The 72,089-nt window shown below is 41.8% G+C and overlaps 1 protein-coding gene across 1 annotated transcript; it reads right to left on the minus strand.

Annotated features, from left to right (window-relative positions):
- Nucleotides 1-16,080: 16,080 nt before the first annotated feature.
- On the minus strand, nucleotides 16,081-23,494 carry Ufm1 (ubiquitin fold modifier 1). The gene is made up of 6 exons (XM_052730942.1): nucleotides 23,387-23,494; nucleotides 23,252-23,308; nucleotides 20,490-20,547; nucleotides 19,635-19,674; nucleotides 18,828-18,860; nucleotides 16,081-17,498 (listed from the first exon to the last, which is right to left on the minus strand). Coding segments are annotated over exons 1-6 (258 nt in total). The 5' UTR covers nucleotides 23,389-23,494; the 3' UTR covers nucleotides 16,081-17,430.
- Between the last annotated feature and the right edge of the window lie 48,595 nt (nucleotides 23,495-72,089).

Genomic DNA, 72,089 nt, shown 5'->3' on the forward strand with positions numbered 1-72,089 from the left:
CAATATGATGATAAAAATATCTCTTAACATTCTAAGAAACTAGAACTTTCTCTGGACCTCACAGTCATGTTAATAATATCCCTTCACGTTACTTAAGATTTAAGACTGCTGTCCTACTGTATACTCAGACTGTCTTTTTAACCTGCCTTTGAGGAAACAATGTAACAATTAACCTTACTTGCCTTGGATTTTCCATGTAATCAATTTTTACAGTCTAAGCTAATGCATCACTATAATCTTAAATTATGTACTATCCATGCCCTGACCCAGAGTAATGCATGTGTGTTATGATAATTATTTTCTGGAAACAGCAAATAGGCTGGTGCATAGTATAAATGATTATGCACCATAAATGTTAAAGGCAACATATACATATTGTTTGATAAACAATGATGTTTGTTTTCTGGGTCAGTTGGAGTCAGTGACTTCATCCCTTGTAAAATGTTGTTAAAGATTTCTGTAATGTGCCCAATTCCTTCTCCATGTGACACTTTCTGTGTTGTTTAGTAAAGGAGAGAGCAAAGCCCTTTGTTAGGGCCAGGCAGACACAGGGACAGACAGACACAGGGACAGATTCACAAGACAGCCTTCAGATAGGCACAGATTCAGATTCATACAACAGACAGACAGACGGAGGAGACAGCGGTGAGAATGAACAGAGAATCCAAATCTGGGCTCAATGTTCATTAAAGACACCAAGAGAAAGTGCTTTGATTTTGTTCTTTAATGTGATGCCAGCACATTATTGGTGACTCTGAGTTAATCACTAATGCATTAAACCTACCAAGTAATTATGATTTCCAGCACTTCAATGGGCAGTTTTTGTTAGTCATTAATTACAGAGGAAGAGAATGCTGTGGAAGGGGGCCACTAAAAATGAAATGGCAACTCTGTGGTGACCCAAAGTAAGAAGGTTCTGAACATTAACACATTATTTCCTGGATAATTTAGCCAAAGGTATTTCAGAATGCACCTGATAACGTCTTTCGTTCACTTGTTAGAATTCTTTTATAAAAATACTTTAAATTTATTATTTGTGTGTGTGTGTGTGTGTGTGTGTGTGTGTGTGTGTGTGTGTGTGTGTGTGTTTGCCTGAGTTTATGTGCATCATGCCTGTCTAGGGTTCCACAGAGGTCAGAAGAGGACATTAGATTCCCTGAAGCAAAACTAATCTTTACAAAAGAAATTTGATTTTTATGACCTATGAAGTTCTATGTGAGAACATTGGGGAGACAAGGAAAAGAAATTCACAGCCACTCTTGAATCCAGTAAGTTCTCTGAGTTAATTCTGTCTTGATCTCTCAACAGGACTGGAATGAGGAATTAAAGCTTTACGCTATTGATTCAGAATATTTGTTTACACTATGAAGTTGTCTTTGCCAAGGCGCCTTCTGATTGGCTTAATAAAGAGCCGAATGGCCAATAGCTAGGCAAGAAGAGGCTAGGCAGGAGTTTCGGGGAGAGAGAGAACTCTGGGAGGAAGAAAGATGAGGAGATGCCAGTGAGACACACAGAAGTCAGATGTACATGCAGTACAGAGGAGAGGTAGCTAAGCCACATGGCAGATGTGGATTGATAAAAGCAGGTTAATTTAAGTTATAAGAGCTGGTTGGGGACAAGCCTAAGCTGAAGGCCAAGCTTTCACAATAAATAATAAGTCTCCATGCCATTATATGTGGGCTGGTGGTCCAAGAAAGTCCGACGAGAAAGCTTGCGACACACCATTGTCAGAATGTAACTACTTCTGTGATGCACAACTTAATAAAAATGCCTGCAATTTCAAGGGCTGCACCTGGGGTGGACATTCTCTCCATTCACTGCAGTTCAATACTTGGAAGAGTGAACTTGGTTTGCTACTCATTCCCAGTGTTTTCCTTAATAACTGGCTGGTTAGTCCCAGGATATAGGCTTTAATGTGATGAGTCTTCTCAACAGTGTATTTTCTCAACCTTAGCCCAGAATCAAGCAAGTGTTATTTTTCACACTGTTGCCATTCTCTGAGTGACTATTGGAAGAAATATTTTCCTTATAAATTATTCAGGACAGCATCATCTCTGTGGCCACAGTGACAGGTGTGAGCAGAATTGTGGCATCGACAGTCTACCAGGTTGTTTCCACTCCAGCATGCCATGAAAGAATGGGCACTAGTGAACCTCACCCAATGAAGCTGGGTGGCAAGGCATTACTCTAGTAGCTAAGCATTCCATTTTCTCTCTGGCAGGATCTCTGGACCAGAAACTAAAGAGACAAAACAAAACCAGCCCAGCACAGGCACAGGACAGGTGCGCTGAACGTAAATTGTGGTATGGGCTTCCTTGGAGGCAACCGGGACTCACTGGGCAAACGTAGCAAACTATTAAACACTTGCATGCCCTCTGCTCCTTAGTTTTTTTTTTTTTTTAAACTGTAGTTGGTAACTATAACACCAACACATCTCCTGTTGAATCTGAAATCTCCCTCACTTGGGAGAACCTTTACTTTGGTGACAACACACAAAAGCGCCTCATACAGAAAACTGATCTCAGAGGAGCCGGTTGAGGGGTGAGGTGGCGGGGGGGAGGTTGTTGTAAAAGACTTACAACCTAACTCCTAGATGATGTGAGATCTGACAAATACTTGAAATGTTAGAATCTGTCCCGGAAATTGAAGGAAAAAAGAGAGGATGTGGCCTTTTCTTCCTGGATAAATATTTAGAAGTAATGCATTAAACATTTACTGTCTCTGAAATCTTAATATATTCCCCATGACCTTTTTTCTTCTTCTTAGTTTGAATATTTGATATCAGAAACTCTTTTAAAACTAAAGGTCAGATACACTCAGATGGATTATACTCATTTTTAACTTGAATATAAAAAATAAAATTCACCCAGTTAATAAAAATTTAAAACATATATATTAGCAAAATAAGCTCAGCATTACATATGGTGTCTTATATTCTATTTTAACTTAATTCAATACCATATTATGGATATTTTTTGGGTGGTTATCTTTTCTATACTCTACTTAAACAACTGAACTTCTCCTGTTGAACATTTATGTTACCCACGTTGATTTTCTTTTGGTTTTGCAAATAACACCAAAGAACTAGCTGTTTGGACATCTCTGACCCCTTCAGGTGGGCATGGACCCCAAACTGGAGCTGATCGGTGGAAAAATACTTGATTTTACATAACACTGCTTAGCAGCCTTGCTGACACTACACTACAGTGTGTGTCACTGTAGGCACATACGCACGCACGCACGCACGCACGCACGCACGCACGCACGCACCTCTGCCCTGTGTGAGGGGGACCACACATGCACCTTTGTCAACCCTCAGCACTCTAATGTAGTCTTCATCACTGGCCTTGGGATGGAGGACATGGTACCTCACTGAATTATTTTGTTTCTGGTGTGTCTGGGATTCTAGCCTTTCTCTTCTTTCCATTTCTTTTGAGTTTCAACATGTCTGAATAAACATACAAGCCATCCAAATTCCTTTGATACGAATATTCATCAACAAAGTGGTCTCCTTTTCTCATCAAAATGCAAGGCTGTTGTTAGCACTATAACTACTATCCATGTTAAAAACATTTTCACCTCATTTGAGGAAAATTCCTGGAACAGCAAAATAAGATGAGAGTAACATCTCAAAATTAATGTTAAAAATTGGTATTGAGGGATTGGAGAGGTGGTTCAGTGGTTAAGAGCACTGACTATTCTTGTAGAGGACCCAGACCTTTTCCCAGCACCTACACGGAGGTTCCCAACCATCTGTGACTCCAGTTCCAGGGAATTTCACACCTCCTTTTGGCCTCCACGGGTACTGCATATACACAGTGCAGCCACAGTCATGCAGACAAACACACACACACACACACACACACACACACACACACACACACACACACAAATCTTTAAAAGTTTGGGATTGATCTCAATCCACACAGTTCAACATACGGTGCCTGTTCCTGAGCAAGCATGACACTGTATGCAGAACATGTAGACCACATGCTCTGACCACACACAATTCACTGAGAGAAGCAGGCAAATCAACGGCTAACCAGCACAACTGTGCTGAGCATGACACATTTCCCTGTTGTGTGGCTCCCCTGAGGTGAGGACAGCCATGACGTCACTGAGTTCCTCGTTCACTTTTGCATACTCTGAACCCACAGAACACACATGCACACTGCACACATGCCCTCCTTTCTGGTGTTCTTGGTTGCAGATGTCTTTCTCCCAACTGTCTCCAAAATAGGCTGCTTGGCAGAAGGTAGGAGCAGAGGAGCATGCTTGCCTGCTGGAGCTGCGGCATCCCTCATAGAAACCTCCTGAAATCCATGTGGTTTGGTTCCTGCAGTGCAGCACTTTGCCAGGCTCACACACAGACACCCAGGCCAGGATCGGCTCTTAGCTAACCATCCCCCATTCCAATGACTCCCGTGGACCGTCCAAGGAAGTGAAGCAAGGAGAGAGCCAGGCTAGAGTGCAGATGAAAAACAACAAAAGCAAATGGTTGTTTCAGGCAAAATGAGGACTGGAAATCTCTTCTTTAAAAATAAGAACAAAAAGCTAAAGATAAAATGTTCATTCAGTGTTTGGAAGCTAAACAACACGTATGCTAGAAGGAAACAAAAATGCTCCCTTCCTGACATTTTCTGCCCTTCCAGCTCCCTTTTTCTATGGACCAAGCAGTATTTAGAGGGTGAGTGACACAAATAACCAAAGCAGCTGCATCTTTCACCCAGTACTTTTCTGTGGGGGATGGTCCCACACTGTTTGAGAACGAGGAGGATGGGCTTGGCTGGCGACCCACTCACTCACTAGTGAGTTGGATGTTGAGTGTTTGCCCATTAAGAGATGAGCAGTGTGGACCACAGAGGACATTCCATAACAGGCCGTGCTAGGAATGCTGATGGCCTATTTTGGGTTTTATCACCATAACCACTAGGGTTCCAGTTTGAATGTTAGTGCCTCTTCCAGATTTTCTGTTTTGGAACTTAATTCTCAATGTGCTAGTGTTTTAAAAAAAATGCCTCTGGGGGAGTGATTAAGTGACTAGGGCAGAAATCTAATACATGAAGTTAGCCTTGGTAAACCAGGCTCTACAGCGGAGCACAATGGTATAGGCCTTTGATCCCAGCATGTGGGGGGAAATGGGTCATAAAGATTGTAAGCTCAAGTCCAGCCTGGGACACATGGCAAGACCTTATGAAATGGATGAATGTGTTTCTTCCACCCACTGTATTCCTAGGCTGGCATCCTACCCCTCAATCTGATGTTAGAAGATGTAGCTTCTAGAACCAGTGTAATCTGGAAGGGGATTGGTGCCCTTCTAAGAGGAAACAGAGGGCTTTCAACCCCTCTGCTTTCTGCCATGGATGGACACTCCCAGCAAACCAAGAACCGTTCCAGAATCGAATGACCTAGAATCTGAATGGATTGTGGACTTACCAGCCAACAGAATACTGAGGACTATTTGTTGCTGGGCCTGAGCAGTAGCTCAGTGGGTAGAGCCACAAGCCTGGTGATCTGAATTTGATACCTATAACTCACAAAAAGGTGACTGGACTGAACCAACTCCATACACATATACATCATGTAACATGTATGTGAGTGCTCACACATATCACCATCATCATGGTGCATACACATAAATAAATAAATGCAATAAAAACGTGCTAAGACATCAGTCTATATAGTATTTTATCATACTAACCTACCCTGACTGTTACACCTAAGGATAAATTAAAAATTCTTTTGTCACATGACAAGCATCTCTGTGCCTTCCCTTCTGTGATTGAGGGGAAATAATGTAAGTATCATGTCAAACAAACATGAGGTTAAATCCCGCTTCTACCGGCTTCTTGATGTGTACTTCATTTTTCCTTTTTAAAGATCCACAAAGTAATATACCAACAGATTATACTAGAGAAGAAAGATATCTGTTTATAAATATAAATACACACACACAGAGACATGTCTGAGAGAGAGAGAGAGAGAGAGAGAGAGACAGAGAGACAGAGAGAGATCCAAAACCTGAGTGTGGTCTTTGAAATTCCCTCCCTTCTGTCAACCACTCCAGGTTGGCAACTGGCAAATGGACATGTTCTACTTCACTGTATTTTTAACTTTAACTGAACTCATCTAATTATCAAGTTTAGAGCTCAAGAAAGAATGTAATTTGCTCAGAGTGTCTGGAACAAATCACAGTTGTGAGGTTCACTGGAGGATTCCTGGGGGACTGCTCTCAAGGGGGCCTCTGAGAGCGGCTTATTCAGATGACTGCTACCAGTGCAGCTCTGAGATGCAGTTACCTTTCGCCTGAACCTCCAGACAGGAAGACGGTGATTATTTGGATAGGCAGGCTGGATGTTCATTTCATAAATGGCCTACCACAGGATTTTTTTTTCGCCCAGATTTTCTCAAAAGAAAGCTTTTAGAGGCAGATTTTTTTGTTAAGACTGCTATTTTAAGATGTCTTTAACAAGCGAAGATGAACCTAAAATCGGCTCTGCTATTTCACTTTCCTGTTTACTATGGAGGCTCTATCTACCTTAGAAGACTCTTCCTGCTTACAATTTTGGGTGCTCATGGTGTTTGGTAATGAAGAGGCTCTTACAAGCTGGGTAGAGCTCTTTGTGCCTGTGTTAAGTGCTCTACGCCATAAAAAGCAGTCCAGAGACTGTAAACAGAAAGGCAAACAACTTCTCACTTGAATGCTACAGCTACATATAACAAAAACTACAAAGCTGAGAAATCTCAAAAACACCGCCTTTGAGTGACCGCAGTCCCTCTCACGCCCACCTCTCTGCCCGTGGGTTTCAGATGCATGGCAGTGTCACAGAGTAGGTGAAGGTCGGGAAGTGAGAATGGGAGAGGCTGACAAAGAGGGCGGCAACAGCTTTCTGCATTCTCAAGTAAGCTTACTTCCTAGGGGTCTCAACCAGAGAAGCTGGCCAATGATCAGCAAGAGTGCAACATGGCGGCGCTCATCTAGGCAAGCTCTGAGTCGTGTCTTTGCCGCTGAGCAGCTGGGTAACACTGGCAAAAACACTATAGAACTCAGAGATTGTTCTGACGATTAAACATGGATGAAAAAACCAGCACAGAGCCTGGCACATTGTAAAAAGCCCATTAAGTATTAATGCTCATGTGTAGTACTTCTCTCGGGAAGAAACACACTGCGACTGTCATTTTGATGAGACTTCATATTTAAGGCTCAGAATATCAGGTTCATCCTCAATACAAAAAAAAATTAGAACAAATAAAGATTATTTAAGTAACAACACCTGTCCTCCACTCCGGGAATAAACAGTCTTTCTTTGTTGTAACAAGTGGCTAGAGGAGAGATTATGACGACTACCATTCCTGCAATGGCATGTGGGCTCCTTTACAACCCTCTAAAGACCAGCAAATAGTTTTAGCCACCTTCCATCACTAGGCTAAACCTTAGAATACTGGTCAAAACATTCTAGAACTGGGCTGGAGAGATGGCTCAGCTGTTAAAGCCTAGGCTCACAACCAAAACTTTCTAGAACAAATACATCTTCCCAGGATAAGTTAGAGAGCCCTAAGACAATCTATAAAATGGCAAGATTTCCCACTGTGTGCAGTTTTAAGAGTCCTCAGTAAGTAGCATTAAAATGCTTCCCCACGTTTTGGCTCTATATCCCCTCTCTGCTCATTCCAAGGTTGCCTTCAGCATCCTAGAGGGTGGAGGTGATGGAGGAGGTGGATCTGGAGCACCTGGCATTACCTCAGGATCCTGTATTGGCTTTCTCCTTCCCAGACCGAAGGTCTTTATTTTTTTATCTTGCCTTGTTTCACTGGACAGAATTTACAGTAGCCAGTTAAATAGGTATCAAAGAGCCAACATTTTGCATAAGCTCAAGCAAAAAGCATCTATAAGCTATGTGTTTTACTATCAACTGTAAGGTTTTATAATTACTTTTTACCAAGTTTAGGAAATGGCCCTCTGTTCCAACTTTCCTAAGAGTTTTTTTTTAATTATCTTGAATAAGTGTTATCATGATTTTAAAGTGTGTTTTATGTGTCAGTTTCTAGGACCACAGATTTTCTACTGGTCAGCCTGTTGTTATGCATTATATAAACTGATTTTTAAATATCGAGTCATTCTTGCACATGGGGTAAAATCTGCTTAGTCACAGTATAGGTTTTTAAAAATACATTGATGGATAGGCTTTGACAAATTTTGCTAAGGAGTTTTTGCATCTAAATTCACTTCAGATACTGAAGTCTTCTGTGTTCTGTCTTTGTTTTCAGGGATGGTGATATCTATTAGGATGTGGATGTCTTTCCCTGCAAAGAAATGCAAAGATGAGACCGCGATCCTTTCTCCAGCCCGTCTAAGAAGAAATAATAAAAGCTACTCTGGCCTCTTCCCTTCAGTGATCCACTGTGACTCTCGCACTGATCAGCTCTATCCATGTGAGAGGGCAATTCCATGATCAACCAATCCTCACTAAGGTCTGCCAGAAGTTCCAGCTCCGTTAACAACTAAGGAGTGTGTTCACACGTCACTTCAAATACAAATAGTTCTCAAGATCTGTCTGAGTTACTGTCTCCTCTGCCGTGACCACGTGCTGGACAGAAGCAACTTAAGCCGGGGAGGTATTCCGGCTGCTGGTTCAGGAGGGTGATTTCAGCAAGTTCCACCTGTGCTGGCAGAGTCATCCTAGGGTAGTTAGACCAGGAAGCAGGACATGCATGCTAGAAGCAGAAACAGGTTTAATCTTCAAATGCTCACTCCTAATATACGATCTAGTATACCAGCTAGATCCTATGTCCCAAAGCCTGCACACCCTTCCAATACAGCCTAAGTGTCTGGGGATGGAGTGTTCGGTCACATAAATTTCTAGAGGACATTCAACTCAAACTACAGTGAGACCCCATAGTCACAATGTCACTTATCTCATTATATTATGAGCCAAGTCCTAAATTCTCTGTGTACCCCTAGCTGGCTGGCTGCTTTCTCTATAGTTCAGCTCTAGATGACTCGAGCGAACAGTTCAGTACCTTATATAAAAGTGGAAAGTATTTTGTGTATTGGGTAACCTGATCACAAGTACATCCCCAACTGTGTAAAATGCTATGACATTTCCTGTCCTAACTAAAGACTCCAGGATGAGCTGAAATGCTAGACTCCCCAAAGGAGATATACATTGACATGTTTATTGTCCGGATTCCTAGAAATGATCAACAGTCTCACCGCTGAATCTTTTATTTTATGCTCTGCTGTCTGGAGCTATCTTAGTAAGGTTAACCAAGATGTGTAAAGGTGGAATGATAATGATGCTACCAGAAAGATTTAGATGCTTCCTACCAATTCATTAAAAAGTTAACTTACAAGCACAGGGTGAATATTAAGGTTTCTGTGACATCCAACTTTGATTTATCAAAAAATAAATCAATGGAAATAAAAAAAAAAGTGGAAAGTATTTGTAGATATCCCAATCCCACTGCTTGGTATACTTTCTAAGTCATGTCCAGATTCCTGACATTAACATAATATAAGTGCTCTATAACAGCAGTTACATATCACTGTTTGGGAAGTACAGGGGGAGAGTCTGCTCATGTAATTGCAATGTGATCTGTGGCTGGTTAAGTTCGGGGACACAGACCCTGTGGTAAGTACAGTGTAAGTACAGTGCTGGCTGTACTTACATCCTGGGCTAGTTCATTATTGTTTCTTGTTAACATAACCCCTTTAACTAGTTCCATCACCCATCTTTGTTCCTACAGACCCAGACTTAACTCACCAACTGCCTTCCACTTCCACTGGCCCCTTTACATCCCTTGAACTCACTCTATATTGCTATGGACAGCTAAGCCACACTGCAGTGCGGGAAGATAGTTTATACACATACCTGGTCATACCAAAAGAAGTTTTCCTGTAAAGTAGCCTGTATCTCCTTTGCATTTCTGAAACACCACAGTCACCCACAGTGAGAGGAGGGCACTTATTATCTATAGTTGGGTGTGTTTCTCATCTAAATTAAAAATTTCTCATCTAAACTAAAAATGATACACCCTAATTTTTAAAAACCACAGCATTTGACGTTATGCTGTTCCTCACTGTTCTTCTCTCTTGACCCCACAAACCCTGAAAAGGCAGGGGCACTTTCATGCCACTGTGATGCTAGCAGACAGTGTACATACATAAGAATGCAGAGGTATCATTACTACATATGAATGCTTTTCTACATGCCTTTTCAAGCTCCTTCACAAACCATTCCCACTACCCTCCGTGGTCCTTTAATCCCTGGGACACACACTCTGTCACCCTGACTTGACTATGACTGCATGGTCCTACAAAATTGAATGTTAATCCATTTAACCAAGATGTGAGTTATCTGAGCATGGGGGTACTCGTTACCCCGGCAGAAGGTCCTGCACATTTTGTTGCCTCTTGAGATTCTGGCAAGTGGTCTCCACATGCCAAGGCCCCAGAAGGATCTTCTGGGTATAGATGCACTTAAGTCAAGGATGCTCTTCAATCCCTGAGGTTGCACAGGTCAATCTGAATCTTCCACACAAGATGGCAGCCAGGGAAAACAACAGTGTGTGAGGACAGACATTAGAGTTAGGGTTTAAATAGATACTAGGCAGGGGCTAGAGAGATGGCTCAATGGTGAAGAGCACTGGCTACTTTTCCAGGGGACCTGGGTTCGAGCCTCAGAACACACGTGATGACTCACAACCATCTGTAACTCCAGTTCCAGGGGATCTGATGCACTTTCCTGGCCTCTAGGGGCACCATGCAGGCATATGGTGTACATACATACATGCAGGAAGATATAACACACATTAAAATTTTTTTTAAAGATTTATCTGACAAAGATAGAAATTCCAAGGCTGTTCAGACAGTCTGTTGAAGCTGTGAAGCCCAATACTGATACAGCTGACTGCAAAATGTACTGCCAGAAGGGACAAACCAAGTGCACTCTGGGAAAGTCCTCAGCAGCTTCCTACAGCAAGAGGCTTCCTTCATGTCATTGGGCTGGGAGGGAGGGTAGGAAGCAGAAGTTGGTCAGGAGCTGGTCAGAAGTTTATATTTTACAATTATTTGTTTATAGCAAGGGTGCCATGTTTTCAAATCCTGCTTACTTTATTAAAATATTAGGAATATACTGTTTTAAAAATAAACATTTAAAAAATTAGAACCAAAGAAAAACGAGATAGATTACATTTTGGAGAGTCCCACTAGGAATAAATATCACTCTGAAACACAGGCCCTGTTCTCTCTCTCACAGGTAAAAGCTGGCTCCACTTAAAAATTACATCAAGATAATGGGGCATATTCTTTCCAGACTGAGACACACTTAAAGCTCAGTCTTCAAACCTCTGACGACGAGCCCTCACCCTCTCTCCTCGCTTACTCTGTACTGCAATTCAAATAGTAGGGTTGTGGAAGTTCAAGGCCACTAAACGGTTCTGAAGGTTTGGCTGCAACTCATGCACGGCCCCCAAACCTTCATTTTCCAATGTCCTGAGAAACTACATCTGTTTGGATGGACGTAGCTAAGCACAGACCTGAGACACCATCCCTGCTATCACTTGAGTAATTTACCTCCAACTCCTTGTTCCATCCTTACACAATGTGGACATGTAAAGACTGAAAAAGCTGTAATCTGTCCGTATATTTATCTTAGAAAATCAAAATAAAAAAATCCAGAGACTGCAGCATCTCAATACTTGTCAAAATGTGTGTGGTCCTGACAACAGACATGCCATAGCTTATTTCTAAACAACCCGTCAACTGAAAACCGTACGTTGAAGAACTGATTTATTAAACCTGCTAGGCAGCCAAACAAATATTGACATGATGTATCATCACAATATGCTTCCAATAACAGCTTTTACATTTCGAATGAGTTTTGCCAGAGAACCAGAGATTTATGTCCAAAACTGGCTCTCCATTTGTCTGCCAACCTTGGCTGGTATTTTGCATTCAGCAACAAAATCACAACTCTATGCAAAAAAGAAAAAAAAAATCAGACAATAGAGCCGCAAACCTTTTCAAATGATGAGTGTTACATAAATGACTGTTCTCACTGGAGGGGAGATTGCAAACGATAACATTTTCAAGCCAAGTGTAACCACAGAAATGGTTGATAACCGTTTATGAACCCATTCTGGATGTGCTATATTGTTCTGCAGAAATATTTTAATTCTAAGGGAAAAGGGTAGTAGGCACGATTCATAGTACGGAGCTGGTTGTGTAGACCTTGTCAATCTCCCTGTCACCTCGGACACATGAGCTGGAAGAGTCTCAGCTTCCTCGACAGCAATGTGAAGAAATACACACCGAGACTGTGAGTCAGCCGAGGCCAAGCACAGACATTCACTGACTCCTCACAGCATAGTTTTGGTGTTTTGGAAATGTATACATCTTAGGAAGCACAAGAAGAGGAAACAGGCCTTAACTGTATTTTAATACTCATCGTGTCCAGTATTGAACATCCAGTTTGTAGCTAATACTGTTGTTCATTTGCTAGGCATTCTCTCTGAGACATCTGGCGCTTCCCAAGTCGGCTGTTTATTTCTGAGATAGTTAATTCCTGCTGTACCAAACTGGGGGATATGGACATGATAATCAAATACTGAGGATGAAGCCCAAAGAATTACAATTTTCAAAGTTCTCACTCCTTTCTTTGCTTTACTAAGTGTTTATTATTGACAAGTTAGTTTTGAAACCCATTTTTGGCCATATTTGTCTTGGTCACTGTTCTACCACTGTGAAGAGACACCGTGACCAAGCCAAATTAGGGCCTGCTTACAGTTTCAGAGGCTTAGTCCATTATCATCACAGTAGGGATCAGGGTTGCTTGCAGGAGGCAGAGTGCTGGAGAAGTAGCTGAGAACTACCTCCGGATCCACAGGCAAGAGAGTGAAGAGTGAGAGAATGTGAGTGAGAGCTAGAGACTGGGACTGGCATGAGCCTTAGAAACCCCAAAATCCAACCCTAGTGCCATACTTCCTCCCAAAGGCCACACCTCCTTATCCTTAAATCTCACCACTCCCTGATGACTCAAACTCAGGAGCCTATGGGGGCCATTCTTATTCAAACCATGATATTGGACTTATAAAATTTATAGTTTGGGACAAATAATTCTGTGCTTAATAATTGCTACAGCAAAAAAGAAGATACAGTGGCTAAATCTTAATTTGGCTGGGAAGCAGAGAAATGAGGCTGAGAGCTTCTCAAGCCATAGGTTTCCTGGTCTCACAGATGTGGGAAGTAAAGGCAACAAGCCTAAGAACATGGCACACCACAGGACTAAACAGCCTCTGAAGTGTGGTACAGCTACAGAAGTAAACCATGAAGACAGTAGGAACAGTGCCTGTGGACAAAGAACAGTCCAGAAAGGCCTGTGATGGCAGGAAGGCCTCTCATACAGACTGTAACTCTGATGGAGAGCTTGGGCTAGTAAAACCACATGCCAGTCACTGTCGCTCTATTTGTGTATATTTGTGTCCTGAGGCAGTCCTGCTGTGCAGCCCAGGCTGCCCTTGATCTTGCAGTCCTACTGCTGGGATTCCAGAAGTGTGCCACAAGTGGCTGGACTCTGTAGTTTTTCTATCATTACTAAAGCATCTATTCAAAGTATTGGCACTCATTACTACACATTTTCAGCATGCCATGGAAGTTGTTTGTCTTTGAAAATGTATGGTGATATTTTATTTGTATTAAAATATTATTTGTAGGTTAATAAATAAAGTTGCCCGGGGGTCAGAGCTATTAGCAAGCCATAGGAAAGCAGGGCGGTGGTAGCGTACGCTTGTAATTCCAGCACTTGGTAGGCAGAGCTGGGTAAGTCTCTGTGTGTTCAGGGATACAGCCATTATTGGATACACATGCCTTTAATCTTAATACCAATCATGGAAAACCTGGAGGCCTATACAGACAGGCTGTGAGGAGGTGGTCATGTGGTTGGGTTTACAACCAATGAGAAGGCAGGACAGGAACTCTATATAAAGACTTTAACACAGGGGTAGCTCTGGTTCGGAGAGGTAGGACCACCGCAGGAGGAAGGGTAAGGTTTTAGCTCTTAGCTCTGACCTCTTGGCTTTCTTCTTTGCATTGGTTCTGTGTTTCTTATTTAATAAGAAGGTTGGATACACAAGTGAGTATTTTGCAGAAAATGGATTCTGAAATTTTCTCAAAAGTTATATGGAATCCCAGACAAAGCCTGGTTCAAAGTGTAATCTTCCCAGTCCTTCAAGGAGGTGGGACTCACTGAGCACTGTTTCAACAAGTCATACATTAAACTAGTCTTCACAATTAAAGTTCAACAGGCTTTTATCATTTTTTTTCTAGATTTACGTGTACAGAAGTGTTGTTTGCAGTGTTCACAGAGGCCAGAAGAGGACATTGAATCCCATGGAATTGGAGTTACAGATGGTTGAGACACTGTAGGGAACAAAACTTGATCCTCTGCAAGAGCAGTAGGTGCTTTTAACCACTGAGCATCTGTCCAGCCCTAGTTAAACAGATTTTAATGATAAACCAACTATGCACATAATTTTACCTAGCTTTATAAATAGCCTTGGAAACAGTTAACAACCTAGAATTACTCCTTTATAGTATATTAATGCTTCCAATTTACAAATGTTTGGGGCCTCTTGGGCAAAGACATAATGGTAATTTAAAATGTTTTACGCTTGGGTGCATATAAATGTCCATGTGTCACAGCCTGGATGTGGAGGTCAGTCCTTTCCTTCTACCATGAAGGTCTCAGGGATGAACTCAGGTTATTGTCAGCAAGCACCTGTTTTGGCTGAGCCAACCCCCTTGGAATCCTTTCAATTGACTTCTTTGTCAAATAAAAACTACAGCTAAGACATAAAGCACTACAAGCCCACTGACAACTGTAAGCCAATTTTCCCAGCAGGGACAACGGTCAGCATCTTCACACTGTCAGGTTATTACAGAGTCAAGCGGCTTAAAGGACCGCCCAAGATTTCAGTGTCCTTTGACCACAGCTTGCAATTCTACTCTCTAGGGTGGAAAGGCTGTCCTGGAGCTAACCCTCAAGCAGCATATGAAGCCATCAGACCTCCTTACAGAGGTTCTCATGTTTATGATTTAAACTCAGTTAGAACCTGAGGGATGGTTTCTAATTTCCTAGTTTACTCTGGTCCCTACCAGAGCTGGGACCTCCTGAAGTTTTCTTCTTCCGTATATGGATTGACATTTAGAAATTTCCTTTTCTTTTTTTTAATGACTTATAAACTGGTTCAATAGGTATGCTGGTTATTAAGTCTGATAGTAAAGTAATGGTAGCCATGGTTTACAATATACAAAATGTATTTTCCTACACTATTATTTATGGGCATTTAAATATAATACCTAAAACATTCTGCATAAAGAACTTACAGATCGGCCGGGCGGTGGTGGCGCACGCCTTTAATCCCAGCACTCGGGAGGCAGAGCCAGGCGGATCTCTGTGAGTTCGAGGCCAGCCTGGGCTACCAAGTGAGTTCCAGGAAAGGCACAAAGCTACACAGAGAAACCCTGTCTCGAAAAACTAAAGGAAAAAAAAAAAAACAAAAAACCAGACAAACAAAAAAAAAAAACGAACTTACAGATCACATTTACTTAATAACAAATCATCTAATTTTTGAGTAAAATATTTTGAAGACTATATTTTCAAATCAAAGAACAGATGTGCTAGGTAAATCATTTTAGACTGCAGGACTGTATAAACATTATAGAAAGCATGCAGAATTAAGGCAGAATGGAAGAAACTTAGTAACAAAAAATTAGGTAACAAGTATTTAAACATTTCTGGCTAGCAGAGGTTTAATGCTATAAGGAATAGGGTCTCCAGGCACTAGACTTTTGTAAAAATAAAATCCCAGCCAACAAGAATTGCATATTGCTACACAATTCGGAACTCCAGCATGCACTCTGCAAACCTGTGAACAATGACAATTCTTCCATCTACTAACATAACTCTTCAGATGCTGACCCTTAATACTCTTACAAACACCCTCCCTTCCCCAGTGAACCAAGGTCCTGTAATAGGGAATACACAAGACACGAGATAAAAATTGGTCCTTAAGACATCATTCATGAATTCAGTGAGTATTTATTGAGAACCTGTATCTCTAGCTCTAGGGAGCATGTGACACACTGACCCTCACCTCCAAAGAGCTCACCCGCTAAATCAAGAACAGGCCAGCTCTCACTTAGTCACTGTCAACATTTAATTCATCCTGCAAGATGATAAAGACATGGATTTCCTCTGTAGGAGCAACGATGATCTTTAAAAGAATGCATCATTGTGGGAGGGGGCATTGGCTCACATCAGGGCGTCTGTGTAAGGTCGGAGGATGACTGTGGAGTTGTTCTCTCTTTCCACATGGGTTTTGGCTTACAAAGCTTTGCCTGGTTGAACCGCCTCCCCAGGTCCCAGGCCCTGACATCTTTCTGTAGATGGCTGTGGGTGTTCTGAAATGTATATGGAGGTGCCTTCTGATGCTATGCCCGGTACTCTTCTCCCTTTCATACTTCTCCTGTGACACTGCCAGCCTCATCACTTCCTCTGCTCTGCCAGCAAGGGCCTGGCCATCTTTGCTTCCCTGGCTTCTTATCCACTTATCACTAATGCTAACAGCTTCCTTAAGTTCCCTGATCAGTGGGGACACCCCATCAGCACAGGTGCTGCTTCTCTAAGCTCTGTTCTAAAAGTCAGATCTTCTCTGAAACAATATTTCCTGGATGCTAGAGAATCCTCAAAAAGAAGGGTGTAAGGACTTCCGTTTGAACACTGTATTAAGACATTATCGAGGAATGCATAATTTAGCTAAGGGTGCTTCTTCTGCGGTAGTCAGTTCCCACCAGGACACATTTGATTTCACAAGATCACTATGTTGAAGCTATTTGTGTAAGATAGCAACTTTATACACATAATGGTTAAATCCCATGATTTAATTTTGGTTTTGTACAACTCATCACAACCAATATAATTTGAAAATCTAAACATGGGCCTGCAGGTGAGATGCTCTTGAGCCAAATGCTTCTATGATCATTATCCTTTAAATTCTCAAGTCAGAAAATACATCTGATACTGTAAATTTTGATTTTCCAAATGTTCCTCAAAGGGCTGATCAGACTCATCCTCTGGTTTTGTTGTTGGCTTTGTTTGTTTTTTTAAAGCACAGTCCATTGGTCACAGAAGTACCCTCTTCTTCTGGTGAGGCAGCAGTCACCCACTGTGTGACCTATGGTTGGTACCCTCCACTTAAAGGCATTCTCTCTTCCCATGAACAAAACGAACAAGAAGGGACAAGAGTCATTTTTCCTGTTTCATTGATTCTTGGTGCTTTCATTGTACCGTGAATGCCTGATTTCAACAGTACAGCAACAACAAATACCAGTATTTATTCTGAAAAGCTGGGTATTCCAAGAAGCAGACATTAGCAGCTTCCAACTCGGTCTCTAGGAATGATTCGCAGCTCTGAGCCATGCTTCAGAAAAACATTTCCTACACAAACAAACAAAAATGCACAGTTAGGCGTCTAAAGGGGACAATATTGGCATCCCAGCAACGGGCACACAGCATTAGATGATGCATTAGGGAGGAGGGAGGGAGAGAGGCCCTGCATCCTCGGAACTGGTGCCTACCTTCCAAAGCCCTGCCCCATTCTCCTCCAGCCCCACAGATCAACAAGTGCTTAAAATGTGAAGGCACACCAGCCACTGTCATGCCAGCAAATGCAGTAACATCAACCAATGGCACCACCAGTAAAAATAAACAGTAAATCCAAGGTCAGAGGAGGCTACTGACATGCTCTGGTACTCGGGTTTAAGCCCCTGGTGAGATTATAATCAAGCTCCATGACATACGATTCAATTAAGAGGTGACATAAAGGACAACATGTGAGACTAAGCAAGAATTCAAATGAATATAAGCTAACAAAAACTTCTAGAACTAAAAGTACAAAACCATCTTCTCCCATATCACCTGATACTTATGTAATACAGTGCCTCAGGATTTTCAATAAATAAACATTTCAGTTTAAATATATACTCAAGATCATTGAGTATGGTAACAAAAATCTCCAACTGTGTATCACTCATTTTCTAGATTTGTGATTTTCACCAGTGACATAACTGGTGAAACATAATTTTTATAAATCAACATCTTCCAAATACAATTATTTAAAAGCCAAGTATTGTTCAAGAATGAGACTATATTATATTAATAGTACAGCCTCAGAGCATTGTAGTTAGAATATCAGCCAAAGGACACATCTTAATAAATACAGACTCTTTTTTTTTCACAGTTTAAGAGTGCCTTTACTGAAGTTCAAGACACATTTGCCCTACCTGCTAGCCAGGATGTCAATGTTCCATGCTAAGCTATGTTCACAGTTTGAGTGTTAGTGAGAACTCAGCCTTTCGAACGTCAGTGGCTGTGGCTGTGTAAAGGAATGGGGGCTAGAACTCTTGCTGGCACTTCCTAGATACTAGCCATGGAATACCCAGACCTTAAGCAATTCACTGACGACCTCACAATCACTTTAAGAGGTGGGTCAGTCACTAACCTGGCAACACAATCTGACCTTCAGACTTCTTTGTTATGAAAGTATTAACTAAATACTTTTAATTCCTAAACCACTATTAATTAGGCTTTCATTTACTTGTAGTGAGAACCACAGAAATAATTAATATATATATAAATGAAACCAGTTGTCATTGTGTTACAAATAGACTGCCACATAAGCTCTACACAGCTGTGTCTTCTGTAAAATCCTATCTAACTGAAATGAACAAATATTCAGCTTCGATGGACACACAGGCAGATACTCACCAGCAGTCTGTGCAGGATTTATTCCTATTCCATCTAGAAAATAAATTGTAAATCAGGTCAGTTATTCTGAAAGCTAAAACAATCTAAATAGTAACAAGAGATTTGCCAGAATAGTGCTGCTTTGGGTACAGGCAAAGGCTGAGCAATTCAATCCCAGAACAGAGACAACAATCTCTCCGATGAGCAACCCATCTGTGGACACCTCCCATGGCATGTGTTTATACAAAACATCCTAAGGACAACGATTCTCATACACGCTATACACGGTGGTATTTTTAGGCTTATTTTGCTACATGAGAACTACCTGCATGGGACGTTTCCCACCCACAGTAATTTATACACAGATGGACAAGGGCCCCTCACAGCTCCTTCACTGCTTTACTCTTATCTCCTAAGACCAGTTCCACTGGAATTTGGACCAGTGCTCCAAGGTATTCAGATTTTTAACTGAATATATCTAAACCGAAAAACACTGCATGCCTGTAAACCAGTTTCCTATTAGCACAGACAAGGCATAGGGGAGTCACATTCCTGCTTAACTTTCTATACTCTTAAAGCACTTTCTGCTATGGCCTGACGTATATCTAAACCTTGCCAGAAAGGAAGCTGCCTGCAGTAATAATCCAGAGAAAGAGATGAGGACAGGAGGCACTGTGAAGCTTCTCTAACCTAAGGCAGAGGTCATTACATGCAGTGGCCTCCATGAAGAGTTTACTATTAAGTGCAATGTTTATGTTAACATATACAGGGGCTTTGGGATTCAAAGCCCACTGTCTCTAGCACTTATGGTTTAAGGCGAATTCTTACCATTAGTAATAATCGCACTTGTTGCTGCAGGAACTTTAAACTAAAAGGAAGAAAAGAAATAAAAAAAGTCAATACCATTTGCATGGAAACATGAAAGACAGAATAAGGATGCAGGCCCTACTATCAACTCCATAATTCTAAAATCCAACAGTCTTTTGGAGAAAGAAACCACAGTAAAAAAGCAGTTACTAGAATATCTAGTGCAGTGTTAGAGCTGGGGTTAGATGGTATGCACACAGCCCAGGGACTGAGTCCCAGTACTGGGGACCAGGAGGGCAAGAAGAGAACAGAAGGATTTCGTTTATGTGATGCAGCTGACCAATGTCACTACTAAACAGAAAACTGAAGTCTCCCAAATCACATTCTGGTGCCAACTGGCCCAGATCAACCTACACTTTCAAGTGCTGTGCCCAGAGATGCTTTCTAAACAATTCTGATAACTGCAGGTAGAAAAAGCTCTTAAAAACAGAATATGCCAATGTGTTTTTTTAAAAAACACTTTCTAAAACAACTAATTTTTACCGAAAGTACATCCCAGATAGGTTGATATAAGGTCAGCTCTTTAAAAAAAAACAAAAGACAACTTACATATCTCTGGCACATTCACTACCAATACAATTCTCACACTTTTCATCTGCTGAATTAAACAGATGTGCCAAGTTGTTCAGCTCACTGTTTTCTAATGAGAAGAGAGAGTAACTTTACCTGGACTTGTGACTCCTATAGCCTGAGCCCAGCAATGAACGACAGGGAAATGGGGTGAGGAGGGGCACAGGGCATGCAAATATACACAAGACAGAAAACAGAACCAAGCCAGACTGCATCCATAAGGACACTGTTAGAACCCACACTTACTTCTTCCGCTGCAAACTTTAACACTGCTGTGAAAGGTGTACTTTCAGGAACACTGAGACTGCAACAAACAAAAACCAAGTCAAAGAACTTCAACGTTGACTTTCCTGCAAACGAGGGACACTGTCTTTGGGCAGGTTGGCTGTTTTCCTGGCAGCATTATGTGCACTGGTGCTGAGAACAGGACACCAGAGAAGCAGCGTCCAGACAAGGAACCAACACTCGTGTGGAAGCCGACACTGGCAAGCACAGAGTTCTGCCTTCTCTTTCTTTTTATCCATGTGTGTTTAAAGTTCACTGTATTTTGTGTATGTGCCTGGGCTTATGTACATACATATATACACAGGTGCCCACAGAGGCCAAACGAGGGCACTGGATCCACTGGAACTAGTTACAGTCAGATGTGAGCCATCACATAGTGCTAGGAATCGAACCTGAGTCCTCTGCAAAAGCCGCCAGTGCCAAACACTGAGCCACGGCTCCACCCAGGGTGATACAAGTAAGTGTAGGGCATGGGCAGACATTTAATTCGATAATTTATTTTTTCTTTTTTTAAAGGCAGCGTCTCAAGCTGGTCTCAAACTCAGAGAGCTGTTTGCCACTGCCTTCCAAATACTGGGATTAAAGGCTGTGCCAGTGTGCCCAGGATAAGATAGCTGTCAGCAAGGTCAACCTCTCCTTGGTCCTCAGTCTACTGCCTCTCATTCAAGTTTCTAAAAAGCAAAAACAAAATGAAACAAAACAAAAAAACCTAAAAGCACTGATTAAGCACAAAAACCAGACACCTCTCAAGCAGAGAAAAACAAAAAGCTAGCATTCTCTCTAAGCTTTTCTATTTGTCATCACATATCCCATTAATGTCTTAATATCAACTACTGTCAGAGAATGTTCTTAGGACTAAGCCTGGGCCCCTCTTCCATCATCTCTGAATATAAAAGTACTGACTTTCAAATGATTTTTTTTGTGCTGGCATTTTTCCTTCAAATGTTATTCAATGATTAAAATTTGTATCATTCTTTTCCTTTCTTTCATTTTCTATTTGGAGGGTAGAGGGGCACAGAATAAAAAGAAAATTCAAATAGTCCTAATAGTCACTCATTTAAAATCTTCTAATATATCAGGAATGAGAGGTTCACAGTACACATTTCAGTAGTATTTTGCAAGTACTCGTGTAGAAAATCAGCAGACTACACATGCACACACATCCACACGTGCATTAAATAAACACAACCTGGAATGGTTAATCAAAGTTATTCAGCTGCAATGTATTAACTGAAATGGTCCCACACTCCAGCAGCTGATTCTGGCATTGTCCGGCTGACTGTCCTTTACCCTTTCCTCCTCCTCCTCCTCCTCCTCCTCCTCCTCCTCCTCCTCATTCTTCTTTTCAGAGCACAATTACACAATGCTGGGCATAATATAGTACAAAGGGAGAAAAGAACCGACCAGAGAAAGGTGCCGTGACTTAACGTGCCTCAATCCTGAGCAGACCAAAACAGGTGAACTGTAGAAAGAGGCTTTCACAACAGTAGTTACGCTCTTTACGGTAAAGGTATGGGAGATGTTTATGGGCACTGCATGAAAATTAGAGAACTCCCCGCTCCTTTTGATCAAGGGGGAAAGGAGTTGTGGAAAGTTTGAAATAAAACAAAAATACTTTCTGAAAATAGAAAAATGAGCAAACTTTTGGGAACATAGGAGAATGTCAGTCATAAGTTTTTTTCATAAAACTCGCCAATGCTATTGAAATTTTCTCTAGGAACAGATTCAAGTACAGAGAACACAAATGGTTAGACTTGCAGTTGGTGTCTCACCAAGCAAAATATACCACAGAGCGGTGGCCAGGAGATTCAAGGATCTTTACTAGAGAGTGATCTAAAACGGCAGACCACAGACTTCCACCTGCATAAGAAATGAGTGGGCCTGGCACCGGGGATGGGAGAGGGAAGTATTGTGGATGAGATACTGCAGTAAATCATCTGGAGGGAGAGGATGTGGGTACCTGAAAAACGACAGTTTAGAGATGGAACAATTACTGGAGAGATGAGGGAGGGGTACGGGGACCATTTTAGAGATGGAAAGGCAAGGGATCAAGAAGCCGAGAACTGAATGAGTCACAGGTGGGAAGGCACAGACAGCGAGGACGGCTGCTATCAGCTCAGTTAGCTAGGTTTGGTGCCACTACACAAACCATGCACAAAATCTTACGGAAATTTTGCCAGTTAGCATAGGCCTTCCAGCTGTACTTACTCAAAGGGGTCTATACTTAAAAATCATAAGAAAATTGAGATCGGTAACCTGTGTTAACCACCAACTCAATTGCTCAAGAATAAAGGGCCCAACAAGTATATACATAGCCCCACACTCACATTCCCCAATCGTGCTAAGCACTTTTTTTTTTTAAGATCCAAGTGCGTGTAACTTGGGGTTCACCACGGAGACAAACAGTTGTTGAATCATACTCACTACAAAACAAAAAACCTGAAGCTAGCAGTGTTAGTTTTGGACCTGTCAAAGAGTCCAGACTTTGGGAGTCTTCCCTAACTTCGGGTAACAGCTGGTCCAAGTGATTAAAGGCCTTTAAATCAAGTAAATGGGACTGACGGAGTAACGTGCTGCATCAGTGTCCAAAGTTCTTTCCGATGCACCTGCCCACCCAGTGCACTCCGAGGGGTGCTGGCTTCTCAGCAAAAATGCTGCACCCCTCTTCCTGCACGCTCCTGTCCCGCCAGGCCCGGCCGGCTGCAGCCCGGCCTGTCACTCACACTTTGTACGGTAGCCGCGGGTCCGACGTCAGCGTGATTTTAAAGGACACCTTCGACCTGCGGGAGAGAACGAGACGGTGTTACGGTCGGGTCGGGCCGCGGGGCCGGGGCCGCGGCGGAGGGACGGACACTTACATGGTGGAGTCGCCGCACACACACCGCGCCTAGTCGCCCGCCCGGCTTCCTCGATGGCCGGCAGCGGGGGCCTTCGCGGCCCACGTCGCCTTCCGGTGAGGCTATCCACGGCTCGCCTGAAAAACGCACAGTCACACACAGGCCCCAGAAGACACCTAGACAAAAATCAGCAGTTTATTCTGAGTGTATATCCATCATAATAAAGTATAAATGATAGACAGAGAATATGTTTCTACTTTTGATTGTTTATTAACAAATTTTTAGTTAGGCAATGTACTGGAAGTCAAACAGAGTAGCCTCTAGGTCCCCACTGGCTGGTTAGGGCGGAAGTAAGGGATGTTAGGAAGCCGGACGTGGCGGCGGAACTGGGGGCGGGACTCGAGGCAGGGTGGATGAGGAAGTGTTGAGGAGTTGCTAAGCAACCTGCCGGCGTGCACGGATTGACGCTAGAGAGCTGGATTCAACCGCTTTAATTAACAGTATTCTTTGATCTTTCTAACATTCCTGTTAATACGATTTACATTCCTTATGGTTTTATCTTCTTACTTCACATTTTGCTACCGACTTATTAATAATTTCAAAGGAAAGTTATTACGATAGAATTACACTGAGATATCTGTTAGGTTCCAGAAGAAAAATCATTATCCCAGTACTAGAAAGTTGTGGAGTTGGAAAAACTTATCAGTACATCCCAGTAGTTCTTGATATGGTCAAATATAATTTAACTTGGGTGCAAGATTTCCAGTCAGGTATTATGCAGCTTACCAATGAACCTTGAGCTCCTGTGTTCACCAGGCACAAAACCAAAGGTTGAGGCTCCTCTGTGAATCAGATACTAAACTAAAGGCTGTGATCCCAAGGTAGTTAAACACGTGGGTGGCAATCCTTTAGAATCTATCAGTCTGTTGTATTTCTATAGGGAGTGGGGAATGCTGTCTCTAATCTTTATCACAATGTAAACACCATGGCAAAATAGGTATTCCATCTCACAATGACCATTCCTTTTATTCAAATTTATTTATTTATTTTACATCCCGACTGCAGTTTCCCCTCCCTCTACTCCTCCCATCCTCCCAGTCCCTGCTTCCCCTCTGCTCACCCTCCCCAATCTACTCCTCCTTTATTTGAGTTCAGAAAGGGGCAGTCCTCCTATGGGTACCAACAACACATGGCATATCAAGTTGCAGTAAGACTAAGCACCTCCTCTTACATTTAGGCTGAGCAAGGCAATCCAGTATGAAGAATATGTTCCCAAGAGCCAGCCCAAGCATTAGGCACAGCCCCTGCTACTACTATTACTAGTCCCACAGCTAGACCAAGCTACACAACTGTCATGTACATGTAGAGGGCTTAGGTCAGTCCCATGCAGACTCCCTGGTTGTTGGTTCATAGTCTGTGAGTTCCTATGAGCCCTGTTAGTTGTTTCTGTGGGTTTTCTTGTGATGTCCTTGACCCCTTTGACTCTTACAATCCATCCTCCTCTTCCACAGGGTTCACTGAGCTCAGCCGAATGTTTGGCTGTGGGTCTCTTTGATCTGTTTCTATCAGTTACTGGATGAAGGCTCTCTGATGACAGATCACTAATCTGATCACAAGAGCTGGCCCATTCAGGCTATCTATTGTTAGGAGTCTTAGCTGAGGTCATCCTTATAGATTTGTGGGAGTTTCCCTAGCATCAAGTTTCTACCCGACCTGGAAATAGGTACCTTCTAGTCATCTCTGTCAGTACTCTTCCCCTCCACCAAACCCCCAACCTGATTCCTCAAGTTTCCATCCCCCCCCCCCCCATCCACCCAGGAGGTCTCTTTTATTCCCCCTTCCCAGGGAGATCCATGCATCCCTCCCTCCCCCTGCTTGATCCCTCTTTGTTACTTAGCCTCTCTGTAGCTGTGGATTGTAGCATATGACCATACCTTTTAAAGAAATACTGCAGTAAGTAGATGAAACCAGAAATAGGCACTGAACCAAAGGGGAGATCTGGTCAATCTTTAGAACTGGTAGGTTCTACAGGAAAAGTATTAATAGGTAAGGAGGTCCCATGTGAATATTGAAACTATACTTCACGTTTCCTGCAGTTCTGTACCTAGATGGTCTCCTATAACGCTCTTTTGCAAAGGTGAGAATTCTGATGCTGACCGTAGGTAGCACTCCAATATTCTTCTGCTGTATGCCTTACAGTGCATCCAAGAGACATATATTGACTTGTAGATTTGGGGACCAAGAGTTGTATCTTCTAACAGCTAAGACTATGGAGTTAATGGGCATGACTAAAGATTGTCTATGAAGACAAAATCACCAATGGCATGCACCTATTTACCTAGTGATATCTATTTAAATAATAGAAGATTAGAATACAAATTTCAGTCTGTTTCTAAGAATACATGTTGTATATATATATATATATATATATATATTTTTTTTTTTTAAAAATGCATTCTGTTACCTAAATTGGTTTCTGATTGTGTGTGAAACCATGTGCCAAAATGCTGAAGAGAACACACCTTGTTCAGAGTTTCTATCATATGTACATAACACAGTGAAAATAATATTAAACCACAAATGGTAGGTGAGTTCAATACTCAGATACTGATGCCACTTCACAAATGGTGTATTGCATCAAAATAACAAGGAAAAGCACTGTGTTTATGTCAAGTCCCAGAGAAACACCCGGGGCTGGCATGTTGCAGGCAGTTTTGGAGCAGGTTGTGGGAAGGGCATGTATGAGCTTCCCTCCAAGGAGCTCAGCCTCTCTCCTAACTGAACAAAGCTGCTGATTTGACTCTCCTAAGGTGTGCATGGATCGTTTGTTTCTGGTGGCTTCAGCCACCCTCATATTTGATTCCAAATTCTAGAGTCCTCCCCGTCAGCCGCTCCTTCTCTCCACCTGCTCTATCCATCCATCTCTCCTCCCCTACTCGCTAAGTGTCCTCTCTTGGTCTCTTGGTCCTTGGCTTTTCTCTTGGTTTGCTTACCCCCTCCCCCAATCATATGACCCAGTTCGGTCTGGACCCTTCCAGATGTCTCTGGTTAAGCTCTCCCTCATATCTACAATAAAACCCTTCTCCTCAACCTAGGAGCAGTCATGTCTTCACGTCATTCAATTTTCAAGATACTGAAAAACTGTTCAGAACTCTTTCCCACTTCAGTTCCTCCATGCTGCCACCATGTATTTGTATCCTCAGAACAGCCATCTCTAGAGCCATGTGAGTTTCCCCTTGTTACCAGAAAGGAAATTATAGATTCATCTACATTCAATTTTTTTTTTTTGGTTTTTACAAATTTTATCAAGCCACTTTCAGTTGACAAATTTTGTAACAAAAGAGGGACCCTCTAATTTGCTGAAAAAATTAAAATGCTAAAGTATCTTTAATGAGTATAAACAGAAGCAGACTCTGAAGCAAATTTGAAGAGATACTTGGAAAATGCTGTATTTTAAGACAACAGCATAAATGGCCTAATGTGTTCTGGAAGAGACCCAATTAGTGTCACAGGGAGCCATAAATGAGTGCAGAAGTAAACAGTGTGACCACACTACATCTCATTAAAGGCCAAAAAACTTAGCAATGCTGTATTTGTAAAAGCATAGAAAATCATCCTTATTAGAAAAGAATCAAGGACTGGTGGTGTGGCCGTCTGAGACACACAGAAAGCCCTGGGCTTCCGTCCCCAGCAACACACAACAACATCGACAGCAACCACAGCCACAAACACAGGGTCAGGGTGCAATGTTAATGCACATTGCTAAACAGAAGATAGCCGTGGGCAGAGGAAATGTGAGAGGCAATTTTAGAAGACAGCCCAAGCCCTGTTCCTGTTTGTAACCCCCTGACAAACTACAGTGAAACCCTGGCCCCAGATTTCATGATAAATCTTCAATTAAAAAACCAAAGCCAAGCCCAACATGGTGGAGGAGCCTTTAATCCCAATACTCTGAAGGCTGAGGGAGGCAGAGGCGGGCAGAGGCAGGTGGAACTCTGTGAGTTTGAGGCCAGCCTGGTCTACAAAGAGAGCTCCAGGACTGCCAAGGATACCCAGAGAAACCCTGTCTCAAACAAACAAACAAACAAACAAACACAACAACCGAAAAAACAACACACACACAAAAAGCACTGACAACCCGAGTATCTTAAGTGACAGACAACCATGTCTATCTTGGGACCTGTGCAGTAACCTTTCAGGATGGGAGATTCCATCTGCTGGTCAGTTCATCTGCTGTCTCGGATGGTAAATGCCCACAGAGATTGGTATGTTGGCCTTGAGGGCTGCATGGGGGATCCCTTAGTTTAGGAGGCCACACAAAGTTTTGGACTCATTTCTCAGGAGCTTCCTGGACCCTGACAGCCCACTGGTATACTTAGTCAAGTCAACTTTCCTGTTCAGTTTTTCAGCCTATCTGAGGCCTTTAGGTCATTAACTCTTTCTTACTTTTTCTCCCCTCAATAATCCACCACAACTCCTAAAGATAGTATAATAACTCAAAATTCATCAGGATTTACCTTCTTATCAATTATGTAAGGTACTTTGCTTAAGTGAGATCATAAAACACAGACTTAACTGCGATTGCCCCTGACTGTAAGTTACAATAGTGAGATAGTAGAGTTAGAATCCACAATACTTTCCGTGATTCCCCTCTCACAGATACTACCAGGTGCTCTACTGAGACACTGTCTGATAACCCAACAGTCTTTCAGGGACCAGGCTCTCTTATCTGGGACCTGGAAAACATCAAATAGGATATTGACAAAAGCATGTCATGTTAAAACAAGGACTTTTTTTTTTTTTTTTTACCTTCAGGTCCCCTGATGATAGACTGGCTCAAGTTCAAGCCAGATCAAGACATGTTATACAACATTTGTGGGCCAATGAGCTGTCCTGTCTTTCTTCAAGTTGACCAGCCCTAAATTATGGGAAGAAGACCTTGCAGAGACTTACAAAAGCCAGTCCTTGAAATGAAAATGACTTTTCAGCTTGTCAAATCTCCCCTTTGCTTTATGGAGGGTCTTTCTCTGTGTCTACTACATGTGTGTGTTTCCTCACCCCAGATAAATGCCTTCCTTCGACTGCTGATTCTGTGTGTTCCTGTTTGAGGTGTGGGAGATTTCTCCATTGCTACTTGTCATGCTCAAGGTTTTTTCCTGCCTTTTAATTCTTTAACTGGCAGAGAAAACAAATCCTATCAAGAACCTTAGATGGTCACACTGGAAAACCATGCCTGAAAGAGTTGAAAAGCAGGATTTCTATGAGACTGCAGATAACCTTGCTCAGTCTTGTGGGCCAGCATAGAAAGGAATGTATGGTGAACCAGCCAGCCTTCCAAGATGCTGTCTCACGTTGGGCAAACAATTTTAATGAGCCAACAGCAGCAACAATTTCGTCCTTCTGAAGCCCCTCACCCCACCTCTATAGAGGGTCACAGCCAGCTATTTCCCTGGCAGGTCCTTCGGGTTCCTAAAGTGCCCCACATTGTGCGCAAATAAACAGACCCATCTAGTTAAGGGCAGCCTGGCTTCTTTCTGCATTCTGTCTCTTCATACTGCCTCAAAAATCTAACAACTTCCACCTCAAAAAGGATAAGAGAATCCTTCTTCTGCCTGTAAGCCTTGATTTTCCTCTGTTCAGAGCACCACCATTCTGTCTGTGTATGGTTGGGGGCTTGAACACTCCTTAATCTCCCATGCCAAGCTTTTGTCTCTAAGTCTGTTTGTCCACAATGTTAATAACTCTTCTAATGAACTCAGTACTCGGAACAATCCAGCCCAGTGTCTTTGAACTCACACCTGAGAACTTTCAATAGTTTGGTGGCAAGAAACCTTGCGGAGAGGAGTTGAACTCATGGAAGAAGTGCTAGGGAATGTGGAAATGCAATGTTTAGTAAAGTAAAAGAAGGTCTTTTACTGATGCTTCGCTCAAGGTCCAACTGCCAACTGCCCCCATCTGAACCAGCCAAGAGACAGTACTTGATAGAGGAGATAGTTTTATTCAAGTTTAGGTTTTGGAAATTGGATTGAGACTACATACCTCACAGAGAAGTGGTCCCCTGTCTTTTAAGGGGAAGAGTTGTTTTTCAGGGTTTTTTATTGGTGGTGGTGGTGGGGGGTTTCCACGCTTGCAAAAGTTCTTTGTTCTTGTGGAAATACTTTGAAGGGCAGAGACTTTCTCCTATGGTCCCTGGAGTTTTCTTATTAGCATACTAATAGGCAAAGCAAGGATGTCTCTGAAAGTTAGAATAACAAATGAGAGGGATTAGGTTACAAGTGAATAAAGGGAGTCTGGAAAAGAGCTTTGTTTAATTTGCAAATCAACCTTCAGGTAAGGGAAGCTTTTTTTATATATAACTTCATTTTTATTTTCTGTATAATTTTTAATCTTGTATGTTGCAATTGGAATGCTAACAACCCTATAAGCCAAAGAGTCCAATGGACTTCAGGTGTTCTCAGGGCCTGGGGTGCTGGCCATGAGTATCATGCTTACAAGCACCTTTCAAATGCTACCGAAAACCAGAGAAAAATGACTGTTTTGAAGACACCGACTTGACTGTTACAGAGTTCTAAATTATCTGTCTTCCAAAAGACATTTTAGTTATAAAAATCAGGACCTTAATGGTCTTACATAATGAAATTTTCTCTCTAAATACTGCAAGCATGCTTCATTTAATGGAAACATTTGTTAGAAATGTTAATGTAGCCATATTATATCCATTGCAAACATGTTAGGATCTTCCATGTATATATGTTTATTGATATTATTTATTGATTTATCCTTCCAACAAACATATGAGGTAAATGTTATCAACATTCTATTTTGCAAGAGCAAAGCAGATAACATTGAAGTTTAGCAAAGTAGCTGAAACACGATTAAATCCAGAAGCCTGTGTTTTCTTCACTACAAATGTGATGGCTAAGGAAACTCCATCCTGTATCTGGTGCTCTCCTTAGCAGCCATTGGCCTCTGCCCTAAATTCCTGAAAGATGAGCTCCCAGCAGCCTGCACCCTCCTTGGTGTTGTAACCCCCATGTTCTCACCCAAGAGAAAGAGATCAGGTGGAGATTTCTATGCATCTGATGTTTTTATTAAGCCACACAGCCCCAGCCTGGGACACGCATTCTTGTAACTACAAGCCTAGAGGCGGCTCTGAGCTGAGGGAGCAGGGGATTTATAAAGGTAAAGACCTCAAGTTTAGTTAGCAGCTCCCGTTGTCTTAGCTGTATTGGCTGTTGTATGCATGACAGGATATGAAGTTTTAATAAGAATAGGGTGCAGTTGTGTTATTCTCGTATTTCTGTTTGATCGTGGAGCAGAAAGCCCAGTGGTTGCAGAAGCAGAACAGTGCAGGTTAGCAAACATTCCAATAAGTACCTTATGTGCCTGGGGGTCAGGGTGAGCTCAGTTTTAGCCTGAGGTCATGTCAGGGTTTAGTGGGTATGTTTTTCTCACTTCATTTCCCCCTTGTCTTGGGCATTCCAGCACGCCTGAGCTGGTGTTTGTCTTCTATTTCTTAACGGCTTAAGTATTGATACTGGGTCCTGAGGGCCAGGGGTTTAACAGATTCTAGTCTCGATTTAATCAATCAGATGAGGGCACTTAGGAGGCAAGGTCCAATGAGGACTAGTAGTATAAGCAGAATTTGAAGAGGGCCAGTGAGGCTGGAGACAAGGGTGGTTATGGAAGGGGACCAGTTCAGCCAGGATTCAAACCAGCCCTAGGTTGGCCTGATGGCCCTGTTCTCTGCCAGAGCCTGTCTAATCGCACCAGATTTGTTAGTGTAGAAAGAGCATGTTTCTCCCAAGGCCATATAAAGACCTCCATGCCTGAAGAAGAGTGGGTCCAACCTCCTCCTGCTTTGGACAGCTATCTCAGCTACAGGGTCGCACTCCTCTTTCAGAGTACTAACAGAACATCGCAAATTTTTAAGGTCTTTCTCTACTTTGGCACTAGGAATCACTAGGATTTTATTACGTATTTATTTGTTTGTTTGTTTATGTTTTTGATTGGCCTCAGTGGGATCAGGATTACAAAGGGGTAGATACTGACATTTTTAAATGAGCATTAAGAGGCATGAAACAGCAAGACAGAAAAATAAACACCTGCTTTCCCCAAGTAAAATTTGGGAACCATGAAGTAAAGCACTTAATCAGATCCCAGTCTCTATCTTAAATAGCCCTCTCTTTTAATTTTTTTTTTCCTTTTTGTAACAGGTACTTATGATACTAAAGAAGTCTGGAGGCCAATATGGCCCTGATAAGTCAATGGATGCCACAGGTAGTCTTTTGTCACCCCACCAGAGAGAAGGAAAGCGACTTATTTTGGTAGAAAAGAACTAGTTTCCTTTGAACCTACCATTCCAGCCTTTTGGTGAGAGTAAGAGGCAACGTAATCTTTTCTGTATCTGCTTCTTAGCTGAAAATAAGACACTACCAGGGCCCAGGAAGGCTGCTCAAAGGCCAGGAGAGGATTCATGCAATGGTGGTGGTGGTGGGCTGGCATTAGTCAGAAGCATCTGGTTTGCTGGCCTGGCCTAAAGAGACAAGGAACAATCACATTCGCGGGACTGCTTTATCTCTGCTTTCATCAAGTCTCTGGACTCTCCAATTTTGTAGGACCACCTAGGGCTGGAGTGGTATAGATCACTTTAAAGCAGTTTGTCATCCACAGCTGATTCCTGGATGGTGTCTGTAAGACAAGTAGAAATCTGCTGGGACAGATCTAGACTTGGGACAGAAGTTAAAGTTAAGGAGCTTAGGGAAAAGCTTTATATTGGAAACCTTCAGGCCTGTGGTCCTGGTAAGATCAGGAGGAAAAAAAGTTTACCTTCAGGGATAGACAGTAGGCAAGGAAGCTTAAGCTGTTGACTGACATGACAGGAGAGCTTACCTGGAGTCCCTTTGACCTGTGACAGGTGGATCCAAGGCATGACTTTCTGACACTTACATGCATTTCCCAAATTTTCCAAAAGGATAAAAGTTTTGCATATATTATCACGATCGCAGTCTGTAATTTTCATTGAAATCTACGCTGTAGGAAAACCAGTTGACAAGTGTTGGCAAACAGCTGGAAAAGACTCATTCATGCCCTTGAGCCACAGCAAAGGCTTGGGGACCCCCAAAGTGATTCCGGGTTAAAAACAGGCACACTCTTTCTTCTGTTCAGAGGGCTGGATCTATATTTAGAAAACAGCCAAAGGAAATTTAAATTTTCAAGCCTGTGACTATGACAAGAGTAGCCAGTGTTTTACCAAGGCTAGCTTAATAGTTTATTAGAACTCCATTGATTACTGTGTTTAAACACTGAACCTTTGAAGTCTTAATATTATGCATCGTCTTTTTTAATGTGACACCTGTCAGCAAGGCCAACCAGTCTGTGGATTTGCCTTTCTCACCTGGAGACCTAGTGGTTGTAGAAGCAGCAAGGCCTGATTTTCACATGTGAAATAGACCGACAGGGCAGCTGCTACTGAGTTGATAGAGCTGTAGTTAGTCATCAACATCATCAGAGACCTGAGAAGGATCAGTTAGAGCAGGAAGTATAATACAAACAGCCTCAATAGCTATTAAAATGACAGAATTACCTGCCTTCTGGACAGTTACCCTAGGTTTCTCCATGGAGACATTGATGGTTTTGTTGGGGGCAGAGTTCCCAGGACTGTGCCAGAGCAGCCAGGGCAGCTTCAGTCTTTGACCATCTCACAAGACAGCATTAACTCTTTGATTGCCACCTAGGACAACACTGACCTTTAGTTCCCAGACCCGAAGATCCAAGAGACTTTCCTATGGGTGAAGAACTTAAAAAGACAGGCCTACCTTGGCAAGGCAAAGATGTATGACAAGTGTTCTGCTTTTTAGCAATTTGGGGAGGATCCTGACAGCATTCAAGGCATGGTGCAGTTTTGACCATTGGTTAGCATTACCAAGATGGAGTTTGTTTTTTGTTTTTGAGTAGATCTTAGGGCTGCTATTAGGAGTTGACATTGTTGTCTATCATGGGAAGCTTTTTTTCCCACTGAAGATTTTAAATGTCATATTGAGTAGATCTCTGAAGAGTTTGAGGGCCATCTATTAAGTATACCTGATTTTAAACAAACTTTACACATTTTTAGTTACTTGTTTACTTGTTTTAGGCCTAGCCTTAAACAAATACAGAAAGTAAATAAAGCTTGTCCCTGTAAATGAATTCCATTTGTACTTAGCATGACTACAAGCACAGTTTTAAACATATTAAAGAATTTGATCAGCCAGGTGGTGATAGTGCACGTCTTTAATCCCAGCATTTGGGAGGCAGAGGCAGGTGGATCTCTAAGTTTGAGGACAGCCTGGTCTACAGAATGAGTTCCAGGATGGCCAGGATTACACAGAGAAAATCTTTCTAGAAATAAAAAAGGATTTGATAATTTTTAAGGTGCCTGAACATTAACTTGCATGACCTAATTTAATTATCTTTACCAGTTTATAGCAAGTTAGCCACTTTTACAAGATTAAGAATTCATAGTTTTATCTGTGTTAAGTTAATTTTAAATTTTTTTTACAGGTTCTCCCATAATTGTCTTACATATCATGAGAGAAAGAAAGTTTGCATTTCAGCAAGAGTTTTGAATATCTATCACCTTGAATGGGGGGACAATTTTTGTACCCATTCTAATTTTTATATAAATCCTTTTTTATTACAAAATTTAAATAACATGAAGCATAGCAGTAACAAATAAATTTACTATTTGTTGTAATAATTTTTTCCTAAGGGGGTGTTAGACAATGTCTGGAGACTTTACTCAGTATATATAACAGTTTTCCCATTGCTGCATAGGATTCCTCTTTATTCTTAGGTTTTCTTTTTTGTTTGTTTTTTTACAGATTTTTAACCATATCCAGTAAACTTACAAATTTTAAGGCACAGAAAGTTTATATGATAGTCTTACAAATCTAATCTTGAGATAAGTTTGTATTTTAGTAAAAGTTTTAGAGAGTTAAATAAAACCAAGAAAAGTTGTATGAAGTAAACAACAGTCACTTCTGTTGGGAACCATCTCCTTTTACCTGTTTTAAGGCACATAGTGTCTTTTCCTGGACTGTTCTGCTTTTCTCTTTCTCTCTATCCAAAGTCAGACAGCCTTTTGACCTAGAGCAGAGATTTGTGGAAATTTTTAAATAAGTAAACTTGGGTCTGGAGAGATGGGCCATAGCCCAACTCCAGAGCCAGCTTTTTAACAAAGTAGAACAGCACAAAACTATACACCAGACCCAAAAGACACCTGAATCCCTGCAAAACTGAGTTGAGCTGACCAGAGCAAACTAAGGACAAAGAAAGCTCAGAGATAAGAGACCTTGTGGACCGAATCAGAAGGCTTCATGGAGTCAGCTGGAGGGGTAGAGACTGAGCAGGCTCTAGGAGAGAGCTGGAGACAGAACTGCAACAAAACCAAATACAATAGTGATAATAATCAGACAACCATTGGCCGGCTACCATGCTTTCCTTCACCCAGCATGGCAGACTAACAGCTGAGGGCATCCTACGGTGGAAAGTTGCCTTACCTGAATGTCAACAGGGTGTCCTCTGATGGCATGTAATCTTGGATTGATCACCCAGAAGTTATCATGTCTGATCGCCTAGAAGTTACCCAGAAGAGTGTACTCACCAGAATTCAGAAGACCAGAGGATACAGAAGGCTCAGATGGTCGAATTAGGGTATCCTTCTTTGGGAGATAATAGCTCCTGGATGAGCTCCCAAATGTTCTCACCCAAGAGGAGATCAGGATGAGCTCTTTACAAATTAGAAGCTTTTATTGAGCCACAGAGACACATCCCAGGGCATGTGCTTTTGTGGCTACAAGTCTAGAGGCAGCCCCGAGCCCAATGAGCCATGGGTTTAAAACGGTTAAAAACCCCAAGTTTGGTACCTCCTGTTGACTTAGCTGTGATGGCTGTTAGCAAGGATGATGGAATATGAACTTTTAATAAGAAGAGAGCACAGTTGTGTCACCATGGTGTTTCTGTTTGATCAGAAAGCAGAAAGCCTTGTGGTTATAGGTGCAGAATAATGCAGGCCAGCAACAGTTCCTGTAAGTACCTTACAGGCCAGAGGGTGAGCCCAGTTCTAGCCCGAGGTCAGGTCAGAATTTAACAAATATGTTTTTCTCACTTCACCAGGATGGTGTAACTGCAGTGAGCTGATTACAGCTTGCCCTGGCTTCCATAAACCCACTGGTCACCGTGTACAGGGGAGTGAGACAGCTCCTTTATCACTGTGTGCAGGGAGAGAGACACAGAGCCTCACGAAGCTGAGGGGAGTAAAGCCATTTCTCACACAGCTGAAAATTCCACAGAAGTGAAGTAATTGTGGTCTCCACCTTTAAAAACCCTCCTCATAGCCCCTTCTGAATGACACACCTTTGATTTGGCTTTAAGGCTGCCACTCGGTTAGCAATTTTTAATAAATAAGACTGAATACAATTTGGATTAAATCTGTTCTTTTTCAGTAGTCTCAAGCTCTATAACATAAGGATTAGGGCATAAGTAATTTCTATAACTCCTCCAAAGCAGTTATTTGAAATGGGAAATACCACCATAGCCATGTCAGAGGTAAGGAATCTAACAGCGAACAAGTGTTTTTTCAAGGCTCCACAACAAGTTAAACTTCCAGAACCGAATATGAAAGGCTGGATTTAGAGCCTACCATCTTCAAAACGCAAGAGTCTGATTCTTTGAGTCACTTTCTTATATATGTGATTCTTATGATGGGCATGTCCCAGTTTTTTCATTTCATCATCAAATTCTGTTAGAAAGCTTATGCTATGCTAAATATGATAATTCTTATTTTTGCATAGAGAAACATTTAATGTTCTATTAAAGGAAATTCACAGTTGACCTAATGTTACAGGGAGCTCACCAGAGATGACCACTCAGACACAGTTTACAGCCACTGGAAGTCTTTATTCCATCTGGCTTGGACTATACTCAGGTATTTGGGATCCAACTGTAGTGCCAAGTGTTTAGAGTAAGAGGTTTTTAAAGACAAAAGTCACATCCTGGAATCCAACTCTAGTGCCAAGTGTTTAGAGTAAAGGGTTTTTAAAGGCAAAAGTCACATCCTGGAATCTCACTCAGCAGCCGTAGGGGGAGGTTTTTATGCAAGCATATATTTTAACAGAAGCTAAGATAAGCAGTTAGCTAGAGGGGAAAATTTGCACAAGCAAATGTTTTAACAGAAGCTAGGATAAGCTGGCTGGTGCATCTTGACCTTGGGTATCTATCTATCTATCTATCTATCTATCTATCTATCTATCTATCTTACATCCTGGCCGCAGTTTCCCCTCCTTCCTCTCTTCCCAGTCCCTCATCCCCACTCTGTTCCCATCCTCCTATCCACTCCTCCTCCATTTCTGTTTAGGAAAGGGCAGGTCTCCCATGAGTATCAAGTTGTGGTAAAGGCTAAACACTTTCCCATGTGTTAAGGCAGGGCAAAGCAACCCAGTATGAGGAGTAGGGTCCCAAAAGTCAGTAAAAGAGTAGGAGACAGCCCCTGCACCCACAGTCAGGAGTCCACATAAGAGGACCAAGCTACACAACTGTAACATATATGTTTAGTGCCTAGGTTAGTTTCATGTATGCTCCCTGGTTGTTGGTTCAGTCTCTGTGAGCCCCTATGCACCCAGGTCAGTTGATTCTGTGAGGGGGTTAAGGACATCACAAGGAAATTCACAGAATCAACTATCCTGGGCTCCTACAATCCTTTCTCCCCCTCTTCTGCAGGATCCCCTGAACTCTGCCTAATGTTTGGTTGTAGATCTGCCTCTGCTTCCATCTACTGCTGAATGATGTCTCTCTGATGATGATTGGGTTAGGCACTAATCTGGTCACAGGAGATGGCCAGTTCAGGCTATGTAAAGGAGATCAAATTCTAGTCAAACCTAACATGGCCCTAGCAAGAATACAAGATGGAGGAACCTCTGTACTGTCTTGCCCTGTCACATTATACGCTCAGCATAATCAGCACCATCACTAAAGGGAGTTTTGAAATTTATCAGGGTGTTTGGTTGCTAAAATGAGTGGGTATAAAAGTAACAGATTAACAATTAAATAATAGCTGGGTATGATGGCACATATTTGTAATCCCAACACTCAGGAGACTGAAGTCTGACAGAGTTGAAGAGGCAATGTAGGGAGTTGAAAACAAGCCTAGCCCGTCTTATAAATTTAACACAGTAATATCAAGATAGATGACAATTTTGAACAACCAGAACTCTCTGACATGACTGGATGAAGAATGAATTGGTACAACCACTTTGGAAAATGGCCCACAGTATGTAGTATTTCTACTTCCTCATAGATGTTCAATAAATTTAATCATATGGCCGGAGAGATGGTTCAGCAGTTAAGAATGTGCACTGCTCTTGCAGAAGACCCAAGTTCAATGTCCAACACCCATGTCAGATGGCTCACAACAGCCTGTAGCTCTGCTTCTAGGGAACGTGGCACTCGCCTCTAGGCTTCCACAGCCGAATACACTAACATGCACATACCCACATACAAATACATGATTTAAAATATACTACATCTTCTTAAAAATTTAATGATATGTTCATCAAAAGACATGCATAAGAATGTCATAGCACTGTCTTCTAGTATCCCCAAACTGGACACAAATGCCTATCAACAGCAGTTCAGACAAGTTGTAATATATTAATACAATGTAAATCTATAGAGAAGAGAATTGATTAGACTATTACTACACTCAACCACAGGAATGCATGCTGTGAATATAATACTGAGAAAAAGAAGTTAGACTCAGAAGACTAAAAATTAAATGAGCCAATTTATTAAAGGCTCAAAATCAGAAATCAACATTAGACATTAGAGTGAAGTATGCTTTTGTGTGTGAATAGTGACAGAGCTATGGAACAAGGGATTAATGGTATTTGAAACACAAGTTTCCAGATCCAGATTCTGTTTATACGGGTGTGAAAGTTTACTAAGCTGCATGCTTCAGACATGGGTGCCTCTGTGTACATTGCATCTCAGTGGTGCTCAGAAGGTGAAAGTACATGCTGGACAGTCTCCAGAGCTCACGGTGGAAGGAGAGAAACAACGGCAAGTTCTTCTCTGACCTCCACAAACTCTGACATATGTGCGTGCACACACGCGCACACACACAAGCATCCTACACACATACACACTATAATAGGAAATTAAAATACTCTTTAAATTAAAAGAGAAAACCAGTTATCTTAAGACATTCCCAAAACTCAGGGGAGAAAATTGCAGCAGCAAACTAACTGGGCAGAGTTCCAGCAGACCAGGAATACTAGAGCAGAGAACAGAGAAAGGTAAAAACTGTGTTGTCTGGGCATGTAAGCATAACTTAGATACTGCTATTTTATTTTTCCAGGTACTTCCCAAGACTTCCTCAGCTTCTTGAAAAAGTCATGGGATGGTAGAACAGAGAAAGGGGTGGGAGAGGGAATCGCCAACACTGAGGATGTTTAAAAAATCCATGAGGAAAGCTAATTTATAAGCTTCCAAATATGTTTTTTAAATTCACTACCTCACATCGTTTGTACAACAAAACGTAGAAAGCATTCAGGATGGGACTGTTGTCGCCTTTAAATATCCCAAATCTAATGAAAAGAGGTTGTGGGCTGACCCAAGCTTACATAAATGGTTTGTGAGAGACTCAGGAAAAACCAGTTAGTTGCTTTTATAATACTTAAATAACTTAACCTCATAAGTGTGCATTCCAATATTTATGATATAAAATACAAATAATTGAGTCTATAGACTCATTCAATGAGCTTCTCAGTGAAGTTTTACTCAGTTCTGATTTCTGAGACCCTACGAGTATCTGGCATATAGCAGACAGTTACCGTTGGTTGGATGAATTCATGGTTGCTTATTGCAGAATAGTGATGCTTTCTTCCCATGGCTGCAAAATGTTTAAGATCCCACTAGCGTCACTCATGACAGCTCTTCCTTCAGTGGTGTCCCTGCTGAATCCTGCTTTTCCTTGTTTAAAGGCAAATCTACTGAGAGGGCAGGACCTTTTGCTCACTCCCTGCTGCTGGGGAAGCCAGAGGTTAGCAAAGGCTAATTAAAGATTCTTATCAAATATGACTGAAGCAACCACTGACGTGAAATACGTGTGACTGTCCTCACACATTTCCTCGCTCTTGCTTTATGTGGCATGTCACATCCTGGATGTGAGAAACCTCACAACTGACAGTTCCAGGGAGCCAGCTGCTCAGAGCTGAGGGATTGCTCGTTGGCAGTAACCTTCTTGTGTCTCTGTGCAGCGAGGCGATGCTGTAGAACAGCAATGGCAAATTGCCAGGGAGATCACTGATGGGCTCTGTGCAGAAAAGCTAAGTGGGGCTACACTCACAGGTCTGCACCTGCTGGACTAATCACGCTTTATGTTCCCCATGGGTCCCCTGCAGCCATTGGAGTTTATGACCCTTGAAGTTCATAATCTGATGCGGAGAAAGTGTTTTTGTGTTGCATTGTTTAGTGTGCTTTAAAGGAACAACTCAGAGATGACAGATTCTGCGACCCAAGTTGATACGTCACAACATTCCCAGTGGCTAAGAAGCTGTGTCAGAAAGCAGAATTGAAAGAAAAGCCTTGACCTCAAAAGGTTTTAGATATCAGAGTGGTAGCTGTTAGATAATTCTGAAGTTATTAATTACAACAGAATTTAAATACTTTCAGTAGAGATTTTGACAGTCTTGCAAAAAGAACTCCTGGCTACTGTGACCACACTGTCATCACCCCCTCCTCTGAAGGACACTTGAGCAGCTTGGCTCACCTCACTCTTCTTGACTCCACTTGAAACTCTAATAATTCCTTTAATTTTTTTTCTTGATGTGCGTTTATTTACAGTCATTTTTATTTTGTTTACTGGGCATTGAGATCGATTTTGGTCCTATACAATATTTTCCTTGGCTTCATCATTTCCATTAGATTTCGGATTGTGAATGAATCAGCCCCAAACCTGAATCATAAGAATGTTTGCCTAGAAGTCGCCAGTGTGTTCAGGGATGGCAGGCTCCCTGCTTAGCTCCTTCTATGGGAATCTGCTCACTTGCTTAGAGCAGAGTGAGGGGTTAGCTCAGGGGCCACTAAGTAAATGACTCAAAGTTATATGGCCACCAAAGACTCACGATCTCCTAGGTCACTTAGCATATCCTGAACTCTCTCTGTCCTCATGTATTAATGAAAAAAATCAAATTTCTGTTATAAAATACCTTTTTAATGTATATTTGCATAATTTAACTTTTGACTTGTTCATTCTGTGTCTCTTTGACTTAAATGTTTGAAACATAAATGTGTTAGCATTTCACTTTAGTTTTTTAATGTCGAGTTCAAGATATTAATATCCAGCACACCATAATGTAAAACTCAAACACACTTCTTAGTGGATCAAGTAATTCTTCAGAGGAAGGATAATAAATACAGAGCATGGCTTCTTACTCATTCTTGGCTTGTGACCCACCTTTTCCATAAGAAGCAGTCACACTACCCTAAATATGCAGGTATGTAAAATAGGAATACCAATCAGACATTTACTGACAATAAAACATGGAAATACGTATTTTAAAACAATCTTTCAGTGTACAATATGCATATAATTTTATCATTTATTAAAGACCAAAGAGGATTTGCATACTAAGGAGGTAGATGTGCTTGCATATTTTTATTTTTACATAAAGAATTCAATCTTGGCTGAATATTTGATATTGTAGGATACAGAACATTTTCATTATGTTTTCAGAGTTGATTGATATTCTGAGTTTAAAATTAATACCATATAATATATGCTATGTAATATAATTTATAATCTAAGTAAAATTAGAAAAAAAGGCATTTACTGAGATGGCAATAGTTATCACATGATAAGCTTGCTACTGCTTTCCAGTGTTATATAATTTTTTTAATTTTATTTTATTATTATTATTATTATTATTATTATTTTTGGTTTTTCGAGACAGGGTTTCTCTGTGTAGCTTTGTGCCTTTCCTGGAACTCACTTGGTAGCCCAGGCTGGCCTCGAACTCACAGAGATCCACCTGGCTCTGCCTCCCGAGTGCTGGGATTAAAGGCGTGCACCACCACCGCCTGGCCTTTAATTTTATTTTTATTTAATTTTATTTTTTAAAATTTTATAATTAATTTAATTTTACATATCAGCCACGGATTCCCCTGTCCTCCCTCCTTCCCCCTCCCCTCAATCCACCCCCCATTCCCATCTCCTCCAGGGTAAGGACTCCCCTAAGAAAGACACAGGGATCACCCAACAACAGAGAAATGGATGAGATCTACATGAGCAAACTGGACGTGAGGCGGGTAATGAAGGGTAAGGGTCGAGGGAAAGAGAGCTTGGGGAGTGGGAGATCCCAGCTGGATCAACAACAGAGAGGGAGAACAAGGAAAGAGACCATGATAAATGAAGACCACATGGGAATAGGAAGAAGCAAAGTGCTAGAGAAGTCCCCAGAAATCCACAAAGATGCCCCCACAATATATAATATTTCTTAACCACAGAGTTTCTTCTCAGCTGTTAAACCTCCCACTGTACTTCTATGTGTCTTTATTCTGTGATTTTTAGTTTTCCAAATTGTATGGTAGTTTGGTATCTTGACAGCTGATATCTGAGAGGTTTCCCCTCTCAGGACCACCCAGTCTTTTGAGACAGTACAGAGATCAGCTGGGAGAACATCCATGCAAACCAACCAGGCTCTAGAAGCCACACCCTGACCCACTCTTCCTTCATCAACTTCATCTCACCACAACAAGCAAGCACTAGTGAAAATCAACCATTATAAAGAAAAGTTTTGGGGTCATGCCAATCTGAGTGACCTGTGATTCCAGCTAGGGCCATGATGACATCGGGTGCCCTGGGCTGCTGCAAGGGACCATGTCTGGATCCACGATCCTATTGCAGCCTGGGTCTGTGTTGATGTTCATGACCCATGTTGCCACCAAAGGACACAAGGCTGCCCAGAAATCTGGGGGGCCACCTGTGGCAAGGTTGGTGTCCTAGGGCCGTGCTCTTACTGGGGCCATACAGAACTGAGTGACATTCGCTGCCAACCAGGGCCATGGTGTCATGTGGCCTGAACTGTGGCTGGGGCCATGCCTGGGTCTATGGCCCAGCCCCAGTCAGGGTCAATGATGATGTCTGAGGTTCCTGTTGCCATTGGGGGCTGTGAGGATGCCTGGGATCTGGGCTGCCACCTGAGGCCATGTTGGCATTCGAGGACCACATAACCACTGGTCCATGCTGATCTGAGTGACCTGCACTGCCAACCAGGGTCATGGTGACATCCTAGGACCATGTCTGGGCCCACGGACCAACTGAAGTTGGGGTCTGTGTTGATATCCATGGCCCATGTTGTCACCAACAACCACTTGGAAGACCTGGGTCTGGGCTATCATCTAGGGCCATGTTAGTGTCTGAGGGCTGTGGTACTGCCAGGGCCATACAGATCTGAGTGGCTTACGCTGCCACCTACCTGGGGCCATGGTGTTGTCTGGATCTGGGCTGCTGCCAAGGGCCATGTCTAGGTCCCTGGTCCTGCCTCAGCCTCGGTTTGTGTTGATGTCCATGACTCCTGTTACCACCAGAGACAGAGAGGATAGGGCTCCATAGAGTTGGCCCTGCCCCTCACTGGCTGCAGCACTAAGGAGAACTGGCTCTGCTTCCTCCCCACCCCCCAACCAACTTCAGCACTTGGGAGAGAGAGCTCATGCCTTGCCTGGGCAGCACAGTAGAGCTGACTCTGTAGGCAGGGATGTGGTTAGCTGGCCCTGAAATCATGATAATGGGAGAGCTAGCCCCACTGCCTGTCACTCGATGGCATAGGTGAGGGAAAGATGCCACCTATTGCAGGCAGGAAAGCTGGTCCCAGGATCATAAGAGTGGGAGAGCTGACCCTGCCCCTCACCAGCAGGCCTCCTTGGACAATAGAGCTTACTCTGTTGGTGGAGTTGGGGTGGAGGAGTGGGGGGAGAAGGGGAGGGCTCAGATGATCTGGCCCTGCAAATGTGCATGAGAGATCTGACCCCATCCCTTACCATATGGTGGAGTGGGCAAGGGAGAGATGCCCTCCCCTATTCCCTACCCCTCACTGCCGGTGGTGGGTGGGAGAGCTGGTCCTGAGGTCACGAGAGCGAGACAACTGGTCTTGCCCCTCACTGGCTGCAGTGAATGGGCCCTGCAGCTTGCCTGGGCAAAACAGTAGAGCAGCTGGCCCTGGTCATGTAGGTGTGGGTGAGCCAGCCCCTAGGGCACGAGAGCAGATCCGGCCCTGCTCCTTGCTGCCTGCTGCAGTGGGCGAGCTAGCCTGGCAGTGCTGGAGAGCTCGCCCTGGTGGTGTCAAAGAGGAAGAACTGGCAGGCTGACCAACACAGCTATCACCCAGGCCCGGAACCCAGGGATATGGATTGGTGCGCCCCAACATCTACCTCATCTATGAACTACTGGAGCATGTGAAGGGGTCAGACCTCCAGTTGCAGGATCTCCATAACACAAGGCAACCATAGGAGACCCAAGAGGAGTCCCGGTGAGGGCCCAGTATTGAGGGTGTAGCAGAAGCCAGAGGCCGCAGACCAGACCAACCACTCATTGCAATGAACATAGGTAAAGATGTACGGACTAAAGGGTATACTGTGTGACTGTGTCACACTACAGCTTCCACGCTGAGACATTTTTGTCGTTGTTCATTTGTGTGTGTTTGGGTGTATGTTAGTTAATTTGTTTTTGTTTATCTTTTAGATTTTATTTTATTTTGGGGGAGAGGTCGCAAAGGCAGAGACGGTGGATACGAAGAGATGGGAAGATAAATGGGATAGGGATGCATGATGCAAAATCCACGAAGAATCAGTAATTAAAAAAAGTCTAAAAAGAAAAGAAGCGAAGAGTGTCATAACTATCATTTAAAAACCCGGAGTTACAGGAGGCTGCGAGCCACCTGACCTAGGCCTTGGGAACCACACTCCAGTGTCCTGCAAAAGCAGAGTGGGCGTTTAACTAGTTCATCATCTCCCCAGCCCTATAGTTAGCTACATTACATTTATTTGTCTTCTTGTGAAAAAAGTGGACCCCAAGCAAGTCTTTACTTATCTTCCTGTCCTAAAAAAATACCCCCAGATGTAATTATAATAAAAATATGGTGAAATGTATGATAAATCAAGGATCATTAAAAAGAAAAGGGTTCTTTTGAATCTTAGTTTTAAGGCTTCAATCTGTGGTCACTTTGTGCTGTTGGGTCTCCAGCAGGGTATCAGTGACAAGACAGTGATGGAGAAAACCTGCTCTCCTGTTGGCTGGAAGGTGAAAAAGGAAAAAGAAATGGCCAAAGTCCCAGTACGTCTTCAGGGTTGAGAGCCTATCAGCTGAAAACCTCCTAGGCCCCACTTCTTAAAATCTCTACTTCTCTCAGCAGGCTGCGGGCTACAGACTGGGCACCACGCCTTTGAAATGTGAGCAACCTCTTATCTAACTTTGATGGGTCAAATATGATTTCTTTTACCGTTCTAAATCAACCCTCATGTGAAACACTCAGATCCCCCTCCTGGCGTCTCAAAGCCTGCTAGAACGATTCTAACTACCCAACTCCGTGCTCGCCGTGGCTCCCCATCCTGTATCATCACAGCCGCTTGCTTCCCGCAGCAGGTTCCTGCTTTTGTCTCTCTCTCCACATCTCACCAAGCTCTGTGTTTCCCACACGGCCCTGTGTGGAATGCTGTGTTCAAATTCCAGTGCCGAGGGATGGCGGGAGGCGGGTCAGGGCTGAGAGTCTCCTTTCTCTGGCACCAACCACTCCTTGACATCGTTCGGTCATCACTGGGAGTTAAGATGCTGAGGACACAAGCTTCGGGACGTTATTTGCTAAATGAGTAAATGTCCTGTTGTTTTTAGTACCAGGAGGAAACAATTGATTAATCAGTAAATTTTCCAAAGTGGATCCCTGAATTTGGATGGATAATGTTTACATTCTCCAATAGAGCCTTTCTAATTTCCTATTGAGACATGAATGAAGGTGTGACAGAACCATGGAGATTGCCAGGCAGTTTCAGGGGACCATGGCTAACAATCAACACTCTGACTTTTTCTGCAGACATTTTCTTTAGTACAGAGGTAAGAGAGCTCCAAAGATGTATACACTCTCATGCACGTGCTATACATACATGCAAAGTGAAATACACAAAAGGAGTTAGTAGAAAGTGGGCTTTGCTGACCATCTGTTTCTCAGTTGGGTAAAATGCTGACTAGGACCACGCCAGGAAGAAATGGAGCCGCCCCTCCCCGCTGGGAAGGTGCTGTCTAAGGGGATGTTTCCACCTGCTAACTCAGCACCCACACGTCTTACTCTCAGAATCTCAGCTGTGGCGAAAGCCTCCGGTCCCTTAAGTCTCATTTCTCTTCGTCTGAATAGTAGTTGCCTCTTCCTCCGGCCCCTTTAAGGTTGCCAGCCAGATCCAGACGTTAAAGATTGGAAGAAGCAAACTTCAAAGCAACTTCGGTGTTCAGAACAGAACTGTCCCCAAGGGAAGAGGCCCAGGGTCCTTCCTGACCTGGAAGAAGTTACCTCCCTGCCACCTTCCTGCTGCTGTGGCCACATGCCTTGTGCCATGTCGTTTTTATTTTTATTTTTTTTAATTTTTTTTTTTTATCTTAAACATCACATGTGTGTGGAGATCAGAGAATGACTTTCAGGAGCTGGTTCTTTCTCCCACCACGTGGGTCCTGGGAGTGGACTCAGGTTCTCAGAGCGGCTGTCTAATGCCCTTACCTGCTGGGCCATCTTACCATGCCCCTTCCCTTTAACATCTGGCTGCCTTTAAGATCTTTTTCTCTATTAGTAGTTTGCAAAGTTCTATATTCATGCATTGTTGGAAAGTTCCTTTAGTTTGAATAGGTGGTATCTGTTAACCTTTAGGGAAGTCATCAGAACAAAAGATGTATAGCTAATAATTAATAACAGAGATGAACGTAATAAAAATGTGATCAACTCAAAGTCAGCATAAAAAGAGAAACAAACAGAAACAAAGGACAGAAATGATAAATGGAAAGCCAACAGTGAAAACAGAGAGCCGAACCTAATTCTGTTGGTTCCTGCATTAAATGTAGACTCTAGGCACACCAGCAACACTGTACAGATTCACACAGATGTCCTGGCACACTGAGAACAATTTAGAGAAGAACAATTTAGAGAACTATGCAAGGAAGCCAATAAAAGGAGTTTATATTTCCATATTAAAAAAATTTTGTAATTCATTAGTTAAATCCCATGCCATTATACAATGCCACTTATTTTGTTAATATAGTGTAAGCTTGAAATTGGGTAGAATTCCTTCAAATGTTGGAGAAAGAAAACTCAGGAAACTTGTTGCTTAGTTGAGATTTTTTAGCATCCATAATCTGCGAAGGTTCGGGAGACGATCATCTCTATAATTTTAGATTTTTGCTTGCAGTTACACAGAAAAAAATACTTCGTTTATTTTATTATTGGATACTGTCCATATATGATAATTTCCCAAGGCCATGGTCTACTGAAAACAGCTTCTAAAATTGGAATTAGTTGGACTATTAAACATCACTGACCAGCTGCTAGACAGTAGGTGGGCGACAGACAGCCAAGGGCTTTCCAAACAATATTTTTTAAATTTATTTTTTGGTGGCAAAATAAATAGATCTAAACATTTGGCTGAGCCGTATCATTTAGTGTGAATGTGCATGACACAAAATGAATTTTAATTGATTTTATATTCTTAGAGCTATAGCAGTAGGGTCTGATGTAAATGCATTCAGCTACTTGGCCTTCAAATAAGTGATTTGCATTTCCTTAACTTTATTTCTCCTGAGCACCCATAAGCTTAGCTTCTTAATAATTCTCCTGTCCAGTCTAATTTTAATATGGATATAATTATAACTCCAGAGTTCCTTCTCTATAAGCTTTGATAAACTTGTTTACATTTTGGAGTGCTAAAATGACCCCTAATGTCAGGTTGTCCTGCATTGCATGGCTTGCTATGATCTTGGATTCACCATCTTGCTTGAGTTAGGAAATGTCATACTTACCTTTTAAATATTTTAGGAACACATTTAATACCCTGCAACATCTGTCCCCTGGGTTCTGCCATCACGGACATCATACATTGGTAACTTTTTCTGGACAATGTAACATGCCATTGTCATAGACAAGATTTCTGGCACCTTCTAATAAGCTTCGTGCCAGCATTTCCTGAGATGTGGAGTCAACAAGTGAAATACTTGGAACGATGTCTAACTTTGAGAAGCTGATAATATTTTGGTTCATGTTTGAGTCAATTCAATCAAACTGTAAAGAGCTCACCATAGGACTACTCAATCTCCATAAAGCAGGTGGCACTCAGCTTTGAGTGACCAAACAGGGATTTTTTTTTTTTTATAACATATTCTAACTAGATGAATTCCTTTAGCAAATATTTTAAGTTCAGGGTTTCAAGTAGCAGCTCTTGGAACTTTTATTTCAAATTATATTCCGGGAAGTACTTTGACTTTCAAGCAGATTTAGACATATGGGCTGCAAATATGTATTTAAATGTCTATATTATATACAGATATACATAGTATTTATTTTGTTTGTTAAAGAGAAAAAATTTGAAAATCAATTCTGTAAGCAAACCTCAGGTTCCACAGCCTTGATTAAAAGGAGACTGAAGTTTGAATAATGAGCCTTCATATCATCATTGAGGAAGGTAAGTTGCTTCAAAATAATCATGTAAACATATCCTTTTCAGTGCTTCAGTTATGACATTTTCCTTTCTGTGTGTAAAGATAAAATGAGGACAGTGAACAAAGTTAATACATACATTCCTTAACATTTTTATTTATTTGTATATGTATAGGTGTTTTGTCTGTAAGTATGTCTGTACATGACATGTGTGCCTTATGGTCTCAGAAGCCAGAAAATGTCATTCAATGCCCTGGAATTAGAGTTTCAGGTAGTTGTGAGTGCTGGGAATTGAACCTGGGTCCTCTGTAAGAACAGCTGATGCTCTGAACTGCTGAGCCATCTTTCCAGTCTAATACGTATAATATTAGTATGGTTTTACTGCCTTGACTAAGTATTTGATTGGACATGTAACACTTTAACTCTCTAAACACAGCTAACTGGAATAATAAGAAAAACAATGTAAATATTTCTACTTTCCTGTGAGCCATGCTTCATAGTTTTCATTTATATTGTAAATATTGTTAGTATACTTGTTCATGTGTGGTTACTTCAAAAAGATGTAAAAATCCAAAAACAAAACAAAGACACAACACAACACAAAGACCCCAATTCTTCACTTTTATATTGTTATTGTGTTTTTCCACCTCTCTCTGGGGATTTTGTCACAGGCCCTATCTTGAATATGCTCAATTTGCGACATCCTCTGAATGTTGGAACGTGGAGGGCAGGTACGGTTCCATCCTTCAGAATCTGGAGTCGTAACCAGGCTGGAAGGGTCAGAGTTTGTGCTAAGCAACAGAGAGTGAAGTAAGGTAACAACCAGAAGCCATGTTGAGGTCTGCAGTCCTTCCCACCAAGCACAGGACTTAGCTTAGCAGTTCACTTCAGTATGACTCGCCCATGTTACTTCCGGCTTGCACATTGTTGAGTAATATCCCATCACATGAATATACATAACCAATCTGTTTTCTTGTCATGAACAATTAGGTTTGTGGCCAACTTTTAACTATTGTGACTACATTTGCTATTAACATTTACAAATAAGACATTTTGGTCACAAATATTTTGTTTGGCCATCACAAACTTCTGATTAGGGAAGTGCTTTATGTCACATTTTCCTGCTTCCATTGAGACAATCCTGTGACCTTCCTGTTTTATTACTCTATTCATACACAAAATTAATGTCTTGGTGTTTGATAAGTCTCTCTACTGCTGACAGAAACTATGCCCACTCTCCAGACAGTTAAATAACCGAGGAGAAAAAGATGGGTGACGGGGTGCGTGGATAAACAAGACTGCAACAGGACTAACAGTGGGTTTGCCCCGCTCACGCTTTCTTCGCGCTGTGGCAGGCTGGCTGGTGCCAGTCACAGTCACCCACCACCTAACAACTTTAAATGCTAAAGCATGGGAGGGTCTCAATCCTGATGGCTACAGCAATCTCTAGAGGGAGAACACTGGGGATTAAATTCAGGCTGTGTGCTCTTGTCTGAGTGAATCTCTGTGAGTAGAGCTGCACCTTTAGTGCTGAAGTGAGAGCGAATGTAAGTCCTACAAAGACTGACCAGAATTTCTATAAAATCTGAGAGCTTTGGCGCACTATAAAAAGAATGTGTACTGACTCTCTTTCTGCTCTCTGTCTCTCTGCCTCTCTCTCTCTCTCTCTCTCTCTCTCTCTCTCTCTCTCTCTCTCTCTCTCTCTCTCTCTCTGTCTTTCTGCCTCTCTCTCTCTCTGCCTCTCTCTCTCTCTGTGTGTCTCTGTCTCTGTGTGTGTGTGTATTTTTGCAGAGGAAGTTTACCTCACTCCTGCTGAGTGCCAAAGCCAGCTGCTTTCTTTTAACAGCCTCACCCTCAGCAGTCACAACAACGACCCGACTTACTTTCCTGAAAACAAGCTTTATTGGCTTCGAGCACAAGACAAATTTGTTTTGGTTTTATCATCACTCCCCTTTCCCTTCGTTACTGTCTTAAGTGTTAGTCCTTAGATACTCCTTTTCCCTGCCTAGTTATCTTTATTTCTGAACTTCTTAGACCTGGAGTTTGGTATCTGCCATCCACATTGGACAAGTCCTCATTTCCAACATTTCTTCTGCTTTGTGCTCTTTCTGGTCGTCTGGAGCTCCAATCATGTGTATGATGGACTTTTGGAGATTGTCTCACAGATCTTGGATGACTATTTAATGTGGGAAATAATAACGATCCACCATTATTTTACTGGTACCCTGGTTGGAAAGTATGGTGAATGCTAGTCCGTCTCTATGCTCCGACAGTCACACAAGAGGCCCCTGCGGATCAGACCCACTAACCCCCACCGCCCTTGCCTGTGTGTCTCCAGCTTTCTGACTCCAGTGTTCCTGACTGACCCATGCTCTGACCCCCATGGATTGCTGCCCTCTGGGGGGACCAGGGGAAGACTGAAAGGACACATGGGAGTGAGTGCCTTCCTCCCCGCTTTAGAACAAGTCCCTGGCAGTGTTTTCACTAGAAATGGGTGTTCGAAGAGGACATGGACACTCCAGGCTCTTTTTATCCCTCTGCCAGGGATAAGCTACACGGCCCTCAGTTCTCCATCGCACGAATCTGAGGGCTTTTTGGAGGTAGAACCCACCAGGTGTGCTGGGTTAATCCGGACACACTGCTTCTTTCCCCTCTGACTTCCCCGCTTAGTGATGGCGCCCTCGTCAGCTCTTTTTAGCCTTCCTAGGTCACTGTTGTATCTCTGTTTCATGCTCCCACTCACTTTGGACTGCAACCTGCCTCGAGCTTCTGAGATTTGACATGTGCCTGTTGTCCCTGCTGTACTGGTACTGAACAGATTCATGACTTTCCAACCAACAGGTCATTCTGGTCCTAGATCCTTGAAGGCCTGCTTCAGAACGTGGAGGCTTTCTTCATTAGCTTTTTTGTCTACAATATGTTTAATAACCACTTAGATTTCTTCCCATACCTTTTTGGGCTTCAGAATTGTCCATCAGTTCCCAAGTGTATTTAGACATCCAGATGCAATCTCCTGTGAATGCTGCTGGTTCAGGTGGGCCCAGCGCCTCCTTCAGCTCTTTTACTGCTTCTGGACCCACACTCCTCTTGGCAGATGCCTAAGGTCATATTGTGACCTTGATACAGTAATACAAATGATCAATTTCCCTTAGTAATTTTTATGAAATCTCTCTCAGTTGATTGATCCTTGCAGAGGCTTTCTCAATATTGTGATTTTGATAGGTATCTACTCTCCTCGGCTTTCACGCCCGTTTAACTTCGACATTAGGCTTGATATAGAGTGTAAATGACTTCCATTAGACCTGTTTCAAGTCTCCATGTAAATATCCCCCTCTGAGGCATTCTAATTGCTCCTGATTGCAACTTACTTTACTTTTCAGCCTCTTGCTTTCTCTGGGGTTTTATTTGAAATCACTTGTTGCTAAGGCATAGTCTTGATTAGTGGTGATTAATTTTCTATTCAGATTTTATAATGGTACATCAACAGACTAAAAGGTGAATTTTGTTTTCTTTAATTCTATGTATTTGACAGAGAGAACGTCTCCCAATGCCTTTGTTAATCACAAAGCTAAATGATCAGGAAAAGCCACGCAGGAGTAGGTTTTTTAAAAGCTACTAAAATTACTGCTTTTTCTTTTAGTATGTTTTTATTTTCTCCTTAGGTAGAAGCCACTGAAAAGGGATAATAGCATGTTTTTAGACTTTGAATGATGCTTGGAAATGTATTTATTTAGGGGGAAGAAAGAAAAGATTTTTGACAGAAGTTCTTTCTCTGAACTTGAAAATTGAGGTTTTTTTCTCTCTCTCTATGAGAAGTAACAAAGCAGCCACAGAAAGGGTTGAAGTCAAGAAAACTAAAGTTGAAGGAAAACATAACTGTTTATCAATGAACCATAAAGCTAGCAAAACCTGAAGATAAATGTTTGTTGAGGGAGAAACCTTTTGGACTCTTCAAATCCCCAGTTCCTACCTAGAGTAATGCCTTGCTTTTAAGGGAAGAACAGAGTGAATATTCATTGCATGCGCTGGAGGGGATATGACACCAATCTAGAAACAGAGAGATTCAGAATACAGCATTACATTATGGCTTTGGCACTCCATGTCCCTGCTTCTGCATAAAGGAATTCTGCTCTCTCTGAGCATATACTGTGCCATGGATTTTGGCTAAGTCATGATTTTGGCTATTTACAACTCACAGCAACCATACAACAAAATTTTTAGTCTCTTCATTTTATATATGAAAAAAATTAGATGAAGAGTTTTAAACTGTTCAAGGTCATAGAACTAAAACAGGAAACCTTAAGGGATTAAATATTCATGTGCACATGACTCTAGTTCCCATTCTGCATCACAGGAATTCTGGAAAACATAAATGCACTATACTCAGTAGGGTACTTTGTACTCTTTTGGAAATAAAATCCCATTATATGTCTAACGTGATTTTTAAAAATATGGTAATAGCAGAGCTTCTGTGTATATCTTGAAAATTTATGTAACTGGTAAAATATCATCTGCAAATATTCAGTATTTCTCACAGAATTTGCAATGATGCATTTTTATTTTCCAGAGCCTTCCCTCCTCCCAGTTCCAGCCATCTGGCTCCTCTCTCCATCTTGCTATCTCAGTAGAGCTAAAGGAACAAACCGATCTGCCTGGAGCAGATCAATCGTCATTATTCTCAATATGTGAAGAGGTGATTCTGACCGGAGTACAGCCTTCATGGACTGACGAGGTTGAAAACTCTGTTTACACAACAGAAAACGTTGTCAGATAGAAGAGAAAGGAAGGATGGGAACTCCTGGGTGGGGGATACAGGGCCTTATTACGGAAGCTGGCTCCCTTCACCAAATACAGCGAGGTGCTTCTCTGTCAGGATGCTTCTTTCTGAGAAGGTGGAGGAATTTGCAGAGGGGGCATTTAAAAACTGTTGCCGTGGTCTTGACGGAAACTGTCAGGATTCATGAGGGGGAAATGAAAGCAAGGAGGGGAAAAGGAAAGAGAAGGAGAAAGTTGCATCCCCCTTAGGATTTAGTGATTCTTGTATCCACTCATGCAGTCTACACTCACCCGTCCAGGTACTGTGCAAGACCAGCGAATAAAAGAGGTAAGAATTCTATTATCCTGGGGTATAAAGACAGGGCCAAAACAAAACAAAATAAATAAAGGACACGTGGCTGTGGAAAGGTGAAATAGGGTGCTGAGATGAAATGTGATTGGCCGGCTGCTATTTTGGCCATCTTCTCTGGGCAAGTGACATTTAAATAAAGAATCATTTCTCAGGTGGTGGTGGTGCAGGCCTGGGATCTCAGTACTTGAGAGGCTGAGGCAGGAGGGTTGCAAAGTTGAGGCTGGCTTGGGGTCCATGGGAAGTAAGGCCTTGTCTAGCTGAAAGCAAGACAGGAGGAGGGGCGGGGGAGAGGAGAAAAGAAAGGAAAAGGAAAGAAAGGGGCTTGACAGGAACACCCAGCTGGGTGCAAATTAGAGAGAAGACTTTCTAGAAGAAACCCAGTGTGAAATTCTGCACAAACATCTGAGGCTGAGTAGACATTTACAGTAAACATTCCCTCCGGGTGCGGATAGTGGGCAGAGGGCACGAGATGAGTTAGATGGGTTGGTGGAGACCCGACAGGCAGAGTTGTGGGGCTCTATAGGCCAGGGTAAGAGTTCAGATTTTGATTCTATTTGCCTTAGCAAAACTGTTGAACATTTAGAGGTTGTTGAGAGCAGTTCTCTGCTTTTCCTTGCTGTGAGGCAATACTGCAAGCTGTCTCAAAATTGTACAAAACATCATGGCATGGCAAGGGCTTGAGAGGGAGAGTGGGGGAGAGACACACAGAGACAGGGAAAGAGGCATCCAGAACAGGAATGTGTGCATATGTATGCATGCATGTATGTATGTATATAACATCTGGGTCTCTTTCCCTCTTCTTACAGTTACAGAATCCAATTACAAGGACTCCACTCTGATAATTCAGTCTAATCCCCATCACTTTTCAAAAGCTCCACTGCTAACCCTCACAGTCCACTAAGTTTTCACTACCTTGTTAGCTCACAATAAGGATTCAACTTCAGTACATGAAGCCTTGACAGGCACACTAAGTGTCTCAGACATTGGTGGGACAGTGTGGTGAATGAATTTCTGAGACAAATACAGCTGAGAAGAACTTGTGATGGTTATGTGTACTCACCAGCCTTCCACAGTAGACAGCCATGCACATTTTACATGTATTTCATTTAAAAAACACTACATGACTAATGAAAGCATATATACTAAAACCTGCAACCGAAATCATCAGTCGGTTTACCTAAGTATACTTTTTGCTTGAATTCCTTCAGGTCAGCTAATTTATTTTCCTCATCAAACAAATTAACACTTACTACCCAGCCCACAATACCTATAGTTTTTATCACAAACACCCAAAGCCTCCTAGACACTGTGTTTCTTAGTTGTATCATAATTTCCATTTGTCCCTTGTTTTGTTGGAGCTGTTGATGTTTTTAGTGATATAATTTTCAGAATGTCAGCTCTGCTTCTCTTTCTCTCTGTGCAGAACACACTGTATAGCCCCAGGAAATTGTGCCCAGCTGTAAAAAGGTGTAGGCTATTACATTTTTATAATTCTCAGTTCAACTTCCATTTCACAAGGATCCCTACTGAGAAATGTCTTTGTTTAAGACACATGGGTACCTGGAGTCTTAAAAGCATAAGAAATCTGGAATCTAAAGCTGGCAAAAACATGTTTCAGATATTATCACAGTTATATAATAATTGTATGAGATGAAAGATATTTTAAGATGTATTTTTACATTCATCCTTGACAATCAGTGTGCTTTAATCACTGCCTGTTATGATAATAAGCTGACATTTACTAAATGCTCACTGTGTGCCAGGCAATAGCTTCATAAACAGTATCTTAATTTTTCCAAGTGTGTGCTTCTAACCACTGCTTTTATGTGCCAATCAAGTACCGGATGCTTTAGAGTACTTAGGTGCTATATGACACTGATAGCCTTAATGAGGTCACACTCGAAGAAGAAAATATACTGAATTGTAGCAGGATCTGGATTTGAGAAGAGTTCAGTGGACACCCTTGGAGCAGTGCACAGGGATGTCTTGGTGTGTGCTCTCCAGACAGCCTCATGAATTAGATGTAAATATTCAAAGATATGTGCCATAGGCAGAAAGAACAACATCTGTCTGCATCAACAAGGGATGCAATGGGCCCAGAGACCATAAAAGAAAATCGTTATAGTCAAATGACAAAGGCAGTTGAATAGACAGATGTAGTTGATACGCTGCCCCATGCTAAAGACTTGGAAAGGGGATCTTTCAAGGGATGTGACAGAGCTACCCCTCTCAAATCGTCTTCCAGTACTTTTCTAGGAGACGGAGAATGAAGGGGCAATAACAAGTCCCCCATTGACTTCATGAGTGAAGCAGTCTACGGTCAGATGACATCAGAAACGTTTCTTTTATTCCATCCCCTCAAAGCACCCCAGGCATCTCAAAATCCAAGAAACACATGGAGCTTCCGTTTCGCATGTACAGATTTGGAGGAAGACTTTCAACTCGGCTCGGCCATTCCGGGTCACGGCTGGCCCAGAGCGAGAGAATGAGAATCCAGAGGGCGGAGGCGGCAGAGGAAGCAGGGAGGGTTTGGGAAGTCTGGTGCCCACACTGTCTTTCGACACCAGAGCATGGATACACACAGAAGCAAGGGTGCTGTGTGAGAAACAGTAGGGCCGCTGTTTCCAGACCCTTAAAGTGCTTCAGACCGGGAAAGAAGACCCAGGACACAAACAAGGCCGGAAGTGAGGAGAGGGAATGCTAGGCTTTCTGCGCCCAGGGTTGTGTCCTGTGGGATGGGGTCACTGTAGAGTTATATCTTCGGTGTTATTATAGTGGAAGTTTAGAGAGTAACTTAGTGTAGGCTCTGCTACCCCGGGGGCAACAACTGGCAGAGATCCTGATGTTGGAACTCACAGACATGTGATCCTTTTAAGAGTGCAGGAAAATGCCCTGCTTCTCGTGCAAAGTATGTTTGTAGGAAGAGAATCCAATACTTTATTTTTTCTTTAAAAAAAACAGATTTATTTTTATTTTGTGTGCTTGGGTGTTTTGTTTGCATATATGTCTGTTACCACTTGCCTGTCAGGTGTCTGCAGAATTATAAATGGTTGTGAGCTGCCATGTGGTGCTGGGGAATTGAACCCAGGATCCATGAAAGAGCAAGGAAGGTCAAGTGCCCGGAATTAAAAGAGAGAAGAGTTTAAGGGAGCCAATCAGGTGACTGTCAGTGTAACAGATGAAATAAATAATAAGGGTGTAAGTAAAATACAAGAAATATATTTTCAGGGGACAGGATTTTGAGAGGAAAGTAGGTAAAGGAGTATGGGTTATGGTGTGTGTGTGTGTGTGTGTGTGTGTGTGTGTGTGTGTGTGTGTGTGTGCGCGTGCGCACATGTATTGTTGTTCATTGTTATTGTTTGAGATAGGATCTTTCTGTGAAACCCTGACCGGGCTCTAAACCAGCATGTCCTCAAACTCCCAGAATCCTCTTGCCTCCTGAGGGCTGGCATTAAAGGTGTGCACCACCACACCTGGCCTGGGGTACTGAACTTTAACTTGCAAAATTTGGAATTTCTTGGACCACCACAACTAGAATAGGCTAGAGTCATGTGGATGTACCCCTCAAAGTCTGCCGGAGCTGGACTAGAAAAATAGATTTTGTGTCCAAGAGAAAATGCAAACACAGCGGCTGAAATCACAGGTGTAAATTCCCCGATAATAGGGATGAAGGTACTTTGCCAGCCAAAGTGCATTTCTTTGGCCCCTTATCTGTTATCAGATTCCCTGGCCTCATCATTTCCTTCTTGTTTTCTGCCATAAAGATTCCTTAATTTTTCTTTTGGGTCTCAACTTAAAATCTATGTCTTTTATTGACATTTTTTTCTCCAAAAGTGGATGAAGCCCGAAGAAAGAGCATCTCTTTTCTCCGACACCTCGGGACTCATTTCCTAGCTTCTTACTTTGAAAGTAACTTTCAGTTCTCTCCTGCTTTTACAGCTGACTTGTGAAACTGAGCATGGCCTTCTCCACATACTCCTCCTTGAGAGAGGCAGGCCGGGTTTGCCTTTCCCCGGGGAGCTAATCTGTAGAAAGCTGCTGGCCACAGTTTGGACAGTGCTGAGAAAGTTCTGTGTGCAGCTATAACCTAGATTTATTATTCATTGTTTGTGTTCACTCCTGCACCCTCACAACATCGATCATGCATGGAGGATGCATTTCAAGAATGTAAGTGCAGAAGCCACACACATTTCCTTAGAATATATATATATACATACATACATACATACATACATATATATATATATATATATATATATATATATATATATATATATATATATATATATATATATATACCAAGTGAAAAGACAGAGAGACAGCTCAGAAGTTTAATAGTACTGGTTCTGGAAAATATTTCAAAGTGTAAGAAAAATACAAGCCTAGTTTTCTATAATTTAAATTTTAAATGTTCCAATTCTTCTATATCTTGACTATTTTTATTACACTATCTTCATCTTGGCAGCAAAACAGAGTGAAATATGCAACATTCATTTGGGGCAGCAACTTGAAACTGATGTTCCAAGTGAACCTCACTTGCTTCCTTGTGATTATCTATTGGTGAAATTATTAAGGCCACTCCACGTAGTTAAAAGGAGATTTATTTAATGGCGTAACTTACAAATAAAGGGATAGGTAGGTCGCGGGGTCTGGGGAAGGTGTATCGCAGTCCAGCGGTGTTCTCTGGAGCTCTGCTTGGCCCACCTCCACCGTCCAGGGTCCCGGAACCGAGAGAGAGCTGGCCCATCCAGATCTCAGGTCTCCAGGCGCCTCCCTTGGCCCCGCCTTGTAGGCGTGACAGTTGCCGAAGTCTCAATGGGGATTGGAACTTCCAGATCAAAGCTGGAATGGCTATCCACTACAGTTATCTTATACTAACAGTATGTACAGAACAAACATTGGGCTCCTTGTGAGAAGGCTGCTCAGAGACCACCCTCTGGGTGACCAAACTTGCTAGAAAGCCTAGACCGTGCCTTCCTTCCTCCAGCCACTTGAGAAAGTCCCTGTCTCTTTCTTCTTACTCGCCAGTTTCTCTGCTCTAGAGGTTCTGTATTCTGCATAGTCTGGGGTGCCCCAAAAGTCTATGCTAACTCTTAGTAGCCCCATTTCTTCTCACTTTGATTGTGCTGTGTGGCAGAACTGAAAAGTGAATGTGGATTGCTGAGTGGCACAGCACAGAGGATCAGGAGAGAACGTGAATTATCACTTAATTTCATCTGGTATTGAAGGTTTTATCCCCGCTGCCCCCCCCCCCCCACGGCCTTCCAGCTAATCATGAGTGGTACATGGGACTTTGGCTGGTTTGCTACTCCACGAAGGGTCCCTAGTAGGAGCTTAAGACCTCAGTACTTAACAGATTTTAAGGTGGATTGCCAGCCAAAGGCAGGGAGAAGACATGTATTGTATGAAGCTTCAGGAGGCATTTGATTCTATGTCTAATTTAGCCCATGTGGATTACTATACCCACATAATATGGAACTCCAAATGACTAGCAACAGGTCTGTCTAACTTAGCCCTTGTAGATTATTCTACATGCATAATATGGAACCCAAAATTACGTAGCAACAGGAAGAAGCTTCAGGGCTACAACCACAGTGGGTGGAGCCCCCGCTGGCTTCGTGTTCTTCATCTGCCCTTGTTTAATTGGGCTTTTCCGTTTTCTCAGTTGTCACCACAGGTACTGAGAAAACAGGAGCTTTTCTCAATGACCCCGAAGTCGTGAAGTAATTGGAATAAGTAGAAGGACCTCAAAAACTGAATTAAAAAGTTACTGATATTGCGACAATTGTATTAGCATAATGGCTTTAATGGAGATTCCAGTTTATAAAAATTTTCTTTCATAAAGAAGTCTACACAAATAATTTAGCATAATATATTATCTCCCTCATCAGAAATTTGGGGCTTTTCTATTATGAGTTTTTAAATGACCAGAACACTAATAGTGACTATATTGTCTGTATATGAAATTGGGGAGTATTGCCATCTTAGAAAAATGTGTCTTCTGATCCATGGACATGGAGTGTTGTAGCTTGAGTTTTCCTGCCTGGCCCACAGTCAGGACAAATCTCTCTCACCTGCCAGTCCCACAGCCGCTCAGACCCAACCAAGTAAACACAGAGACTTATATTGGTTACAAACTGTATGGCCGTGGCAGGCTTCTTGCTAACTGTTCTTACAGCTTAAATTAATCCATTTCCATTAATCTATACCTTGCCACATGGCTCGTGGCTTACCGGCATCTTCACATGCTGTTTGTCATCGTGGCGGCTGGCAGTGTCTCTCTGACTCAGCCTTCCACTTCCCAGCTTTATTCTCCTCCTTGTCCTGCCTACACTTCCTGCCTAGCCAATGGCCAATCAGTGTTTTATTTATTGACTAATCAGCAACACATTTGCCATACAGATCATCCCACAGCACTTCCCTTTTTTTTTTTTTTTCAAAAAGGAAGGTTTTAACCTTAACAAAGTAAAATTACATATAATTTGGGAATTTGGGCATAGCTTCTCTTACTACTTCCTGCTGGAGGGGGGTGCTGTATCTTATGGGGACACAAAGAAAATTTTAGGATTATGGAATAGTCCATGAGGGTGTATTGTTTGAGCCAGATGCCTTCAAACCATTCTGGATGTTGGATCATCTGGGTCATGGTGTCATCAGAGACCTTTCAGGGGGTCTTGGCTGGTCAAACCTGATGTATCTTAATCTGGAACAAATCCATAGCCTTTGGCTTTCTGTGGGAACAAAAGCAGAGTCTCCTTTCCAAAGCAACATATCCTTATATCCAAATTTTGAAGTCATGGTATCTTTAAAATATACATATTGGTTTAACTCAACATCTTTTATGATCAAATGTTTTTCTACAGTTAAAAATCCCAAAGACAACACAATCCAGATTCTCTGTGTAATATTCATCTTTACGTGGCTTATTTTTTATATTAATTTTACTGTCTCTTTAAAGACATTATTTTTTAAAACTATTTATTTGTTTCTATAACTGTATATATCACCTTTTTTGTCTCTTTCAAGCCTACGTATATTTTACACACATTGTAAACTATTACATCTGAATCTTATTGTAAATCTATTGCTTTAAACTGCAGCAGCTGTGGCTGCTGGCTCCGCCCACCTCAGCTTCCCAACATGGCTACTTTTACCACCAGCTCTGGGAGCTATTGTGGGTCTATGCTTTTAGCCAAGCAGTGTGTAGCCCAGAAACCTCTTTTTTTGTTTTGTACTAGCAAAGGCTAAATCCACCATGCAGCTTAACGTGCCACTTGCAGAGGCCTCATTCCCGCCATATGGCGGCAGGTCGAGCACACACTCCAGGAATCTGTCAGTAGCTCAAACCGGCAGCTGCTGCTCATTTGAGAGAGACAATTAGGAACTGTTTTTAGCTCCGATTTAGAATCTTTTTTCTCAGTTTTTAGGTGGAAACTCTTGCCACCACGTTGGACGTCATTTGTAGCTTGAGTTTTCCTGCCTGGCCCACAGTCAGGACAAATCTCTCTCACCTGCCAGTCCCACAGCCGCTCAGACCCAACCAAGTAAACACAGAGACTTATATTGGTTACAAACTGTATGGCCGTGGCAGGCTTCTTGCTAACTGTTCTTACAGCTTAAATTAATCCATTTCCATTAATCTATACCTTGCCATGTGGCTCGTGGCTTACCGGCATCTTCACATGCTGTTTGTCATCGTGGCAGTTGGCAGTGTCTCTCTGACTCAGCCTTTTACTTCCCAGCTTTATTCTTCTCCTTGTCCTGCCTACACTTTCTGCCTAGCCAATGGCCAATCAGTGTTTTATTTATTGACCAATCAGCAACACATTTGCCATACAGAACATCCAACAGCAGAATGTCTTGTTATTTATCCAAGTTTTCTCTAGTTTTTAGACAATGTTTTACAGATTTCCCTCAAGAAATTCTATTCTTTAACTGCCTACTATATTTCAAATGTATTTTTGATGCTAGCTAGCATAAATTGAATTATTTTCTTAATTTTATTTTAGGATTAGATCTGGATTAAAGGCATGTCTTCCTACCTCAAAGGTCTGGATTAGAAGTGGATCTTCCTAATTCAAATAAAGCAAAAACCACCTCACAGGTGTGCCCATGATTTTGGGGTTTTAGTTAATTCCTGATGTATTCAAGTTGACAATCAAGAACTGCCATCATGTGGTGTCCTCACCCTTCTGGCTCCTACTCCTTCTCCCCCTCTTCTGAGGGGTTCCCTTGTCTCCTAGTAGTGTTTGACTGTGGGTCTCTGCATCTACTCAGCCCCCAGGATCAACTAAACAGGGCTCAGAGGGGCTCACAGAGACTGAAGCAGCAAACAGGGAGCCTGTGTGGGTCTGGGCAATGTCATCTATATTTGTATGGCTGTGAAGCTTGGTGTTCTTGTGGGACTCCCAATAGTGGCAGTGAGACACAAAAGTGTCTCTGACTCTTTTGTCTGCTCCTGGGACCCTCTTCCTGCTACTGGGTTACCTCATCCAGCCTTGATATAATGGTTAGTGCCTAGTCTTATTATAACTTGTTAGGCCATGTTTAGTGGATATCCCTGGGAAGCCTGCACATTTTTTTAAAAGAGATATGGAGGAGGAGTGAATCTGGAGGAGAGGGTTGGTGGTGGGAGGGACTGGAAGGAGTGGAGAGAGAGGAAACTGTGGTTGGGATGTGTGGTTGTTTGAAAGAAAATGACCCCAAAGGTAGTGGCACTATTAGGAGGTGTGGCTTTGTTGGAGTAGGTATGGCCTTGTTAGAGGAAGTGTGTCACTGTGGGGGTGGGCTTTGAGGTGTCTTTTGCTCAGGCTTCCTTCAGTGTGACTGTCAGTCAACTTCCTGATGCCTGCAAAATGTAGCACTCTCAGCTCCAGCACCACATCTATCTGCACACTGCCATGCTCCTTGTCACGATGATAAAGGACTGAACCTCTGAAATTATAAGCAAGCCATCCCAATTAAATGTTTCCTTTTTAAGAGCTGCTGTGGTCATGGTGTCTCTCCAGAGCAACAAAATCCTTAACTAAGACATATGTAATGAATAAGAGAAGAATAAAAGAGAAAAGGAAAGAATAGCCATCACAATGCTTTTATTTCCAATTTAGGTATTTTCTTCATTTATTTTGTCCCCATAATTTTCTCATCAAGAATTTTCAGGCCCATGCAGGGTAGAAGTAGTGAGGACAGAGTCTCGGTTTGTTCCTAATCTTAGGGAGAGAGCTTTGTGGTTTTGATCATCATACACACACTATCAGTAAGACTCACTCACAGACCCCCTTTTACCAAGTCGAAGGGGGAACTTCATGTTTCTAGTTTGTTACATTGTTTCATTGTAAAAATGTCTTAAATTTTGTGAAAATATTTCAGTGTATTACAATGGTAATATGGGTTAGAGTTTTCATGTTTTGAAACAACTTAGCATTCACTGGAAAATTAAACAGGTGTGCTATATAATCCTCTGTGTGTGCTGCAGTACAAGAGGGTCCCAGAGTTTTGCTTAGTATTTTGTATCTTGATTTGTAAATAATTGCTAGTTTTTGTTATGCTGCTCTCTCGTGTTCTTGACTTGTTTTAGTGACAGGACCACTCTGGCTTTATGGAATGTGCTTCTAGCTTTTCTTCCTTCCTTTAACTCCTTTGGTTCCTTCTTTCTTGGGAAAATTTCATGAAGTATTGCTGGCAAATTTTCTTCAAGCCTTTGCCAAAACACAATAGCTTAGTCACAGGGTTTTGTTACTTTTCCTGTTTGATAAAATACCCTGGCAAAGGCAACTTAAGGGAGAAAGGGTTTATTTTGGCTCACCGTCTGGGGCGACAGTCCACCAAGTTGGGGGTTCCTGCTGAAAGGACCTGGAGGCAGGCGATCACACTGCATCTGTAGTAGGAAGCAGGAACGATGCATGCCGGTTCTTGGCTTGCTGTCTCCTCCCTTATACAGTTCAGGACCTAAGCCCACAGAATACCATTGCCCACTTCTAGTGTGAGTTCTCAAATCTCAGTTAATCAGATTAACATCATTTCTCACAGGTGTGCACAGAGGCTAACTAATCCCATGTGGGAGATTCTAGAAAACATAGTTTGAGTACCCCTTTTCTTGGTCAATCTGGGTACAGAATCTTTGCAAAGGACCAACTTTAAATTTCCCTAATTTTCTTTTCTTATTTCTGCTCTGATCATAGTGATCCACACCTATGAATTTCTCTGACATCATTACATTAGCTTCATCCGATATTTTGTGAATTTTATCTCAGCGTCTTCTCACTTGGTTAAACTTCAACTATTTGGGAGTATACAGTTGAGTTTCCCAAATTTCCTACCTCCATTCTGTGACTAGAAAACACACTTTGCATAATCTCAACATTTTAGAATTGGTTAAGACTTTTTGTGGTCTATTAGCCGGACTTTCCTGGGAGCGTTCTCTGTGAAGGTGCAGCCATCTGCTGAGCAGAATGTGTGATCTCCCATTCCTGACAGCAGTGTCTCGTAGAGGTCTGTTAATCTAGTCGGTTTGTAGCTTACTTCACGCCTTTCATTGCCTTGTTAATTTCTTTGTACTTGTCCCTGCTCTGTCCAGCTATTATTGTGCAATTAGCTATTGCTTAAATTTGTCAATGTTTGCGTCATTATTTCGAGGCTATGGAATTTGGTAAGTGTTTGATGAGTGTGTTTATTCGTATTAAATATGCCTCCCAGTCCATGTTAATGGTGTTTTGGGATCATTTATACTAGATGATGCTAACAGCTATTCTGTCTTTCCTTTGGCAACTGTGGACATAATGTGTCTTTACAGCCCCTGGACGTATTTATGTCTTTGACTACAGAGAGTGTTTATTGTGGGCAGCTTATAGTTAGATCACATATTTATATTTTTACCTGTTTTTGCCTTTTGATTAGAATTTCTGCATTGGCTTTTCACTTCTTTATTAGGGTAGAATCCATAAAAGTTGTATATTTGTAATGTATAAGGCATGATTTTTATATATACATACACAAAATGCTGACCATAACCTCATCAATAAACCCATTCTATAGTTGATTCACTTATTATAGTGATAACACTTAAGATCTAGCAAGACTCTTAGCAAGTCTCAAGAATACAAAACCTTTATGAATGAGTATGTGATAAAGTGGTGTCACCATGCTGTGCACTAGACCGTTAGAACTTATTCATCCTGTCTAACTTTGCACCCTCTCACCACCTCCTTCACATCCTCCCCCCAACCCTGGAACTGACTATTCTACTCCATTTCTCTGAGTTTTCTATAGTCTATATTCTTAAATGTCATTTAAGTGACATTATACAGTATTCGTGTTTCTTTGCCTGGATTATGTCATTTAGTTTAATGCCCAAAAGTTTTTATCTATATCACAGTTACAGAGATTTATTTTATTATAAAATAGTGAATAGTCTCATATACTGTATGGAAATGTGTATACATATTTTCCTCATGCATTCATCCATTGATGGGCATGTTTGCTGACTCTAAATCTTGTCTATTATTAATGATGCTATGATTGACACTAGGGTTGAACAGCTTCTGTATGCTGATTTTATTTTCCTTTGATACATCTGCAGCATTGAGATTAATGGGTTATATGGAAATTCTAGTTTGTTCTAGAATCCCTATACAATTTTAAATGATAGGTATACTAATGTAAATTCATACCATCACTGTATAAGGGTTCCCTTTTCTCCATATCCTCAGCAGTGAACACTTACTATCTTCTCCCTGTTTCAGTAATGACCATCCAGCAGATCTGATGCAATAGCTCATGGTCTTATCTTTGTTTTGTTAATGACTACTAATGTTGAATATGTATCTCTTCTTTTGAGAAATGTTTATTAAAGTTATCCATTTTTACATTTATTTGCTTTATTTTATGTGCATAGTGTTTTGCCTGCATGATATATGTGTACCATGTATATGTATATATGTATGTGGGCATCCTGGTGCCCACAGAGATTACAAGAGGATGCTAGAGCCACTAGAATTGGAATTACAGATGGTTGTGAGCTGCCATGTAGGTGCTGGAGACTGAACCTGGGTCCTCTGCAGGAATAGCACGTGCTCTTAATCATTGAATCATCTCTAGCCTCTATTTATCCATGTTAAAAACCTAGTCATTTGTTTTCTTGCTATTGGGTTGTGTGAATTCTTTATATGTTTTGCATATTGAATTCCTATATGGTGTAAGAATTGCAAATGTTTTCTCCCATTTGTTGATTATTCCTGACTCTGTCGTTTTGTTGTCTGTATGGGAGAAGCCTTTTACTGTGATGCGATGCCACTGTGTTCTGAAGTTTTATTTCATAGGTTTATTAGTTCTGACAGTACTGTCAATAAAGGCTTTAGGTTTTCTCTGTAAGGCTGTCCTCTGCAACAGAGGCAAATTTTGTTCTTATACTCTCAGTTGGATCCCATTTCTTTCTTTTTCTTTCTTTAATTTTTTTTTTATCCAGTTTCTCTACCTAGGACTTCCAGTATGATGTAGAATAGAAGTTTTAAAGTTAGAACCTTGATTTATTTCCTCACTTTACATAAAATAGTTCTCAGACTTTCACCAGTGAATGCAATGTTAGGTTTGTGAGACCCACCCTAATCATGCTGAGGCTCATGTGGATTAGTGAGATGTGCCCTGCATTAGACTGAGGCTCATGTGGGTTAATGAGAGGTACCCTGCATTAGACTGAGGTGTATTAGCCTTGTACTAAGTTCTTTGAGACTTTTTATCATGATGTTGTCTTTTGCCAAATTCTTTTCCATTGCATATTTTAACCTTTTGTAAATGCTTTGTATTATATTTGGTTGTGTATGCTGAACTGTCCTGGCTTCCCATGGAGACATACCATTTGATATTAGTTGGTTGTTCTTTTGATGTGCTGTTAAGTTTACTTTGCTAGTGCAGATGGTCCCTTATTTGTGAGGGTTTAGATTACTATTTCCAATCTTAAAATGATGGAAGGGCGACACATATTTAGCAGACACTAAATATTGGCTTTTTGATCTTTTCCAAAGCTAGTGTCAAGAAGTACATTCATCTCTCCCAGTGCTAGGCAGGGTCAGCAAGACACAGCTTCCCACCAGCCACATTCTCTGTGAGGTTCAGATACACTGTTTTGTAGGTCCGGTGTAGCAAGTGCACTTTAAGCATACAATATTTTGAACTTGGATGACTGTGTAAGACACAATCACATTATAAATTGAGAAGTATCTATATTTGTGATGCTCTTAACATTCTTATCCACAAGGAATGTTGGGTTTTTTTTTCTTATAGTACCTTGTCTGACTTTGTATCAGGTGAATGCTAGCCCCATAAATAAGTTTTGTAGAATTCCATTTTCTTATTTTGTGGATGATTTTGAAAGATGAGCATTCATTTTCTGTAAGTGGTAGGTAGAATTTGCTATTGCAACCACCAGGCTATTAATAATAATAACCACCAGTGGATATTCTTGCTGGATTTCTTTTTGCTATATTTTTGGCTTTATTGAAAATTGCCATAAAGGATCATATGCTGAGGATACTTTTACATTCTCTAATAACATGATTTTCAGTCAATTCTAGTTTTGCTTTATGGTCCAAATAAAAAAAATATGGATCATATGACACATTTTTCTGTAGTGTAGTGTAAGAAAACTACTTGTGTATCATTTTGATCATTATGGATCTTTCCTTTACATGGCAGTGGTAATGATGACATCCAATCCATCATCCTTGGAGGAGCTTCTTGAGTAAGAATGCATGAATTTCTGATCAGTCGTGTACAGTGGAAACTACCACATGTTTGTCTGTGTCCAAATTACTTTTCTCTTTCCAGGTAGGAGCAACACGGATAAATAAACAGAGAAGGATAACCTTTTATCTTCTTTCAGTTAATCTCAGGTCTTGTCCAAGGATGCCGGATTTAATGAAGAAATTCTGAGCTCAAAAGCAGAATAATTTTCCTTCTGGAACCCATGAACATACTTGTACACATAGTAGGACATCGTAATGGTGTGAGCATATTTGGACATATAGTAGTACTTTATCATCATATAAGGCATGTGATTATATATTATATATGTATGTTTTTCTTTATTACTCTGGTTTTAGATCTTTTTTGTTTTGCATTTTTAATTTGTCATTTTTGAGATGGAGTTTTTAAATTAAATTAATTAATTTGTTTTACACCATGACCACAGTTTCCCTCCCCTCTGCACCTCCTCCACTTCAGAAAAGGGCAGGCCTCCCATGCATGGGTCTCAACAAAGTGTGGCATATCAAGTTGCAGTAAGACTAAGCACCTCCCCCTTATATTTAGACTGAGCAAGGCAATCCAGTATGAGGAATAGGTTCCCAAGAACCAGCCCAAGCATTAGGGACAGCCCCTGCTTCCATTGTGAGGAGTCCCACAACTAGACCAAGCTATACAACTGTCACATATTTGTAGAGGGCTTAGGTCAGTCCCATGCAGACTCCCTGGTTGTTGGTTCATAGTCCGTGAATTCCTATGAGCCAGATTAGTTGTTTCTGTGGGTTTTCTTGTGATGTCCTTGGCCCTTCTGGCTCCTACAATCCATCCTATTTCTCTTCCACAGGGTTCTCCCAGCTGGGCCTAATGTTTGGCTGTCAATCTCTGCATCTGTTTCCATCAGTTACTGGATGAAGGTTCTCTGATGACGATTGGGGTAGTCACCATTCTGATCATAGGAGGTGGCCAGTTCAGCCACTTTTGCTAGGAGTCTTAGCTGGGGTCATTCTTATAGACTCACGGGAGTTTACCTTGCATCAGGTGTCTACTTGACTCACCCTTTCCAGTCATCTCTTTCCGTACTCGCCCCCCATCAACCCTCCAACCCAATCCCAAAAGTTCCCATCCCCACCTGCCTCCAGTCCACCCAGGAGATCTCTTCTATTTCACCTTCCCAAGGAGATCCATTGCTCCTTCACCCCTGTTGGGCACTCCTTGTTACCTAGCCTCTCTGGGTCTGTGGATTGTAGCATGGTTATCCTTTACTTAACAGTTAATATCCACTTATAAGTGAGAAAGTACCATGTTTGTCTTTCTGGATCCTAGGTTACCTCACTCAGGATGATTTTTTTCCCAGTTCTATCCATTTGCTTCAAATTTCCTGATGTCATTGTTTCTAACAGCTGAGTAATACTCAATTGTGTAAATGTATCACAGTTTCTTTATCCATTCTTCAGTTAAGGAATGCCTAGGTTGTTTCCAGGTATTACAAATAAAGCTCTTATGAACAAGTTGAGCAAGTGTCCTTGTGGTATTATTGAGCATCCTTTGCATATATGCCCAAGAGTGGTATAGGTGGATCTTGAGGTAGATTGATTCCCAATTTTCTGAGAAACTGCCATATCGATTTCCAAAGTGGCTATACAAGTTTGCACCCCCACCAGCAATGAAAGAGTGTTCCCCTTGCTCCACATCCTCTCCAGCATGAGCTGTCACTTGTGTTTTTGACCTTAGCCATTCTGACAGGTATAAGATGGTATTTCAGAGTGATTTTGCATTTCTCTGATGGCTAAGGATGTTGAACATTTCTTTAAATGTGTCTTGGCCATTTGAAATTCTTCTGTTGAGAATTCTCTCTTAGGTCTGTACCCCATGCTTTAATTTGATTATTTGGTTTGTTGATGTCTAGTTTCTTGAGTTCTTTATGTATTTTGGAGATCAGCCCTCTGTCAGCTGTGGGGTTGGTGAAGATTTTTTCCTATTTTGTAGGGTGCTGTTTTGTCTGTTGACAGTGTCCTCTGCCTTATAGAAGCTTTTCAGTTTCATGAGATCCCAGTTATTAATTGTTGATCTGTCTGTGCTACTGGTGTTTTATTCAGGAAATAGTCTCCTGTGCCAATTTGTTCAAGGCTCTTCTATCAGGTTCAGTGTAACTAGATTTATGTTGAGGTCTTTCATCAGAGCAATAGTAACCCTAACTAAGACAGGGTCTTCCTTTTCTTCCTTATGTAGAAGTTAGTCATTGCCAGGCTTTTCAGAAGGAGTCTGACTGTAGCACATAAATCTTGGAATCTTTGTGTCCACAGTGGGTGTCTTGTAGTCTTAGATATATTTTGCATCTCTGTTTCTTACTGCTTTCAGTTCTGGCAGTTGTTACCACCACATCCTCAAGCTGAAGGAGTCTTTCCTTAACCACCACTTATGTATTCACCATAGATGCTCTTCATTTCTCTTGTCTAGTTTCGAACTTAGGATTTCTTTTTTATTTTTTTCTTATAATTTACAATTATTTGCTCCTATCAAGACTCGTGATAGTTCCAACAAAACTGCTCTTTTAATCCTGGCTCTGATGTCAGTTAGTCTCTTCAGATTGTGTTTTGATTGACTGATTAATTAATTAGTTGACTTTATGTTTATGCATGTGTTTCTGTGAGAGTGTGAGCACATGAGTGCAGTTGCCAGTGGAGGCCAGAAGAGGGCATGATGCCTGAAGTGGGCATTACATGAGGTTGGGAGGTGCCTAATGTGGTTGTCTGGAAGCGTAGTGCATACTCTAACTGCTGCCCCATCTCTGCAGTCTCCAGATTGTGTTCTGAAAGGTGACTATGAAGAGCTGTGTTAAAGGGACTGTGGTTCATAGGCCTTTAGTGACAGTGATGTGGCTGTAGGTTGCAGTGGCAGGCGGAAGCATTTAGAATCCCTGTGATTAGGTTTGAATCCTTTGATTTTACACCCCCCCCCACACGCACGCACATATATGGTAAATTTTGAAATATTTACTGAGGGGAAAAATCCTTCATTTCAAAAGCAAATATTTAAAGTTTTATTTATTTAAAAAAACTATTAAAATAGCAATACATCCGAAAGCAGTGCCAGAAACATATTCTGATAGAGAACATTCTCAAAACTCCAAATTTTATGACAGAGATGGATGTATCTGCAACCAGTTGTAGGATACGATGAACTAAGTGACAGCTAAGGAAAAGTTCTAGGGCAGAGAGAGAAATGGTTGACTTACAAGCAGAAGGGAAGGCCTCTGGATGGGAAGGCAGATCAGTGGAACCCAGATGGACTCTTTTCCCGTTGGACCAGAAAAGGAGCCTGAGGGCCCTTGACTCTGGCTTGAGGAACTACAGAAGCAAATGCACCTGGGGAGAAGAGGGACCATTGCATGTGAGGACAGGTTCTTCCTATGAGTGTTATTCCATTGGCACTGGTGCAGCTCTGAAAGTTAAGCCACATAAAGACTTAAAAAGAAAATAGGAAAAAAAAAAGACATTAACACTCTAGGTTTTGTTTTTTTTTTGCAGCTTGTTTTAGAATGAAAAAAAATCTATTGCTATTCAACATTTCATATTTAGGCTTCCACATTGCCACCAGACTAATTTACCTAAAATGCAAACCCTGCCATGCCAGTTCCCATTTAGACATTCAGGGAATGCACAACATGGGCCAAATGAAAGTGTCTAAGCTGAAGAGGTCCATGCTGTCCAGAGCAGGACCTTGCACAATGCACAGCCCTCTTGTAACCTAGAGTACTTCAGTCTCTCACGTGAGAAAACACTAATCTGCTGCAGTTTTCTGGATGGAGCTTGTTGATTCCCTAGTAATATTTTGGTGTGATGGTGCTGATGAGTCCTATTTAATACTGAAAATCAACACCCCTTCACACCCAACCTATTTTTGGTGGCAAGGGGGTCTTCTTTTACTGTGGTTGAAATTGGGAGTAGAGGCTACTGTCTGTTTCCTGAGTCAGACTGAAAGCACTTTAAAATCATTTAAAATGGCCATTTTTGCTCTTAATGTGCATGAAGTTGACAGCTTTGACAGGATGTTATTCTCTTTACTAGCTTTTCTTTCAACTCTGAAATATGGTGTGTGTGTGTGTGTGTGTGTGTGTGTGTGTGTGTGTGTGTGTGTGTAAGAGTACAAAGAACTTGAACACTTGGAAGAGATTTAAAATTCTATGAAACAGCCACGATGGTTGGTGGTTCACATGACAGTGGTTCTATTGAATGGCCACGACGATTGGTGATTTATGTGACATGGAATGGCCACCACGGTTGATGGTTTACGTGATAGTAGCACTTTGGAGTGCTTTGACTACTCTGGGATTTTGAAGTATCTTAATTTTATTCATGTAATTTTCAACATAAAATCCTATAAATAGCCTTTAGTTTTGGTGGATTTCCTGCTTACACAAACAAAGTCACATCATAAACACTTCATACAATTGAATTCTTTCTGCTAGGTGCTTGGTTCCTCCAATGGATACAGGTCTGCTCAGCCACAGTCTATTTATTTCTCCTTACTCCATGGCAGTCCACTGTCACATGCCATAATTTATCTGTGAGTAGTCCTGCTGGTGGCCCTTGGCTGGTTTCCTTGTGAACAGGGCTGTGACAAATTGTATGTGTCTTTGTAGGATGATGCATGCATACGTGAATTTTTTTTTGCTTGGTGCTTAGTCTGAAGTGGAATTTTCTGGACTGTAGACAAGCTTATGATTAGCCTTAGCAGGTTTTGCCAAACAATGGCCCAAAGACATTCAACTCATTTCTACTCCCATTAGGCAGCCCATGAGGATCCCAGCATCCATGTCTTCTGAACCATTTTCTGCTAACCCCGATTCTCACTGGAGTCATTCTGGTGGCTGTGACTGTATCATTTGATTAGAGGAGTTGAGAAACCGTGTGGGTTTATGTTGACATTTAAATGTCTGCCACTTCAGCTCATCGCCAGAATCCCATGCTGGGCTAATGCCATGTCGTCGGCGGCGGCGCCATTGTTTTCCTTCACTTGGTGTGTGTCTTGTTTTACTGATTTGTTACACTAGTCTTTATTTCATGACTTTTAATTTCCTTGGATCAAATCTGCCCCTTTCACCGTATTTCTTGAAAAAATCCTCCGTTTTAATGTGTAC

Source organism: Peromyscus californicus, unplaced genomic scaffold (assembly GCF_007827085.1).
Source record: "Peromyscus californicus insignis strain IS unplaced genomic scaffold, ASM782708v3 Scaffold_9__1_contigs__length_137607984, whole genome shotgun sequence".
Classification (NCBI taxonomy): domain Eukaryota; kingdom Metazoa; phylum Chordata; class Mammalia; order Rodentia; family Cricetidae; genus Peromyscus; species Peromyscus californicus.

Coding starts and splice junctions, on each gene's coding strand:
- Ufm1 (XM_052730942.1), bottom strand. Junction 20,548..23,251: donor CCGCGGCTACCGTACAAAGT/GTGAGTGACAGG, acceptor TGTTTGTTGCAG/TCTCAGTGTTCCTGAAAGTA. Junction 19,675..20,489: donor TAAAGTTTGCAGCGGAAGAA/GTAAGTGTGGGT, acceptor TCTTCCTTTTAG/TTTAAAGTTCCTGCAGCAAC.